The sequence below is a fragment of the Varanus komodoensis genome, unplaced genomic scaffold (assembly GCF_004798865.1).
Source record: "Varanus komodoensis strain SLA01 unplaced genomic scaffold, ASM479886v1 scaffold13_1, whole genome shotgun sequence".
NCBI lineage: Eukaryota > Metazoa > Chordata > Lepidosauria > Squamata > Varanidae > Varanus > Varanus komodoensis.
This window is the reverse complement of record NW_025335408.1, coordinates 7,532,148-7,604,236: the sequence shown is the minus strand read 5'-3', so window position 1 is coordinate 7,604,236 and position 72,089 is coordinate 7,532,148. Positions and strand designations below refer to the sequence as shown.

General features: G+C 41.5%; 2 protein-coding genes across 2 annotated transcripts; both read right to left on the bottom strand.

Annotated features, from left to right (window-relative positions):
• Positions 1-15,467: 15,467 nt before the first annotated feature.
• Positions 15,468-24,052, bottom strand: LSMEM1 (leucine rich single-pass membrane protein 1). Its single transcript, XM_044422924.1, has 3 exons — positions 23,929-24,052; positions 18,224-18,364; positions 15,468-15,628 (listed from the first exon to the last, which is right to left on the bottom strand). The coding sequence occupies exons 1-3, from the start codon at positions 24,050-24,052 to the stop codon at positions 15,468-15,470; spliced, it is 426 nt and encodes a 141-aa protein (XP_044278859.1).
• A 7,248-nt stretch (positions 24,053-31,300) lies between these two features.
• Positions 31,301-46,947, bottom strand: IFRD1 (interferon related developmental regulator 1). Its single transcript, XM_044423046.1, has 12 exons — positions 46,599-46,947; positions 43,262-43,366; positions 40,955-41,036; positions 40,251-40,375; positions 39,997-40,154; positions 38,541-38,591; positions 38,273-38,451; positions 37,805-37,913; positions 36,252-36,386; positions 35,428-35,556; positions 34,730-34,825; positions 31,301-31,947 (listed from the first exon to the last, which is right to left on the bottom strand). Exons 1-12 carry the CDS (start codon positions 46,645-46,647, stop codon positions 31,858-31,860), a joined length of 1,308 nt encoding a protein of 435 aa, XP_044278981.1. The 5' UTR covers positions 46,648-46,947; the 3' UTR covers positions 31,301-31,857.
• Between the last annotated feature and the right edge of the window lie 25,142 nt (positions 46,948-72,089).

Sequence of the window (72,089 nt, the reverse complement as noted above, 5' to 3'; positions counted from 1 at the left end):
TGATCTTTATTTTGTGCTGATGAAATGTCCCCAAGACAGTTTAAAATAGCTCCCCTTAAGATCAAAGTGCAAATATGAGATGATTTCAGTTTGAAACTAACATTCAAATCAACAAGGGCTCTCCGTTTTTCTTTAGCTGAGCTCCATACAAGAGCTCGGATGCAGTACACATCCTAGAGAATCAAAAACATAACAGTCAGCATGAACTCAAAATAGCTCAGTCCTAAACCAATTTATCTTTGCATATCATAACAACTCAGTACACACAATGAAATAGCCCATGTTTGTTAACCATGAGCTTTGGTGAACATGCCAGAGAAAGTCTGAAAGCCACTGGGTCCAAGCCCCTGCTATTGCAGGACACTAAGTTACACCATACCTTTTAGATGAATGTCCAGTATTTGCTTCTGCTACCAATGAATCTTGCTTGCACTTGTCTTGCAATGTGTATACCCAGAAACTCTGGATTCTTTAGGGGTAAAACAACCAGAGTTAACCCAGAGTTTGTTGGTGGGTTAACTCTGGGTTCCTTAAATCCTAAGAAACCCAGAGTTTCTGGGTAAATCTGAAGAAACTACCTCAGAATTTATTTGGGTTGTTAATTGAAAGCTGGTTATTAACTGAAAGAGGAAAGTGAGTGAGCTGGAGGCAGCATGCTCCTAATTCCTGAGCTAAACAAACTAGGGTCAACCATGTTGTAAGAAACAGGTCAGAGAGTATTACCTGAGGAGGAGGAGTAAGATTAGGACTGTGAAGAGCAAATCCATAAGAAGTTATGATGTTTATCTTGCACCAGACACTAACTCTCAGACTACCCTAATTTGCAGGGTTGATATAAGGATAAATAATTGACAGTGGAGAGAAGCACGCTCACCATAAGCAGGATAAACCTATAATACAGAATTACCAGCTTTTCCAAATTGTTCTATCCAAAGCAACTTACCATTGCAATCATAAAAAGCATAATGTACCAATAATAAACACAGCAAAAACATCACACAATTTTAATCATAAAAGTGGGAGAAAAATATCCACTGAAATAGAACAACCAACACTGAAGGAGTTTTAACATCAAAAATGCAAAAGAATGCCAGCATTCACCCAATACCTAAAGCTCATTAGAGTAAGAGGAAGGCAGGGATATCTAGAGAGATACCCTGATGCTTCAGAAGTGTCCTTTCTCTCTGGTCTTCTCCTTTCCCTTGTCTCAAAAGGAAGAAAGAGCCTCTGACAGCTGTTATCTAAGCTGTTCGGCACAACTGTACAAGGGAAAGCCTAGATCTAGACCGTTAAAAGCTTTATTTCCCAGGAAAGTAAGTACAAGACAGAGGTAGGATTTGAGCGCCTACTCTTCTGAACTCAAATAAAGATGGCATTGAAGGGCAACATTTTGCAGTTTGCTAGAATTGTAATTTATTTTAATAGTATTTTATATTTTAGAATTTAAATCAGGCAAGGTAGAGTGCCAAGAAAGGCACCCGTGGGCACACTGGTGCCAATGGAACCATGTAGGAGGCCCATATTTAAAGCAATATTTGGACAGAACTCGGGGCATGAAAAAAGAGAGTTAAAAGCCAAGGATAGTCATGTAACGCATCTCAGTGAAGACTGCTACTTAATATAGGACTGCTCTGGGGTGTTCAGAACAGGAAACAACAATCAGAGAAACGGGTAGGGCAAATACCTTTGGCCCAGCTAAGGATCACACAATCTAGATCTCTGTATGAAAAGAAGCATAGGAAAGAGGGTCAAAGAAACAAATAGGTTTCGAGTGCTGTGTAATCTAATAGCCTCAAGGATGCAGGGCAACGTCTCTGAACAGCTCTGATGAGAAGAAGAGGATTTGGCTGCTGCTGGAGTGCTAAGTGTTGCTTCCAGTTAGGCTTAATCTGTATATTTATACAAATTCAGATACTGCCAAAAAAGCCTTAAACCTCCAGTGATCTTGTCTTCTAAAGTGAATGAAACAGCACTCCAAGAAGTCAGGAGACTATAAAAATATGCATGTGCTGAAATTTTAGCAAGCAGGTACTAGACTCATAGAGCATAGCAAATGCTTACCACTTTCACTTTTGTTTACATGCAGAGTTTTTTGGTGCATACTCTAGGAATTCTGATCAAATCATAAGATGGTGTGGTACACCTGTGGCCATTTACACTTCTGCAAAGGTATCCACAAGGATGTGCCACATTCTGAAAAAATACAGAAGATTTGACACGATTTTCCACACCAAAACAAATACAAGAAAACAGTGGGTCCTATACTTGAGCATACTACTCACAGGATTCGAAGGGTCTGAATGTACAGCTCTTGTAGCATCACATATTGCTTCTTTAATCTTGTCTAGAAGAAGAGCAGAGACACAGTGGCCTAGATTGTACATAATGCTCAGCCAGGACTTAGTGATACACAGATGGACCCCTGAAAGCCCTTGCTGGCTCTGTCCTACCTCCTTTACCAGAGGTGGCATGCCTGCATACACTAGTTGCTGGGGAACATGGGCAGAAGGAAGTCTTGCACCTATCCTGCTCGAGGGATCCTGTGGGCTGCTGGTTTGCCACCATGTGTGTGAATGGTTGGGCTAGATGGACCTTTAGTCTGATCCAGCATGGCTTTTCTTATGTTCTTATTAATGCACTCCACCTTACGCACTCCATCTCACACACTTGTAGACATAGCAGAGCACATGATCTGCACACAGAAGATTCCAAGTTCAATCTCCAGCCTCACCAAGTAGAACAAGAAAAAGTGCTGCCCAAAACTCTGGAGAGCTGTTGTCATTCGTTAATGACAATACTGGGCTAAGTGGACCAATGGTCTGACACAGTTCTTATGATCCTAGAACAAACCAGAAAGAGTCCAGGGTTTGTAGCTGTTTTGCTTAGTGTTGAGACTAGAGTTTATTTTAAAGGAACAAAACAGGAATTGCAGAATCTAAACCTGAATCCTCCCAAGGTGTGTAGACATGAGGGGATAAGCACATGAGACCAAGCCTTTGCTTGTTTCCACACAGTGTTAAACTAGGACTGCAAAAATTCAGAGACCAATTTCTCTCCTGCAACCTACTTTGGGCACCCCTTCTTCCAGCATGCTTTGCTGCCAACATTTGGTAGACTGGCAACAAAACAGGGCTTCTTTTTCCTGCTGTGCCATAAAACTACTAAACTGCAGTGCCAAGCCATGGTTTGTTATTTGAAAAGGAAAAATTGGTCCTTTCTAGAAATTTCTGTCACAAGTTTGGCAGCAATAACACGGTCAACTATGACTGGCAATACTTGCAGCTGAAATAAGAAAACTTTTACATATAAAAACCTTTAAAATATAGAAATAAGCATCCAACGTTTTGTCAATCTGCAGGTGTTCATGAATGTAAACACAGCCTTACTAAGTGAAAGTAGCTTATCACTTTGGCACATAACCAAGTTCTATGGCTACAGCATTCATTTGACTAGTAAGTTATAAGGCAGCAATTTAAGTAAGTGCTGTTTGTGGAGCGAGACAACATTGGGGTGCAAGTAGGAGTCAAAATTAAAATGTCAGAGACAAATTAGACAATAAATATGAACCAAGGCATGGTTCTGTCATATTTTACGGTTGCAGTTCCGTTACTTGGTTGGAAGTAAGCCCTATTGTCTTCAGTGTGACTTCTAAGCTAACATACATCAGATTTTATTGCAATACAGTTCTATTCACTGTACTCTAGTTCTATAAACTATACTTATGAATAAGTCCCATTGAGCTCAATAAGATTTGCCACCAAGTAAATGAATAATATTGCAGCTTTTAAAAAATTAAACACCTTCGAAGTCAATTTTCAACATCTAGAATGAAGCCAGGTTCATTCTTCTAACCAACAATCCCTATCTTTTACAAAGGACAAAAAAGGAGATCTCCACTTACTTTTAAATATATGTCTGTTAGGCAAGGATAACTGATAATATAGTTATTTTATCTGGATGATAAATTAGCATATGTAAATTGGCCTGAATTATTTATCGCTATATCAGCCATTTTGAGACAGAATCCTATAAACAGTGGTAGTTTGCACTTGTTCTGATGAAGCAAGTGAAACATGCACTGCACTTGCATTGTTATTCAAGTAAACATCAATTGCATGCTTAAACAAGACAACAACTGCATTTTCGTACACTGTAATCTATTCAAGAGGTGGTGCCAAAGAACTGACTTTCTACTACTATCCTACATGGAAGTGCCTTAGTGAGCCTGCAGGCACCCACCAGCCCAGAAAGAAATAACAGATCCAGGCAGATGTCAGACTTGCAGGTTCTACTTGCTCGTTAGTAGAGCCCAGATAAGAAGAGCCATTCCGGGCCACATAAGAAGAGCCATTTGAAAAGTCATTCAAATAGGCAACCACCTCTGTACCTTGTGGAACTGAGCTCCATAGTTTAACTATCTGCTGTGTGAAGAAGACAAGAAACTCATTTCATGCCAGACCACAGAGCATGCTAAAAATGTTATATTCTTCCATCACAGGAGCACTGCTACAAACTATTCTTATGACAGGAATAAGGAACAGGAAACTATTCTTTTGACAGGGGAGAAAGGAGGTTTCTAACTGTAAACCTGAAGCTGTGATTCCATTTGTCCTTCTAGCCCATCTATTGGTTGCTCTCACTGGCAGCAGCTCTCCAGGCAATTATCTTTCTTACTGTCAGCTACCTGATCCCTGTTTAACAAGAAATGCTGAAAACTCAGCTTGGCACCTTCTACAGGTAAGCTGTGTTCTTTATTGCCACTAAGCTAAGATCTCTCCCTACAAGCCTGACTCCTATAGCCCAAAGTGGACATTGCAAATGCATGGATTATGCCTGCTGCCCCTTGTATCCAAAGTGTGTGAATACTGCAAAGAACAAGCAAAATCAGTATTCTGTGGAAATGTGAACTACAAAGTACACATACAGAGCACAGGCTGTCTGCAGAGCTCAAAGTGAATGCATGAAGGTTCAGAGGCAGGACAAGTAAGTGTGACCTCACTTCCTATTCTGTACATTTCTACTGAATTTAGAAAACATCTACCTAGGACTAAAACAGAAGGGCCTTCTTTTCATACTGTTCCATGCTGATGGCAAGACTGATATATTTCCATTTTATGTCTAACATTCATGCATAAACATGTTTAAGTTCAGCTACAAAATCAATATATCTTACCACATTTCACATATGCATAAGCTCTCCTTGCATACACAGGTGTCTGGTAGACAGAGCTAGAAACACAACCAACTTGACAGGTACTCTGAAGAGAAAAGGATACCAGTGGCAATGAAAATATTGTGATACTTAATGTAGCTTTACAGCATATTCTACACAGACCATGTAAACACTGCTCTTGTGACTCTAATGGAATCCTTGAGCCAGTCACATTAGCTCCATTGCTCTTTTATTTATTTCAAATTACTGGTCTTATTTACCACAGCAGGGTTCTGTAAGATTACTCCCCAGACTGTTCAAATTCCTATGGGGATGATTTATGTCATCATTCCAGTGTAATGTTTCCCATAATTGTACTGAGTTTAAAAACATTAGAACCCAAGGGGCTAGACAAGGCACCATAACATTAGCAACATGCTCATATAAATCAATTTACTCCCTTGCAGCGAAGAAAGAACGAAGAAGGAATTTAATGAGATTGTACAGGACTACAATCTCACAATTCACAACACAACTTGTGCCTAATCAGAAGTATAAATAGATCACAGGAATAAAGGTTGAAAGAGAAACAGTACATACAGTTATTTTTCCAGAAGTTAAATCTGAACAAAAAAGAATGCTTTGGAGCTTTTGGAACAGCGAGATCTGAAGATACCTTTTCAGCCTATTCATATACATTATACTACTACTTCGACATAATACTTCATTATTGAAAACATGACCCAGACATGACTATCTTAACTGTTTTAAGAGTTTGGCAAGCTTTTTTCCATTTAGCCTCTGACTGTCCATTCTGCTTTTCCTTTCTGCCTCTCATTAGTGCCTAGGGCTTCTTCTTAATAATTCAACACTTAAATTAAAAAAGAAAAAGTTTCAACTGGACAAATCTTTGTGGGAAGCAGCATGCATTTTGGGTCCATGGGATTTGGCCAAATTAGGCTTCCCAGCAGGGTGCTGAGATGTGGCACACTCCAAGGGAGCTGTTGATCTACATCATATCACCAGCCCCTTGCTCATCCTCAGCTAAAGTCATTTTTTCTTTAAAAAAATCAGGATAGTTTATGCCTGTAGTTTGAAATCTATCATCCTAAAAGGAGGAAAAGTTATTTCCTTTAATAAATATTTTATTTCTGCTTGCTCCTGAGCTTTGAGCATGGTTACTGGCAATTCCAAATGAAATTTCCCTTCCCACTCAGGCACATTTCCAGACATTTACCTGTATGCATCTAAGAGAAGCAAGAAGAAATCAGGTTGCCTGACTACAGATATGAGAGATCTCTTCTGGTTTACTACCTTGCTCCAGACAGGTAACTGGCTGGTGGCATTGGACCATCCCTATACAGGGATAAAGCGAAAATAAAGCAATGGCCACACCTTACCAAATGGGTAGAACTAAGAGTTTACAAATTTTAAACTATTTACACAGATGGATATTTTCAATGTGATATACAGAACTACATGACAAAGCTGTCATTGAATGGATTGGGTCCTGAACATAGTATCAATAATATACAAGTTCCATACCTTGGGGATGTTTGCAGTTTGTATTGCATTAGTAAATTTCTCCACAGCACTGTGGTGGTTATCTAGTTTTTGGAAAGCTACACCCATATGATAATAACTTTCAAACACCTGGAATGAAAAAAATCAGGATATCATATTTTATATTTTAATAGTGCGAAAGCTAGACAGATGCCCAACTTCTCACCCAGGGATGTTTGGTTTTTAAACAGTTTTGCCAAGTCCAGGTTCAAACTAAATACCTATTCAGAAGATGACATTTTGTGAAATTTTATCTGATTATATGACTGGCATTTTATGTGATTATGTGAAATGCAACATGGGATACAAAGAATCAATAGTAACTATTCCCCATTTTGTAAAACTACAAATCAGAAGGTTGTATGCAATGTTAGTCTAACTTAAGTCCCATTCATTTCAATGGGTCTACACTTCAGAAACAAGACAGAACAGAGTAATACTAGATTTTGTTTTGAAAAATGGAGGTACTGATTCATTAGTCCTAAATATGACCCACAACCCTTCTACCCAGTGAGGCTAATTCAATTCCGCCTACTCAATCTCTTATGCACAATCAAAAAATGCTATAGAATACATACTTTGGGAGAACAACATAATACCCAAGTTTTTCTCCCCACCTCCTATTTTTTCTAACAGCCAGTCACTCACAACACTGACATTTTATTTAGTCTTCACAAAAGTATTACTTTCTGAGCAACTTATAGACAATAAGGCCACTTGAGCAGATTAAAATGGACAGGATATTTCCAGATACATACAAATCCCCAGAACAGAAGCTTATGCAAGACTAGATAACTCTGTGTTAGCAGGTTTCTTTCTTTGCAGACACGAATGTGTGGGCAGCTAGAGACAGAGCTATATGATATGCCCACCGCCAGTGGCGTGGTTAAACACACATAGTGAGTTTCCAAATAAAGGACAAAGATGTAAACTGCTTGTAATTACACATTTTGGCAGATGTCCCCCTTCAGTGGCTATTTGAGGAACCGGAAACAACAACAAAAATCTTGTGGCACAGACTAAGAGTTGTCACCTATTTGGGGCAAAGGCACATCCCTCTTGGGCATCAGCACAAAATGACTCCCATGGGAGACGTGGCAAAGGACAAGTAAACTACCCAAAGGAAGGAATACAAAGCAGAGACAGGTCTGAGCCCCAACACACCAAACAACTCCTTAGAACTCACAGCTCTTCACACCTATTTCACAGCAATCCCAGCTACCTGTAAGAAGACATTACCACTTTCTTTTAAAGTGAGGGAAGAACAACGTGGTGGGTGCCAAGAAAGTGCCAAGGAGTGGACTGCCATGGGTCCCACATGCACTGTCTTGACTATACTGCACTGCTCAACTGGAAATCGTATCACTTAACATTTGCTATGGAGTAAAAGGCATCACAGAATTACAGAAAACCAGTTGGAAAAAATCAGAAACTAATCCTCTCCATCTGGAATTAAGACCTGAGAGTCTGGAGTGATGCTTGAAGAGCAGACAATACTGAACTAAACAATTAGTCTGAATGGGGATCTTGCAGATTCCCATGTAGCTTAAGACCCAGCTCCACTGCAGGATGTGAACTGGAGGAGAACCAGAAATAAGGTCTTAAAATAGTAGAGCAAGGAAGTAAAGCAGGTGAAAAGTGTATGCCATTTCCCTCTTCTGCATCTTTATTTAGTGTAAAAAAGTACCCCACCCTCACCTGCATTCATAGGCAAACTAGGAAACATGTATTTCTGTATGAAATGCTATACTGAAATTACCAGCTGAATGTAGTCAGTGCCAGGCACATAATTTGCAGGAAACCTTTTTTTGCTTAAGCAAGAGAGCAGCTTTCTGTAACATCCTATTGCCTGAAAACAAAATGCAAATAACTTAAGGTTTTGGAGCCAGGACAAGCACATTCAAAACTCTGTATGGCAGGAAAAAGTTTTCCCCCTTCAGAAATTAAAATTAAACCACTGTCACCCCTTTTTTTTTGGGGGGGGGGGCAACAGATAGCACTTACAGGATATGAGTTTAAGTACAATTTTAAGGGGGAGGAATAAAGTTTTATTTACTTAAAATTATTTTCACATCATCTTTAATGGTGGAACCCTCTCAAAGCAGCACAAAACATTAGAACTATACAAACACAATAAAAATCAATAAATATTAAGCAAAGCAGAAAATAATTCCACTAGAATGTCCAGCTGTTTTGTCATTCCATGGTGTCAATGGAACAAAGGAGTACAATTCTAACAAGAATGGAGAAAACGAACAGTTCCAGTGATCTGAAATTTTAGGCAAAATTAAAGAGTCTGGGTGTTAGGCTACAACTCTCATCTTGCCCACCCAGCTTTAAGCGTGTGGGCTGAGGACAAGAGGAACTGTAGTCCAACTTAACGGGAGGTCGCCAAAGTTGGGGAAGGGTGATTGAACGCATGTGTTGGCCATAACCTAAAGCAACCGAAGTAGGGAGAGCCGCCCGAGAAACGATGGCCACTGAAAGCGGAGCCGGGCTTTTCTGTCCTCACACTGGTCTCTCTAAGGGCCTGGTCAGCCCGAATGGGGTGGACCTCACGAGGGGAGACTTGTGCCCGGGTTGCCCCCGAGCGTCGTTCCACCCACACTCGCTCACGCGAGGAACCGAGAAACGCCAAGTACCTCCAGCCAGCGCTTGGCTCGCTCTTGGGCGATGGCGCTAAGCAAGTGCGCCTGCGCTTGCGCCTGAATGACCTTCAAGGAGGACGGGAAGGACGAAGAAACGGGAGGTTTGCGCTCCCGGGCCGGCGAAGGAGAGAGAGGGGTGAGGGGCTGTTTGTTGGAGGCGGTGCTTAAGGAAGGGGGCGGGCCCAGGGCCACCCCTGACCCGTAAGGGCGGCGTTGCATAGAGCCCGTCTGCGTCGTGCAACCTGCTGAAGCGCGCAAGTGGCGGGCAGCGTTGCATTGCCATGGTAGCGGGAGCATGGCGTGCGCGCCCACGCGCTTCCACGCTGGGGCGCCGCTGCTCCTGCGGAGGCGCCACCATCGAAATAGGAAAGGGATGGAGGAATGGCGCCGCCCTTTTCCCCTTCTTGCTTCACTCAAACAAACGGCGCCTGGTGCGGAGCAGCGAGGCTTCCACCATACTGGTGAGGAGCTGGGCGACAGGAGACGCGGCAGCTAAATCGATGTGAAGGCAGAGCTTGCAGGAGCCAGGTTCACGGTAGCAAGTACAAGTGGGGCAAGTTGCATTCTGAAGTGATCTTTTGGAAAGTTAGGCCCTGTGCTCGCACTGGCTCGTTTCGTGTGCTGCTCCTTTTTTATTTTTATTTTTTGGCAGAATGTCTTATTGGCAGCTGGGATTGCTTCAGGGCGAAGTGCTTCCATCTTCTTACCCATGCAACCCTCTGGGCCACATGTGGGCTTCAGAGGCTTTCTTAGAAAATGAAGATAGCAGGTGGTTGAAGTCTGGTCCTTTAATCTGCAGTAAGCCTATGATCTGAGAATATAGAGGACATTTTCTCAAATTGACAAACGTGCCTGTGAGCCCAAAAAGGTTGCCTATCCCTGATCTACTGCCACGACCATCAGATATCAAGTATCATTTGAATCTTATGAGACTCCAGGGAAGTGCACATTTCCTTCTGAAATGTGAACATATGATGGCCTGCCTGCTGTGATCCACCTTGAAGATTCATCTCCCCAAATACTAAAAGCAGAAGTTGCATGATTCATTTATCTCTTCTCTTCCTTACATCTAAGAGAGCATCTGTCATGATTTCAGCAGTCCCAGGGCCTTTTGAAATGTACTGGACTTCAAAAGAATAGGCAAGCCTGCGCAAAAAGACAAAAAGGAAGAGTGAATGCAGATAAATGCTTGTAATAAAATGGCTCACTCTGCAATAAAATGTTGAAGGGGCTTGGTTTTTTGTGCCACTCCTAAGAGAACACAGAACTTCATTTCACTAGGTGTGCACACCAGGTCAGGAGCTGACAATAGGATAGTTTCTAAGAACCCTACTTCATTTCCCTATGGCTGAATTCACACATAATGCCAAGCAATGCCACGTGGTTACTGCACAGGTTACTATCTCACCTTGTGTCCTGGGTTCCCATATTTATGTGGTTTCTATGTGTGCATGATTCCCATGCTTTGCCATCTTCTCTCCAAATGGCAGCAGGTATCCCATCGCCTCCCATGGCTCAGAATCAGTCCTAGGGCTGCACTGCTTCTACCTGCATCGCTTGCCTCTCCCTCATTGACTTATGGAAAAGAAGTCTGCATGCCACACACATTGTTTTTGAAACAATACGTTGTGAAAACATTTTATAATGGCACTGCAGTTCAACGGGGAGTGGAATCGAAATCCTCACTGGGAGTGACCTCATCCCTAATGTGCCTACAGTAGCTTTTTAGATCCTAATCTGTATCCCACCCTGTATCACAGCTTAAAAGAAATTTCTATGATACTTGTAAAAGTGTCCAGTGTATATTTCTCATTGAGTATGAATCACTCTGCCGACCACCAGGTGTCCTTGCTCCCTTAATAGTGCATATAACAGAATGGTTTGTTACTGAAGAAAAATGTTGCACTTTTGCAGAAACAACTGGCAGGTGGTAATATTCACAATCTTCACAGGGCCAATTTGTCAACTAAAAGCCTAGTATTTTGTATAACATTTTTAAACTACCTGTGTAGACACTGTATAAGAATCTTGTGCTTCTAAATATTGTTGAAAGAAAGGTCAACATCCAAAGCAAGTTAATTATGCAAACATCCCATTGAAATTAATGACTTGTTTATTTTATTTTTAATCCATGCAACAACAGAAGTGGATTTGCTTTTGCCATAAATCCTAGGGCAGATGGAAGAATTCTTTGAGTTCCAAGTCTGCACCTTGTCACCTTGCAAGACAACTCTATTCCTCAAAGTGGTGTACTATCAAAGAAACTATAAGTGTTTATGGGGGTTGAAATTGCTCACTCACCCCTGTGTAAGAGAGTATGTTCTTCAGGAATGTAAATTTCCAGCATGAATGCAAGTCTGCTGGAATAAGTTCATTGCTATTCAGGACTTCAAATCAGTATGGCATGAAGTGCATTTTAAATAGTGACCAAGTGGCTAAAGAGCTAGCAAAGAGCTGGGAAATAGAGCAGTTCTGTAAATCTTTAATTGAAGACCCTGGAGCTAATTCTGTAGTTCTTTATGATTCATTCCTGTATGTGATTCCTCTCTTTTAAAGCTCAGAATTTGGGAATCTTGTTAATTTATGTGAACTGCAGCCTGAAAAATATTGCCTGTCTCCCTTCCCTTTTGGCAGGAAGCACTGGCTTGTGGCCATGCCAGAACTGGTCTCCCGAACGTTTGTTTCAGTCTCATGTGAGAATGACTTTTGCATTCTGACTCATTCTGTTGGCAGTCTCGATGCTGTAATTTAAGTCTGCAATACAAGATGTGAGCAGTGGTAAAGCACTTACATAAGTATTTCACACGTGGCCCTGTTTCAGTGTACTTAGGAATTTGTGTGCAGTGCTAGCATGCCAGTTGTTCAACTGCTTAACCCATTGATGGCTGGCATGCAAACATGACACATTCATGCATCAGTGCACACTGGAAATGTATTTACCCTGCAGCTGCCATACATGAAATGTTTCCAACAAGGTAGCCATCCAGGTATTGTTCAATACAACTTCCATTATCCCTGCATTCTGTATGGTGTTGTGTTAATTTTAACTGATTTAACTGTTTTTATTACTATGTATAAATGTTTTAGAAATATTAAGTATTTTATTAGTATTTTAATGTATAATTGTTTTGTGAATGACTTAAGGTTGAATATGTTCAGCAGTGCATAAATCTATACACATTGTGTGTGTGTGTGATCATCTTCCCTGACCATGATCCATGCTGGCTGGGACTTTTGGAACTGGAGTCAGATTCCCAAAAGGACCTTTACCCCTGTGTTATGTAGATCCTTACCTGCAACCTCTATATAAGGCAATATTCACAAAAGGCAACACCCACCCCATGTTTTCCTAGGAAAAAAGCATTCCTCCCTGATTCTAATAATATATATGGAGGGACTTTCCAATGAATCATCACTAGTTACTGCTGAGTGATAGGCGCAGCTCTGCTTGTTTCCAGACACCAGAGGTTGATAAAGACTATCTACCCCTTGGTGACCTGTGACTTGGATCTGTTTTGTTTGTCTTCTCTTCCTCTCTTCCAATTTATGTAGAAGGACTAATAAAAATGACTTGATTTGGAACTTCAAACTGTCTCTAACCTGCATTAATTTCCTTAAAGCCAAACACTATGCTACTTTGTCTTCTTTGTATAGACTTCCCAACTAGGAGTGTTCTGATCTCCTGAAAGCTCAGGGTACAGAATGGATAACTGAAAACTCTGCTTGCTCAGGATCATCATGGACCTGGGAAGAGAAGGGTAGAAGAGGTCATGGACACTTGTAACATGGACCCAAGTGTGCAGCTGAACAGAAGAAAAGGACTGCTGTTGTGACACAAGCTGACACATGTCCTTTAAGTATTCTATCACTTTTTCCTTCAGTTAATTGCTACTCATTAGATTCCCTTTTTCTTAGTTCAAGTGGATAAATGAATGAGAAAACTGTTTCAACATTACTGAATGGTAGAACTTCTAGCTTTACTGTCTTCCTATTAAATGAGATGTTTGCAAACCACACCTGAAAAGTAAACAACTTTTACCGTGCCCTGACTGCCATCATAGAAATGCTTCTGTCATGAAAACATGAAAATCACATTTGCATTAGGCATGCACAAAAAGAAGCTGTAGGAAAATAGGGTCAAATGAGACATTATGATGAACACACTTCCAAAAAAGGTACTTCAGAGAACTATCCCATGGCTGCTATACTTTGTGTTGGGGTGGGGGTGAAGGAGGCAGGATACCTTGGAATCTCAGCTCCAAGGTGGGAGACAGTGCAGTAACCACAAAACTGGGAATCAGAGATTTGCTCCCTTGTCTGCTTGCCCCTCAGCTGCTCTCCAAGGTCAGAAAAACAATTTTGGGAAGGAGAGAAAGGGGATGGCTTTGGATGAAGAAATGGGAAGGTATTCAGAAATTGCTCCAAATCTCCTTCCCTCCTCTTAAACACCATTGCTGGATAGCAAAAAACAATCATCCAGGAAAAATGTAGAGTGGAAGGACCAGGGAGGCAAAGATTGCCTCTGCCACTACTGCCTTTCCACATTAGATGTCCATAAACTGGATTGTGCCCCAGTTGCTAACTTTTTTAAAGAAAAGATACCATGTTCTCTGGTTGGCAGTGGTACTTCTCAGACTTGATCCTGGGGCTGAAGGATCCCCCAAATTGTCAGCCAGAGAGTGGCGAAAGCAAACTGTACTCTGTTTTTTGCAGTACTGATGGCACTATGATTTAAGGAAGTCTAAAATGCAAAATAGCACATGCATTGTTATTTAAATCAAAGCTGGTGAACACACTTGTTTTTCTGATGCATTCGGAATGTAGGAGCAGTTGTAATGCCTGGAATGATTGGGGAGTGGGTGAAAAGGGGAGGAGAAATGTGCTCCATAGCTGAACCAGCACCCCTGGCCATGTAAAGTGGAGCTCCAGAAGACCATTCCGTCCAGGTTCTAAACTGTTGCTAGCTGGAAGTTGATCCTGATTCTGATCGTGTCCCTGAATGTTCTTCCTGCCCAGATCGCCATCACTGCTTCTATCCTCAAAAATGCTGTTATTTTTCAGGGCAAATGACTAAGTGCTGTGCCTAGAGTGGAACTTTCTTGCATGGGAATGCATGTGACCCAACACTGAACACACAAATCACTGAAAGTAGAATGATCATAATCACTAGTTTCAGTGGGGACAATTCACACATTGATGTGATGCACATCCTTGTGAATGAACCAGACATTTCTACTGACATAAGTCTCATCTTAATCCATCAGTTTTATAGAATAACAATAGTGCAACTCCCCTAAATTATGTTTTGCCAAGCTGTAAATCCCATCCACCTGCATTTGTATTTTGTACACTACTGGATGTAATGGAGACTCCGGCCTGTATCCTGAGTCCATTCCACTGGAGAATCCAGCAGAGTTTTACTCACAGGAAGCTCCTACTGCCTAAACACAGGAAGGCAACTTGTGCTCATTATGCCCCATCAAGTCTCTGAAATAGTGGAAGGAGGATATAAACGTAAGAGGAAATTTACAACAATTGCCTTTCTCACCCCTATTCCACCAGCAGTACCCCATGCTGTACCTGAAGCCTGCAGTGAATGGAAGGGGCCCTTCTGTTTGCAGCAGGCAACACTCAGTATTCATGCCTTTAAGCAGTGACTAGCATATGCAAGTGTGCAGAAAATAGAAGCTATTTTTCTGTTTTCAATTTATAATAATCTAGAAATATAGTATAATATGTTGTACCATCTGTAGGTAATGATTTATAGGTTAGGGGTCTAGATGCAGCAACTTGAAATAAAATGCTTGTACTATGTTCATCTATGCGTTTATCAGTAACCACAGGAACGAGCAAGAACCTAACACTGTACAAAACACCAGAGAAGTCCATCACAGTAGAAGCTAACTCCTCAGGCTACTTTTCCAAGTTTGCTCTGAGAACTATGAAGCCTCCAGGATTATACATAAAAAGCTCTGATGCACAGAATATGTCTGAAATTACATTAAAGCAATTTGAGAATGAACTTTATTGCACTGAGAGGGCCACTACCCTGATGTTTCCAACTCTGTCTTCTTCATTCAATAGTGTGGAAGAACGAGTCTTGATTATCTTGTTTGCATTGCACTGAGGTTTCCTATATTTTCCATCCATTCTGTCTGGTTAAGGTATTGTAAAATCATGTCATTTAATTTCTTAAGGTCTTCAATGCTCTTCCTCTCCAGTACTACCATTCTTGAAACTTCAGCCATCTTGTCTCCAGTGTGAACTACAAAAGAATGGGAGGGAATGTTCAAACCCGTCATATTGAATTCAGTCTCTAAAAGAGTGTACTAAATAACTGGGGCTAGCCCTGCCATTGAGCAGGGCGAAGCAATTTGCCTCAGGTTTTCCCAAGGGAGATAGGAATAGATGAAGGAAGGAGTGTTTCTAAAGGTTCACTGTGACTTTTGAGGACAAGCTGTGTTTTAGTAAGTACAATATCTTGGTCAGGGGTTGTAACTTGACATTTATTTAAAAGCATATGCAATTGCTTTCATATGGGAGACCATTTGCTCCTTCATCCACACTTGTGATGTTTCCACTATATCCATTCCAGCAGTTCTGCAGCAACATGGTAAATATTGCTTAAGTTGGAGATACTGCAACTTTTCACAGCCAAATCTCCCACTGTACATTTCTGACAATTAGAACACAGCTGAGAGTAGTCCTGCACAATTACATTCATCCATGCACAAGGATATACACACTAATATACTCCCTGGAAATGTGGGAGTATTAATCCTCTATCATGAATATGGTGAGGGGTAATAACTCCATCTCAGCCACATTTCCTAGCATCACCTAGTTGATGTCTGAGGTTATATGACATTGGATGCATCCTCAATAATAAGACAAGCACTGCTGATAAAATGTAGTTTTGAAGACCATAACTTATTTTTTTATTTTTCTGTTATAGGCATGGAATGCAAAAACTGGCAATACTTCACAGTCACAAGAGCTGGAAAACAGCCCAGAAAACAGGCCTTCCAGTAAGCATGACACAGTTTACTTTGCAGCAAACAAAGCTCTGCACTGCGATCTGTAAATGCTTAACCAACACTGGCAACCCAAGAAGGACTGGAGTCTGGCGTGTACTGTATTGTCACCTGCGGAAAGTGTCTTATTCTGCGCCTTAATGCCCTGTCCATAAAATAGCTATGATAATGATGGCCTAACAGAGGTGAACACACACAGCCACTTTTCTTTCTGCTATCAGAAGTGAACAACAGGGACTCAGGACACTGAGAAGCCCAGCTTCTGTTTCTCTATGTATGGTGTGTTCAGAAATGCCTTGCACTCCATGTGATCCCTGCAATCCAGGAAGCCATGCTCCCCCCTGCCCCCCATTCCCCGGCCCAAACTCATCTTTCACACTGAGCTACACTTTGCTATCATAGGATAATGGGACAGCAGACTCTCCCATCATTAGTTGCAGTTGTTTTATTCCTAACAGTTCCTTCCATGAGAGCCCTGAAACTCAGTTCCCCTATAGCTAATCCTAAAAACAGAATTTCATGCTTTTTATTTTTTATTTTTAATTTAGGAAAATATTTCCAGTCTTGGCATGCAAGCCATCAGGTTCACGTCTTGCAGCCAACCCCATGTGGTTCTGCTGGTTTTCAGAAAATGATCTCAGGGAAGATTTCCCCTCTTTTCCTGGAAAGAAGACAACTGGCATCCTTAAGAAGGAAAATAAAGCCCTTTGGCAACATGGTTGCAGCCCATTTGATCTGTTCCATTCCTTTAAGATGTTACACAGAGAACTTATGCTTCTAGTTAATGTGGATAACCTGTTTCTTGGTTTTGGCTAACAATCTTGGTCTGGAATATTAAATCAGGTACTAAATGTTGCTTTCCAGATCTCTTTAGCTTAGATGTTAATCAGAGCAAACTGTTGCATTCTCTTCTATTCTGGGTCCCAGGCAAAGTTAACTATGCCATTGAATGGAAGACAATAGGAAATGCCTATTTTGATCATGCACAACAATCCATTATCTTAGGGAGCACCTTACTCCATACATCCCTCCTCATCATCTAAGATCATCAATGGAGGCCCTCCTACATCTTCTTCCTAAGGAGGTTAACTGAGAGGTTGCAATCCTTCTCTCTTCCTCCCTTTTTTGTATGCACAAATTAGATCCTACTGAAAATGAATTTCTGCACACAGTCACACAACCAGTCATTCTCTTTTATCTTGAAGGCAAGAATAAAGGTTAGGTATGTGGGGTCAGCGGGGATAAGAAGCAAATGCTTTCGAAATACATATCTACAAGCTAAAGAACATTTCCAAAACACCATAAAAAGTGTGCTCAAGGTTCATCAACAAAGTCTCTTTTTCTATGAACAGCCCTTTGAAAGCTTCTGGATGAGAAAACATGCCGGCCTTGACTTAGTGGGCTTTTAGATTCCCACTGCATAAGATCAGCTTCTTAGGACACAATCTTCCTGATATCATCTGGCAGTACTGCAGAGTTATACCAGTTCCAATCAGTTTCCCAGCCACCCTTCCTCTGTTGGTAAATCTAGACTGCTGAAAATCTTGACTGCTGCACTTCATTCCTCCCAGAGGGTTCTCATAAGCCTCCAAGTGTAGAGACTCTCGTACAAGCATCTGCCACAGGGGCAATTGGATTGTGCCCTTAGCTACTCACAGAATTCTCTACTAAAGTACTTTCTAATTAGCAGTGTGCATTGCTAGTTCATTCTTCCATCTATCCTCTTACTGACAGTGCCATATACCACAAGGTACAGTATGCCATTAAATTCCAGCCAATCGTTTCCTTACAATCAATATCCTAAGAACTAAAGCATGCTTACTTACCTACTAAGATTATTACAAAGGAAACAAGTGCCAGGCTGACTATTAAAGTAATGATCAATGTGACAAAGAACCAACTTTGGCATTTCCCGCTGCTTTGCTTTGTCAAACAGCCAGTACTGTCTAAATGCTCTTCCAAGACTGCTGAAAAACAAAAACAAGATTCTGAGAGGAAAACATTTAATGGCCATTGAGAATGTACATAGAAATTGGCTCTGGTTCTAAGAAAAGCATAGCAGAAAACAATCGTAATTTCTGAAATGAATCCTGCTATTTTTCCTCCTTAGTAATGCAAACCAACTGTGTCATCTATCCCCCTATCAAAAGCAAAAAATATATAGCTTTTATTTCAAAAGGAATTCCACACTAGAAAAGTGACTTTTAAAACATCATATGCCTAATCTGTTGATTGTTATATAGCTGCTCCTTTTATGAACAGTTTGACTCATACAGTCTTAAGAGGCTTTGGTGGAACATTATATTCTGTTTGGTATTTGGTAGATAGAAACAGTATATTCAGTTCAGGCAAATTTTTAAAATGTTTAATTTATAACCCAGCAAGAGGTTCCCAGTCAAACTGTGTAGTAGAAATGTAGTAATGGTGTCATTCCATTAGTGCAAATGAAAGGACACAATTATTACTGTGCTAGCAGAAGCTAGGTTGAAAACTAAGTAGAAGAGAATCCAGCTACAGTTGCATTTGCACAAGTGGCTGTGCATTATGCTTGCACAACCCATTGTATAACCACATGGACTTAGCTGTTGTTTAACCCTTTGTGTCCCTGGTGGTGCCACTCTGGTGCAACTGCTTGCACAACTGTATGCACAAACCTAATGGGCAACCATTTATGCAACTCAAAGAGTCAGCAGAGCTTTGTAGTATTGTTGGAATTTCTGAAATGACACCACTGAATACTGATTTAGAGTAATTTTAAAAATGGGAGCTGCAATCAATTCCTGAATCAAACCTTAGGAATAGAAATCCAGTGCAAATGTTGGGTCAGTGTTATGATGTGCTTCTATCCCACCATGACCATCTCATTCTGCACCAGCTGTAGCTTTTGAATGGTCCTCAAGGGATTCCTGATAAATAATCTGTTGTAGAAGTTTAGTCTCAAAGTTCCAAAGGCATGAATGATGGTTGTTGAGTCTGAGAACAACAGGCTCAGTCCTCTTAACAGGCGGATTTCATGGAAATTACTCCTGGCCACTCCTGCAACTTTCAGGCCGTGTAATACATTTAGGAGAATCCAAGACAGCAACTCTGCATGATCAGGAGAAGCTGGACCTTGTAAGTAATAGGCGTCCCATCCCCACCCCCACCCCCTGCAAGTTACAAGGCCTGCCATTCATTATTTCTGCTTCATCCTGAATTTGTACAGCCCCCTAGTGTAGCCTGATACTGAGAAGACATCAAGACATCAGTTAAATTCCCTTCTTGGAGATATCCACCAGGTGCCTACTTTTCTTTCTTTTAGGTGCCAGGTGATTTTTTTAAATTTAAACTAGTTTTTGGTTGATTTGATTTAAATTGATTTAATACATCTATAATTTGTTATAGATTTTTATCTTAATTTAATTTTGCTTAATTTGTTGGTTGTGTCTGCTGTGTGTGAGAGTATATTTTATTTGAGGGACTCTATTTTATCATTTTGAGGTGCTCTATTATTCTATTGTATTATCTGATTAATACTTGTTTCACTGTAATTTATGTATGTTTTTTTATTCTAGTATTGTAAGCCACCCAGAGAACCTTTGGCTTATGGGGCAGCATAGAAATGGAATTAAATAAATACATAATAAATAAAGATCATGGGACAAGGGCCAAATAAAAAAGACACTTCTGTCATTTGATTGTATTTTTCCATACAATCTCATCTGATTCTCATGTTTAATAGCAGAGGGACAGATGGGGAACCATCAGGCTGCCCTGGGGTTAGAGGCAAGAATCTTCAGGGCCATCACTGTGTGTGGATGCCTCGTGGAGTGTGCTGTTATTATGCAGCTGAAAGCATCTTCCTAACAGTGAAGCATTTTCAGGCTCTGCACTAGCCTGCCTGCTAAGTTAATGAACAGGAAGGGCTATGAAAAGGCTTCCTGTTTGGACTGGAGTCTTGCCTGAGCAGCAAAGTAGCTCTGCCTTAGGTTTGTCTTAATGTCATGGAGAATATTGCAGTTGGCCTTCAGTAACTTCTAGGATCCCTTTCTCAGGAATGAGTGGAAGAGCTACAGATGGGGAACCATCAGGCTGCCCTGGGGTTAGAGGCAAGAATCTTCAGGGCCATCACTGTGTGTGGATGCCTCGTGGAGTGTGCTGTTATTATGCAGCTGAAAGCATCTTCCTAACAGTGAAGCATTTTCAGGCTCTGCACTAGCCTGCCTGCTAAGTTAATGAACAGGAAGGGCTATGAAAAGGCTTCCTGTTTGGACTGGAGTCTTGCCTGAGCAGCAAAGTAGCTCTGCCTTAGGTTTGTCTTAATGTCATGGAGAATATTGCAGTTGGCCTTCAGTAACTTCTAGGATCCCTTTCTCAGGAATGAGTGGAAGAGCTGGCAGAATGCCTCTCAAACAAAGATCTAATGGGACCAAAGTGAGATCATTTCCTGTTGATCTATAGAGGAAAAGGTTACTGAGGCCACCAGCTTAATCTCAGTATTACCAGCCCTGAAACCCACATTAGGAAAAAGATGGTACAGTCACCCAGTAAGCAGAGTTGGATCTATTACTACACATTCTTCTTCAGGAAGAGAAAGTTGGAAATACTTGAAAAAGTTGGTAAGTGGTTGCATCTACCTGGGGGTAGATTATTTTTAAAGCCTGAATTAAAATGCTTTAAGGCTTTTTCCTTAGGCAAAAAGACCTTTGGGTATGGATTTCCTATGCCCGAGTTTTTGGTGGCATGTTACTGAACATTAGACCAATAAATCAGGCATTGCTTTTATTTAATTTTCCCACCTTCCTGCAAGGATCTCAAAGTCACTTATGTAATCCTCCTCCACATTTTATCATAACAACCCCGATTGTTTGATATATAAGTTAAAACTGGTGCATGAATATGGGGGGAATGGGTTAGCTTAAGAATGAGCAGTGCAGTGTCATGGCTGACTAAACTCCTGTGCTGCAGAGCTGGCCAAGCAACCTTAAAAGTTCTTCTGGCTTTGTATGTTGCATGCACAGTGATGTGGCCTGAGAACACCAATGGCACATACTCCAGCTCTTGTGACCCTTCTACCCACCTCTGCTGGCCGGCCTGCCAACCCACCAGCTCGTTTCCCAACCTGCCATATACCAGCACTCTGAAGCAATATAAACTGTTGTTCAAGGAACTGGCTGTTTTCAGGGCTAGCCTCTCTTTTCCATCACACATTTTCCTGCCTGTGCATAAATTGAAACTTGCTGACTTTTAATAGTTCTTTTCTCACCATTTCCTACGCCTTCTTAACAAATACATTATGTATGAAGTTTATGAAATTGCACCACCACTGATGCAGCTTCCCAGATGCACTTATGAAATATGGAGCACTGCTGGTTTGAGCTTTCAAGCACAGTAAGCTATCCGTAGAAGTCCAAGCAAATGCCTCTCGTCCATGCTGCCTAATGAACAGCTCTGACCAAGGGTGAGTCTTAGATTAAGGCCCTGTGAACAATCCGTGAGCAAGGCATCCTTCCAAGTCTCAGCCTACCAAGTTGTTGGTCTCAGCCTAAAGGAAAATGAAGCATAGCGTCTATCAAAAGCAATTAGAAGCCACCTATTCCAGAATTTCTTTTATAATTATGCATCACATGCTGTATTATATGTTACACAAGTCTAGTTCTTATTAATTACCAAGCAGCAAAATTCAATTACATGCTATGTAGAAGTGTTGCTTCTCATATTTCTTCACAAACTAAAGCTTAGGCTGATCAGGATATTTAAAATGTCTCACATAAAAATTTAAAAATTTAACTTGAAAATATTTTCCTTTGCAATTTATAAATAGTATCACAGATTCCTGTGTAAAATAGCTGACAGCTATAAAGAGGGTGTTTGTCTTAATAGTAGAGGGAGACAACATACCCCTCACTGGCTGCATTCCTGAAGCTGCATACTAGATTGCAGCCCACAGTAGACAAATTGTGAAAAACAAATGACTCTGAACTGTAGTTCTTTAAAATCTTTAAGACAGCATTGATTGGCAAACTCTAGTTCTAAAGTACATTCACCATACTGAAAGTGACACCAAATAATCTAGGCTATTGGTGACATCCATCCATCCATCCAAACACATGCCCCAGGCCTCAGATAAGGGCAAGGACTGATGACTGCTCTGGAAACTCTTAAATTCATTTTTCAGCACTCAGAATTGGGCAATCAACTTTTTAATTTCTCACAATGTCCAAGAACACTTCTATAGTGGGGCATTGTGGGTAAATTAAATGGTGGCCACACAGTGCCCCTCAATCAAACACACACCACCAGGTAAGCTTTCTAGATCATCTCTACTGCCACCAGAGAGAGCCACCCATTAAACCTGGAGATGGTCTTAATGTGCCTGTTCACTTACTGAGAAACAATCTGGTCTAAAATTTATATATTGCTGCTAATCTTAAGCTGAATTATATATATGCATGCTTATTTCAAATTAAGGATAAACCATCCAATTCTGTATGCGTTCAAGCAACAAAATATGGAATGTTGCCAAGAAACTGTAACTTCCAAAAAGGCTTCAGAACACAGGGAGTTGGTTTTAGTTAAAAATAATCTTGTTGCCATGTGTACATTAGAGACAAAAACACATGAGAATAAAATTAGGATGGAGCATTTGACAAAGAATTATTTGATGAGGCTTTATGGAATGAGGAAACTGTTTAAGGGAATATCATATCCAGTTCAAGCCACCTCCAAAGAAATGCTGCCCCCTGAATGAGTTGTATTTGCTCCTTCTCTTTAAAACAATAAAACATCACTTCCAAATTGCTCAGATCAGAACCAAATTTTCAGAGGAAATGAAACTCCCCTAGCTCATAATGGAAGAGGAGGGGCATAGAAATGCAATCCTATGGCATTCACTTGGGAGTGAATCCTATTGGGAAAGAATATGACTTATTTTTCCCCAAACATGCATAAAATTGTGCTGCACAAAATCTATACTGTTCAGAAAAGAAAACTGCAACAACCCAAAAAAACCCCCCAAAAAACCTCCAGAGAAGGAAAAAGATGGAGATTAAAAACAGCCAATAGAAAACACAGTTTTCAGAGCTTTAAAAGCAGCTAGCAGGGAGCAACTAAATTCTTGAACAACATGGTAAAATGTTAAATTGTGCTTACTATCAGACAAGCAGTGTTGTTATCCAAGCTAGTCACCAGATGAAACTGAAGACAGGGTTTCTATAGCTTAAGCCATTCATAATAACTGGATTTTGCCTGATGCAGATTCTTCCCTCAGTCAAATGTCCCTCTTCTACAGTACTTAGTATATTTCACAAACTTCATCTCCTACTGAATCTGATCATCCTGAACAGTTGTAAAATGAGTATTTGGGCTTGTAATTTGAAGTAGTATCTTTTAAATGTACACAAACTTCACACTGAATTAAAGTACTCAGACCACAGCCACCACCGAGTTTTGCAGATTTTGTTTTGTGTGGGAAACCTGTTGGTGAACAAAATAGCTAATCTTGTTCTGATAACTGGAAAAGTGGTTGAACAATGTTCTGTGGCATACATACGTTGTTGTGGAGATCGATCCACACAAATGCTTTGTTCATTTAAGTTGTTTAAAGAATCAACTGCATAAAGTTTTCTTTCTTCATGAGAGTTTTGTAAGACACCTTCAGCAGAAGATCTCTCCATCATGCCTACAAAATAACAACAGTTTCTTTTCTTTTCTTTTCTTTTCTTTTCAGAACTTGGCAAAAATGACTCTAACGAAAACGTATAATCTCACCTCTAGGAAATAACCCATTAAGAGCACTATCCAACAGGAAGTTTGTCCCTCATATAGAAGCAAAATCTCACATAGGGATTTGGTGTTACCATTACAGGTTTTATGCTGGACAAATGCTGCTAGTCTATTTGGGGTAGCATAGTCAGGTGGTGTGAGGGTCAAATTTGCAAGTTCTTCAGCATCTTAAAACTGAGCTGCTAATGTGCAGCAGCCCCTTCCCTCCCCCTCTGTGTTTGTGTGCATGTGTGCGTGCACATCTATAATAATAAAATACAACAATGCTATTTAGCATTCTGAAGATTATCAGTGCTACATTGAGAAACTGGACCAATGCTTAATTATTCAGGATCATTAATTTCTCCCCTGTATTGTTAGAAGTCTTTGAGTGTGGCATTTCATATCAGATCTTTGAAAGACTATGAGCTTTCAGAGGCTGAAGCTTCCTTTATCAGATGTATAAAATGGACTGGAGAGCTTATACACTTTGGAAGGGGTCCCAGAAAAAATGTACCTTGGAAGAAGAGTCAGAAGAAGTGCACTAAATCAGTCTAGTTTGAATATCTTGCTTTGGATCTCTAAACATCACAGGGCAAATAAAAACAAACAGAAAGAGAAATGGACAAGAAGAAAATGCATTTGTGTCTACAACTAATTTATTTAGACACTAAGCATACAGGGTCATTTTTATCCAAGTCAATAAATGTTGCTGGACTCATACTACATTTACACATGAGAACTGTGATACTGAGTGTGATTTCCAGTGGGACAAATTACTCCTTTTGAATTATCAGGCAGAAAAACAGTGCAAGAAGAATGGGAGCAGTGTCTTTGATTGGGTTGTTTCCTTCCTGTAGGGATGATGCACATGGAGGAATTGTTGTGGTTTAAAGGAGTTTGGCTTACTCTATCACCTAAAAGCTCTACCAGCTTCTTCTGATTCTTGTATAACAGAAGAGGATTGCTGCAGCCCTAAAGGAAGGCTAAGGCATTGCTTTTCACCTTCAAAGCAGACTCCTCTGCCATGAACAGTCCTAATTCCATGAACCATCACCTGAAGCCTGAAAAGCCTGAAAAGCAAGTTGACATACAACAGAAATGGAATAAAATACAAGAAGAAGTCCTTTCAAGGTTTGTGAATTGTTTCTTAATTTTTATCTTATTCTGCATCGGTTCATAAAGCTCTGCTTTGCTTCGTGGGCTTTCCTTTGTCTTGAGTTCCACAGTGTATATTTCCCAAGTCAGCCTTTCCTTGGTGTTTAGAGCAGCAAGGGCCCTGGTCTTGGATCACAGCCTGATAAAGCAGGCTGCTGCCCTTAACACAGTGCAGCTACTGTTCATTTCTACTGTTCAAGTTAATTCTGACAAATTGCCATTCATTTTCTCTAATGGCAATGGCTATACCACTTCAGAATGCAATAGAAAGTTTAAGGACTATATGTTCCACTATAAAACAAATTGCTTTCAGACAGAAGTGTTCCAGTCGAGTCTTTCCCTTGATACCTTTCTTTCATCTTCGCTTTTTTGGATGAAGCCCCCCCCCCCCCCCCGCCTCTAGGATGCAGGACTTGTATTGAAGAGCACCTAGCCATGTGGGACCTATCTGAAGTTGTGCTCTCCAGGCACTGTTTGTGAGAACTAAGCTTAAAAAGAAAGGAAGAAAAACACTGGTGTGACTTGTTTGATTTGTTCAGTGTCCTCATGATCTGAAGCAAAACTTAGCGACCTTGTTGACAAAATCAAAGAGTTACCAACAGGATCTGGAAGATATTGCCAAATGTGGTCAGTATCCCTTAAATATCAGCCATTAAGCTGTACAATGTAGGCATTTTTCACAGTAAGAAAGCAGCCAGCAGGGTTCTCTGAAACAGTCTCCTAGCCACTATTCCCCTATTACTTTTGCCACCATTGCATTGATACTGTGGAGAGTGAGAAAAGGAAGGGGAAAGGGAACATCGTGCAGTAACACCAGCTCAAGCAGAGAGAAAGCTTACACTGGAGCTTCATGCCTGCAGTTCTCTGCATCCAAACCCTTTGGGCTCTCCAGATCTTGCAAGTCTGTCCTCCATACACAGACTTGTGAAATGGGACTGTCTTCAACACAATTTATTCTTATTTCAAAAGGTTGTGGATAGTGACTTTGAAAAGACTGCACAAGTATAGTAGATCTCTTCCATAACTCAGGTGTAAATGTAACCCTGCCATGCAGTTTGTGATACTCTGCTTGAGTATATTTGAGCTGGCATATATAAATTCAGTGATGGCCAGAATGCCTTTAAGATGTCCTGCACCAGCAACTTCTTATGTGCCATCTTCCCTGCATGACAGGGTTGTATCACTGTGATCAGCTGTGTAGCAACAACCAACCCTGTTGCACAAGCATTACAGACCACTTACTGACTGCTGCATCAGCTTGGATGAAGTACACATCATCCAAGACTTAGATGGATGCTTTTAGACTTAGAATCTGGACTATAGATCAACTGAACATTAGAGTAGTCAAATAGTACAAAGCTGGCATGGGACACCCAATAGAATGGGGAAGGGGTGAATTTACCACTAAGTGATATGAATAAGATTGGCAAAAGCTTTAATTTTGGTGATTTACTGATTTCCTTCAGGCAAAAGTGTCAGACAAGAGTGTGTTTTATTTCCTTATCTGTTCAGTCTGTATGCAGAACTGAGGCAATACAAGAACTTATTCAGTATAAGAACATTTTGCTGGAGACTAAGGTTAAGATCATCCACACTATGCTATGTATGGATGTGCAAGCTGGAAAGTGCAGAAAGCTGACAGGAAGAATATTGATGCATCTGAAATACAGTGCTGGAATAGAGCTTTGTGAATAAACTGGATTGACAGAAAGATGAACAAGTGGGTCGTAGATCAAATCAAAGCAGAACTTTCTCTGGAACAAAAATGACAAAACTGAAGCTGTCATACTTCGGACACATTATGAGAAAGTATGAATTACTAGATTAAGCACTAATACTATGGAAAGTCAAAGGCTGAAGAAGACAACTAGCTATGAGATTGATTCTAAAAAGGAAGCCATAACCTGCCTTGAGTTTACAAGAGCTGAGCAGGACTGTCAAGGGCAGGATGTTTTTCAGGGCTCTTATTCACAGAATCACCATAGGTGGGAGATGACTTGATGGTACGTAGCAATAACAACAGAGCTTACAAGAGGCGTCATTTGAGATGGTCAAGTCAAATAGGAGGTATAGCATACTGCCCTCAGGACAGATGGATTATTGTTCCCTTGGGAAAATATCACGTGTAGAAGAAAGCAAAAATCAACGATCATGTCACTGTTGCTATTTTTACTTTCTCCTCTGAAGACATTTATAGACAGCTGTACAGCTAACTTGCACAAGAACAGGGATAGGTTTGGCACATGAGCTGTGTGGAGTTATAAAGAATCACCACAATCTTCAGCCTGTAACCCACCTTAAATTTTTTGAAGATTTTGCTTCCTCAACTTTTCTTGTTCTGAAGGGAAAAGAAAAACTGAAAAATGGAAGAAACTTCTACTTAACTCGGTTCTGCTAAATGTAACTGGCTTTGACTGAGTGGTTTTAAGTACCGTTTGGAATAACTAAAGCCTACCGTTCCATTTTGCACTTTGGATTTCTGTAGAATTAGAAACAAGATGCTGTATCCAATTTTGGCTTTTCCCTCAAGGGTGACCACAAGCAGGCAATAATAGCATACATACAGAGCACTAAGTACTCATTGGTCCTTGACACAGCAAATACCATCTTTCTGCCATTTGAGTGATTGTCAGTATTTGGTCACTGACTCATAACTTTTTCTTTAATATAAGGACAGAAATTGCTAGAAAGGTAGCTCCAGGCTTCAGTTGAGCAAAGAATTATTTATTATTCATTATTTAAGAATTTATTTAAATTCTAAAGATATAAGAAACTGAGTATTACTTACAGCTGAAGCATGGCCATCTATACTCCTTTGCCGAAGAATTCCAACATTATGTGCCAGCACAAAATAGACTGCATGCTGTTCCTTGCTCTTCTGGAAATTCATTGGAGTCTGAATGGAACCCACAAGCTCAGTTCTGAAGCAGACTGTTCTTTCCATCTATATTTAGTATTCATTTCAGCCAAGTTGTCAGGTTTCAAATGTTTGATTGGATTATGTGAGTGTTGTATGCAGAACACTGTTATAAGGTCCACATTAGATACAAATCCACTGTCTTAATCAAATGTGTGGATGGTGTTCACATTTCTGTAATGCTTTTTCCTAGCATAAAAGTTCCTGGCTCACTGCAGAGAATTTAACATTTTCATGTGGACTTCCCAGAACTATCTAGAGCCTGTTTGATGTAGTGGTGAAGAGTGTGAGCCTGGCACTCAGGCGATCTGGATTCTAGGCCCTGCTTGGCCATGGAGGCAACTGGGTGACTTTGGGCCAGTCACGGATTCTCAATTTACCTCACAGGGTTGTTCTTGTGGGGATAAAGCCTGAGAGCAGCAATTTTCATCTTGTAAGAAAAAAGATGGAATAGAAATCTAATAAATCAATGAATCTATTCATCCCTATGTGTACAGGATGCTGGATTATATATAGGCTTGTGATCTGATTCCACATGACTCGTTTTCTTATGCTGAGTCAGTATAGAAGACCAGTCTTGCAAGAACACAGAACCTTTGCTGTGAGGTCGTAGCACTCCATTCTTGTAATACCCTCTCTGTGATTACTTAGGCATCAGGTCAAAGCCCTTTTGATTTACCAAAGCTTTAAATGGAAGTAAAAGCTCCCCTAACTGTCCATTGGTTTTATTGTCTGCTGTTGTACTGACTTTGGTCCTCTGGCTTTTGTTGGTTAGCTTTAATGCAACGTTAACTTTGAAACGAACAGTCACTTTGGAGACTTTTAATGGGAAAGTGCCTCAGAAACATTTTTAAATACACAAAAAACATATCTGTTATTGTTATAATTGATATCCCTTTTTTCCTGCAAAGAACCCAACCCAGCTTTCATAACCCTCCTCTTGATTTTATCCACACAACACCCCTGTGAGGTAGGTTATGCTGTGAGACAGTGCCTTGCCCAGGTCCCCTAGTGAGCTCAATGGCTGAGTGGGCCAGTAATCATACATTTACCACTTCTCCATATATTCCATCTACATCCACTCATTTATATTTGAATATTTCATATATTAATATGTGTACGGCTAAAAGAAACAAGTGAATATTGACATTAATATTACTAGACTTTTCTTGTGTGATTGGAGTTGTTTCTATGTCTAGATAGGTAACTATCAGGCAATCACTATGTTTTGAAACAAGGTATGCAGCAAGTTTAAGCCTGATTTTAAAACAGTGTAAGAGTGGTGGGCTACCTCCTCCTCTAGATGCCAGTCAGGAATGTGAATACTAGCTTTTATGGTGCAGCAGTATTCTGGGCATATTGCATCCTGGGTCATATTTACAGAAGCTGCTTTCTAAAGAGGCCATGCAAAAATACATAAACATCCTTGTCAGTCAGCAGGTTTCATTAGTTTCTAAAGTCTTTTTAAAAGCCCTTGTTTTTAAAATGTGAAGGAAGCCCACCAATGAACGCCTTCATCTTGAAACAGGCCTCTGCACATGCACAGGGATATTTTTCAGGCATAGACTTGTGGAAATTTCAGTCAAAAAGGTGTGCAAAACATGGGCCATCTTAGAGGCAGCCTGCCAACCCCCTCAACCCCTCCCTCCAAAAGGAACCCCTCAACTTGCTCTATTTGCAATGTCAAATTCAAAGGTGGCAGGAAACCCATCAAGCACAAGTCAGATTTCCTTGTGCTGGCATATTCCCAGTTAAGTTTCCTTTCTCACTTAAAAACCTTATTCCTAGTACCTTTCATCACATCTACCATACTGCTTCATTTCTGCATGGAACTGCAGATGAAGGTTGTTGATTTGGGTGTCATCAGTACCTAGTTCTGCCTTTTCTCAGCTAATCCAGGTATAGCGGTTGATGTTGTGGGCAGGCTTCAGTAATGGACCGTATAGAGACTAATAACTGAAACTCTAAGGCACTACCAAGCTGCTGGAATGCACCTTAGGAGTTTGACCTAGAGCTTGCTTCCTTATGGACCAGTTGTTTGGGACACCAATGGATCTAGGTTTTTTTTGAGGATCATGTGACATTCATCGCCTCAGCTAACTCACTTGGTACATCGTCTCCTGGGAAAAACCACCTTGCCTTCATAATCTATACTTCAAATGTACACCCCTTTTTTAACCCTAAAAGGTGCCCAAGGCAGCTTACAAGTCTTTTTTCCTTTTTGTCCAAACAGCCCTATGAAGTAGGTAGGCGGAGTACCCATGATTAGCTCAAAGTCACTCAGTGAGCTTAATGGCTGAAGATGAAGTAGAACTCAATTTTGCAGGCCCCAGTCCAACACTAACCACTTCACTACATTGGCTCCCTATGATTGCATTGCTGCAGCACCCATATACTGAGTTTAAACAGCATCCAGAAGCTATGGCTGATCCTGAAAAGTGCTCAACAAGCTGTTAACCTGGACTTGCTACTCAGAATTGGAAGTTTCTCACTGACTTCCAGTTGGGTTACACACAGAATTCAGTTGGTTTTGACTTTCAAGCCCCCAGTGGATGACCTTGTCCACACAGTGGCAGCAGGGATGCTACTCTCATTGTCCTGTGATGGCAAAGTCAGGTGACAACTAGAGATGAAAACTTTTCTGGGGTAGTTTCTGAAGTCTGGAATTTCCTGTGGCCGGAGCTGTTTTTGGCTCCTTCTCCTTTCAGCAACAAGACAAAGTGCCCAAGCATTTACACCTCCCAAGTGTAATAAGGAAAATGTTCCGTTGTGCCCAAGGCCCTTGCTGCACCACATTTCAGGTCACAGTTCATGGGTAGCGTGCTAGAAGCATTTAGACCCAGGTATCTCAGGGGAGAGTGCTCTATCAACTGGCCTAGCTGTCAGAAAGCAGCAGGACCTTGGAATACACCAAACAGAGTCTGTTCCACTTCTTCCCCAACTCACTTGGGGAAGTGGGTTACATTGAAAATCACTATTTTACTTTAAGTAGCTGGCCTTTCACAACCATGAGATCACCTGCCTAGAATAATCAAAGCTTTTTGACATCAACTCATTTCAGAAGGATATTTCATATAAAAACAGATTTCAGAGATAAATATATTTTATTATCCAAGTTTCAGAATGTGATACACAACATTTCTTTAAACATTTGTCTGCTACTTCATTGAAAATCCAGCTTCACTGAGCTGGAGGGGCCCTGCATGGTACACCAAGGTCACTGTAACAGCCTTGATGTTGAGATTTAAAATAGTTTGTTGACCATAAAATAGGCATGTTCAGCCTCACAGAGTATTCATCTTAGAATTTCTCACCTATTTCATTAGTTTGCTAAAACCAATGAGCTGAATCAAAACAGTCCTCAGCACCAAGTGACTAATAGTGATTTAAGAATTATGCCAGAATCACGAGCCAGGCTCACATACCATATAGTGCCAGAAGCTTCCCTCCCAACCTTCTACACTCTAATCTACACTACAAATATCCACCTAGGCAGTTAACAAACACCTATTACATTACATATATGCAAAATACCTAAGAGGACAGTTAAAATGCCTCATTTCACTTTAAGTACTACAATTAATTACACTTAACAGGAATTAGATTTAACCAAAATCAAGTTAAAGGTCTTCAATAGTTCCTCTAGAACACTTCACCCACATCTGCCCTTTTATCACGACATTTGCTTCGAGCCTTTGTCCGTGCTTTGAATGCTGCGGAGTTGTAGAGATGCTGGAAAAAAAAGGCAAAAGAAAAATTTACTCATTCTAGTAAAGCCAAACAAGTGATAAATGCTCCTCTGACAACTTTTGGGATTTTACATTCATCCTGCACAGATATACTCTGAAGTATCTGGCATGTGAATGTATCGGAACTAGGCAGTCTTGTGCTATTTGTCAGCATCACTTAAGAGTTGCCTTGTTCTACACTACCAAATTCTGAAGGTATAACTTCATAATTCCACATTAAAGCAAGAAGAATTACAGCCACAATGCCTTGAAACTAGACGTGACTGCATATTATCAGCCTGTCTAGAGAATGCTGTACAATTTAAATTACTGCTAAGCAACCCTGCCAGCACAGTCAGGCCTTTGGTTTATGAGTTTTATTTCTATCCCTTTCTGCCAGAAGGAATGTATCATTGAAAAAGTGGGAAAACACATTTTGTAATATTAATAAACTACTCATTATCTAAGAAAATATACATTTTCTGCACAATGTTCATCACAGATATCCATGGCAAGAGGGGGGAAAAAATCCACTGAGAACATAGCAACTGCCGAAAGACAATAGTTCAGATAAGCAGAAGGGCACTTTGAGGATAAAGTTGACTGGATAAATAGGTCCCATGCAAACCTCTATAAAATTATGCTATAACCCAACACTAGCTCCATCCTCTCTTAGGGAAGCCATAACTGGTCTCTTATAAGTCCTTCCCACTTATAAGCTGATGTGCTACCACCTGACTGCATTATAATATGCTGCCATTTGAAGACTTCAGAAATTTTAATAAGTCCAAAATGCAAATGACCAGAACAGGAACAATATAACAAAAAATGCACCGCAAGAACATCTGTGCTGGCTATCAGTATATTCTGCAGCTCAGTTCAGCACACTGGAATTGAAAGAGCCAGGGATCTGAAGACTGCTTCCATCCATATAAAGCATGCTCCCAGATTATCTGCTAAGGCCCTTGTCCATGGCCCCAAATGTCAGAAAAGGTGAGGCAGGCTTGAGGCATAGCGTGTTTTCTGTGGTGGTACCAAGACAATGAGATTACCTATCTGGTTCAGTATCCTGTTTTCCAGCAGCCAAACATGATACCTATGGAAGGCATGAGGGAAATGTCCTGTTCCTACTTCTCCCAGCTACTGCTAGCTAGATGCATGTGACCTCTGAGGAGGTAGCATAAAACCATCATGACTAACCTTCATTCCATTCTAATTTTCCTGTTAAAGCCATCTTTAAAGTTGGTGCTCCTGTCCACATTCAGCAGAAGAAAATTTTGTAGTTTTAACTCTATAGTTAATATGAAGTACTTTCTCTCTTTATAGCTCCTGCTCATTAGACAACCTTTATAACCAATCCATATACTATTATCCCAAAAACCTTTTCCTCATCAGTCATTACCAGATGAAACCCCATCATCCGATTTGAAGTAAGGAATTTTTGTCCTAATATACATCACTTCACAATGAACTGCATCTGCCATTTTGTTTCATCCTTTTAAAGTTCTTTTCAACCTGTTCCTTGCTTTTACCATTCTGAATAATTTGGTGTCATCAGCAAACCTGGTCACATCACCAGCAAACCTCCTTTCTTCCATCTTTCCACTATGAGAAATATCCATGGATTCCCAATATATTTCCTGTTCTTTAACCAGGTGCTGATCTCATCCTCTTATGCTATGCCTGACTTTCATGATGGATTGCCAGAAGAGACCATGGTGACACAGCTTTCTGACAAAGAGCCAAGACTCTTTTCTTTTTTAGTTTTGTGGAAGTGATTATTTCTGCTTTGTTTGCTATTTATTGTTTTAATTATTGTACTATCATATTATTATTTTAATTATTGTAAGCTGTCCTGAGATGTTTTTCGGGAAGAACAGGGTAAAAATGTTTAAATAAAGAAAGACATTCTTTTTTCAGGTGCTACTTTTGAAGAGTTTTCCTGGTTCTACTGTTCCTAATGTATTTTTAAAAAATCATTTGTTACCTTTTAGAACATACCAGCATAGAAATGTTGATAATACATTTACTGCAATTTCAAAGTAGTATTGCCCTTAACAATAAGGTTAGCTAAAACCAAATTGTTTTAACTAATAGATTAGAGCATCTGCCCTCACTAACGATAGGTTTCACATGTGGGGCAGCTGATGCTCATATAGAGAACTATAAACTCTTTTCCATTTTGTCCCACTCATCAAAAATATCAGTTTCTTGCTTATTCAGGCTACATATCAAACACTGAAAGGGATCTATAGCAGCTGCCTGTTACTGTACAACTACCTGCTTCCCTTGCAGACTAGAAGTTATTTGAGCTGGTTTTTGGTTAAGAGGGTCAAGATGAAACAGGCAATTTGTTGACCATCCAAAGCCCAAAGAAAGGGCAGCCTAGGAATATTAGTAATTCCGCTGTACAAACCTGGAAAGTGGTCCCATGAATTGCCTCATACCCTACCTCCTCCACGCTGCTTAGACCTGCCCCCCACACTGCTCCTCCTCCCCAATTCACACAAATACACCTGCCCCAAAGCCGAGGAAGAAACCCAAGCTTGGATATGGGCCCTGACGGGCCAAGTGCACAGAGTGTTATGCTGGCATTACTCTGCTAGCTCTTTGCTACTACTAGACAAGGTAAAGGAACAGTACTGGCCATGGGACAGGTTTACTTTACTGTTCCAACATTTTTGCCGAGAGACAAGTACCCCAGAAAAAGCATTAAATGGTAAGGCAGAAATGGTACCTAGTAGAAAAACCAGATAATTCAGCTGAATAGAACACAAGTAACATACCCTTTCGAAACGGGGAATCTTCATGGTTTTAAGAGCTGCCTCATCAAGCATCAGTGGTGGCCCAAGTTCAAACACATTCCGGAGGAGCTCATTTGACTGCACAGAACATTTGAGTCATTAGAAGTGTGCAAAATGTTGCACTCTCAAGCATTCGGTGATTGCGATTAAGCTTGTAAGATTAGGGGCCTCCAAGCATAACTGCAGTCCTGTTTCTTGCAGTCCTGCTCAGAAATCTAGATGTTTCCTACCATAGTGTAGGCAAAAGAATAATCACAAAATGGTTATCTTTTCCCTTACTCTAGAGCAGGACTCAACATGCAGCCCACATACAACCATCCTTGGCCTTTTGAGCACAGTGGCCAGGGAAAGGCTGCAAAATAACCCAGTTTTTAGAAAATAAGGCAACAAAAAGGACCTATTTTGAAAACATATTCCCCCTTTTCTGATGCTGCAACACCAACAAATTTCACAACTGCAAACTCTTGCTTTGTCCTTTCTAGAAGGAGCTATGTAGCAGTTTGTCTCTCCATACCCCTCCTGCTGGACTACTTTGGCGGCAAATTAAGGTAGCTCCCAGCTGGATTCAAGGGGCAATACTGCTCCCTGAACCTCACTGATGTTGTATTTTCATAGTAGTCAGAAAGTATTGTTAGTCACAGAGTAGAATAAGGTAAAAAAAAGAATGTATATTGGTTTACCTGCAGATGATATTGCATTCCTGATCCTAAAATGTCCTTGAACGTATCATATGTTTGTTTTTTAACCCAGCAGTCAATGTACATGCGCTCTGGTCCAAATTTTACTGTCTCAGTGGGGAAGTCATGCTCCTGTAAAAAAACCAAAACAAGCAGCAATGCCAGGTGTGGCATTAGAAATGCTACTAACAGCCCTTGCGCATATTAAGGCAAGCAAGTTAGTAAACTCTATGCCAGCCTTCCCTAACCTGTGGTCTCCAGAAGTACGAGACTACAGCTCCAACTAGCTACATCCAGTAGACCATGCTAAACATCTGGAGGGTACCAGGTTGGAGAGGGCAGCTTTATGTTATTAGTCTATCTTATTCAAGTAGAGAAGTGGCAAGGGCATACGAGCCTCCAAAATACAGCTGCAGTATTAATGCACTGGTTGATATTCTAACCTTCTCTACTCTCATTTATAAAGTTTCTTTAAAAGTTATGTCTCTATGATTAAAATATGAACACTGGAATGCCCTATCTTTGTCTGTGCTTTGGAACAAGAAGCCAGCAGCCTTGAGAAAGGAATTTGAGGTCTTTGGGAACTCAAGATTAGGCTGTTAGTTTTCTGACACCAAGCTGCCCTTTAAACAAAACCATCATCAGCTCTAAAGAACCTCACACTGCTTGAGTTTCCCCCAACCACCCACTATGAAGTCTGCTAAACATTAAAGGTCTCACATGTTTCATTAACCAGCTGTATAGTTGACTTTGAGCAGGATCCCCTTACTAAAAAACCAGTTTTTATTATTTTGAAAGGTATCTTTTTATACTGCATTGCACTTTACCTCCACAGCTCGCAAGACATCTCTGAAGACAGATCGCTGTTTCCTTTTGTCTACCTTAGCACGGTGTTTATTCCCATCTGTAGCCAGAGCCTTCAATTTCTGGGTTAGAAGTTCCATATCTTCATAAAAGAAATCCTAGCCAGAGGGAAAAGAAAAAGAACAGTTGCTTACAATGTCATTTTGTAGGTTGACTCAAGTTTCCAAAGTCCCAAAGAATTGAACTCGTTCATAGACCTACTTTATGTTTTATATTATTTAGAATAATTCAAATGCAGTACCAGACAGCTATTACTTAGCAAACAGTAAGCTTATTTCCATATCAAAAGCAAGAAATTTTATACTGCACCTTTGAGCCCTCCCTTCAAGTTGGACTCAGTTCCTGAAATTCAAAGTAGCTCTTTTCATTCATCTCTGGACCCTGACATTTTAGAGAGGCAGTCTAACGTAATGAAATCTATTGGCATGATGATTTGCATGGGAACCCAGAACAGTAGTTCACATGTCTGACATGAATGGTTTCAAATGAGTATATGCTCAACAGATTCAGGATTTTAAAACTCTGGTTAAATGGGTTCTTAAGTGGTATTAGTAGGGTAAGCAATGAGTTGACGGGTATGCAGAAGATACTTATTGTTTTAGGTTGGCCATATCAAGCCAAAAGGAATAACCAAAAATCCCAAACAGATCTCTCCAAACTGAGGAATGGACATTAAAATGAGAAATGCAGTTCTATGTAACTCTAAGAAAGCAGCATGCATTAAAGAAATGATACATTAACATCCTATAGGGTCTGAGCTATAGTGAATGACTAGGTTATTAGGGTTGTAGTAGCTAGTTTGATTATATTAATCCAGTGGGGTTTTACAAAAGGCAAACTTCACATTTTATAGCTCAGACTCAAGCTGCAGCAAAAGCTTGAATTGCATAAACCAGAATTGTATTTAGATACTGTGCTATGACTCATTTACATTTACTCTTTTCTGTTATCCTAAGTTGCCAAGACTTTCTCTGGCTACCCTTCCAAGATGGCACATAGGTAAGTTGAGACTATTTTCTTTAATGCTACTGAAGAAAACAGTAAAGATATTAATAAAGAAACATTAAAACTTCTAAGTCTGGAAAAAATTATTCAAAAGATTCAACGTGAACTTACTGCATCAACACCAGAGTATCCAAAGTAAGTTTATGACTACTGGATACTGCTGGCAGATATGAACTAAAGGGAGACACTTTACAGGGCCACATTATTACACCTTACCATATTCAAGAGGACAGGACAGTCATACAAACATTCAGCAGGACTACAAGCCACTGAAACGCAATTCTATTTCTGCAGTGTAACTAATCAACTGCTATTAGCAGAGGTATTAAAAAGTTGAGTTTGTATCAAGCCACTGTTTAGAACAATCTTTTTTGTACTGTCAATTTATATACATAATGCCATATTTCTCCACCATAAAGCATCAAATGCTATAATTCATGTTGTAAAACGGACTGCAAAAATACACCATCCTCATCTTTCTACCTTCTGTTTTATAATACTTTGAACTTACCCCATCTGTTGCTCTTGCCAGTTCAAACAAGAGAGCCAAGGTTTCACCAGCAGCAATCCTCATGTTTACATTATCACAGGATAACAGGACGGGAAATTTATGCAAATGCCTGGGAATAATAAGAGCATCTGACTTAACCAAAAGAAATACTGTACTTGTCATAAAGCAAAAGTGTGTGTCCTATGTACTGAAGTTTTTTTAAATTTCCCTGATCACTCACTGAATTATGGGAAATGCATATACTAGCTCCAGTTTTGTTGTACAATTTCCATCCCATTGAAACCAATGAAGGAAAACATGAAAGAAAAAGAAGAAAAACAAATCTCCAGTTTCTATCATGGGCCCAGCAGGGTCCTGGATATGGTGGTTTCTCTGACTATGGATCTCTGCCCTGCCCACCCCACACCAGAACAATGATCTGCCCAATGATTACTCCCAAGATAATTTTCTAAGGAACAGAATACCTACATTTCAAGTTTTTTCTTCACTTCATTCATTGGGCAGATGGTCAACAGAAGGGTCCATGCCAAGAGTGCACTGATGTGAAGAACTGTGTTCTGGGTGCTGGAAATGCTATTTGAATTTTTCTCATTCTGATAAGATTTGGTGAAGATATTTTCCAGGCATTCCATTGTTGAGTATAATTCCTAGTTTTAAAAAAAGGTTCAATGAAGGTGCTAAGCAGGACCATTCAGTATTTTACCACTGATAAAAATTATTATAAAAAATTTTTTACCGTGATATCATCGGTGGCAATAAAACAACAGACTCCTAAGCAGTTTGCACACTAGACAAAAGAAACAGAAGATATATTTTCAATTTTGGTTTGACTTATACTTGGATAACATTTTGAACTGACAGAATAAACAAGGTATTACTACAGCTGACTCTGTGCTACTGAGAACTCATGTGGTCATTAGATTGTGGGGACCTGGGAGATCTGGATTCTAGTCTCCACTTGGCTATGAAGCTCACTGGGTGACTTCGGACAAGTCACTGGCTACCATCCTAAACTACCTACTCTCACAAGGTTGTCATTAGATAAAAATTAACTCTGTAAGCCATCTTGGGCTGCTCATAAGACAACAAAAGGCAGGATATAAATGTAATGTAATAATAGTATTTCAAATTGATTCAACTTATTTGTCTTTTACACTGAGTCCTATCACCATTCCTGTATAGAAACTCACTTTTGCTTACATACTTTTAGCTAAATTACAGCATCTGCTATGCATTAGCATATTGACATGTCATGCCATACCATGGCTGTATGTTCCTGTCCCAATATTAAGATTATGCATGGATAACTCTTGACACTGCCACATTTGCCAGGAGTTCGATATGCAGCAACCCAGAAAGGACATTCCAATACAGACATTGAAACTGTGGAACTTCCCCTCCCCAACTAAAGCTATTCCATTCAACCAAGTTTTATTGTGTTGCTGCTTTGTGTAAATTATTTTTTTATCTATGTTACTGTCATCACCCCCCCCCCCAATTTGATTGGTTTATGACTTTATTGTGCTGCACTGGTTATACCCCACTTTGGGATTATTTCAGAATGAAGACGGGGCAATACATTTCAATCAGTGCTTGACTGCAGTCTTAAATGATTTTACAGAAAACAAAGGGTGTTCATACAGTGTGGCAGTCTAAGACTTCTCCTAGGTCAGACCCTTCAGGGTTTTTCTTTTAAAGACTGGGCCAGGTCTTAATGACTGGAGTACTATATTACTGGACACTGTCACTTCCAGCTTCCAAATATCATCTGTCTGCTTGCTCAGTGACTATTTCTAATATTCCCATGGGTCCTTTCTTTACTAGTGATTCGTAAAACACTGAGTTGAACAGACCCCTGTGCTTTTACCACCATTAACCAGGAATAGGCAAAGCATAGGTCTCTGGGTATTACAGCCTTCAAAATACCCCTGCTAGCATGGCCAATGGTCATGAATACTGGGAGCAGATGTCCAAAAATCAAATATCTTCTACCAACTCTTGCCATGAACTACAACTAACAGCCCCGCAACACAAAACAAAGATAATGCAGGACAGGCCACCTTTTTGATATTCTAGAGTAGGTGACAAGACAAAATGCTAAGTTTGTCAATAATATAGAAAAGGTAGAGAAGGAAACATGGTATACAAGATTTCTCCTAACAATTTTTTAACACTAGACATTTGATACTTACAGCTTGCCTTGCTTGTATACTTGCTGACCCGTCAGATAGTATCTTCTTCAGAATAGGTGCAAGGGTCTTAAAGACCTCCTCACTTTCAATGCCTGATCCCAACTGCACACAAAGTAGACAGGCCAGCCCTGCAGCTGCACATTGCTCATCACTCTTGCCTAGATAGAGAGAACAACCAACTGTGTAACTCAATCTGAAAGAAATTCATCTAAACAAAATAACACTGTTTTACAGAAAAACAGAACAGCTGTTACCTTTCTTGATACAGCGTTCAATACTATCTGTTAGTGTCATTCTCCTTTCCAGGATGAACTCATACAGTATTTTTGAAGTCAAGGCATTTTTAAGACCTTCAAGAGCTGATTGCCTTGTCTTTGCACTATTAAGAAAGAAAAAAAAGGCATTGAAAATTATCGGTTCACATAATTGTCACCTTTATCCTTCTTTTCATGGGGGAAAAGACTCTCAAGGGATACATAATATCTATGTCTAGTATCAGAGGCAGTAGGCTAGCGCTAGTTAAAACTCAGTCAAATCTACCTGAGCTGCTTTTGTGAAGACAAAAATGGCTTAAGCCATTTGTGATCCTTGCAAGAAGAAAAATGTGCAATACACACAATATTATATCAATAGCAATAATAAATAGATGTGGTAAAGAATATGTTACCAGGTATGTTTAAACATTAATAGTAACAGTAAGACAATGTTACTGGGAATAGCAGCTCCAGGATGCTGGATGAATGCTATAGTGCTTACTCGAAGGAGTAGTGGGCTGAGATATCATGCTATGTGAGCACACTGAAAAATGAGATGGTAGGCCAAAACAATCTGAAAGGTATTTTCCGAACTATTAAGTGACATCAGCTATCTGCAAAGTGAGACATATTGAAAACTGATTTGTACATGATTTAAAACCAATCTGAAAAGTGACTTCAACGGACTACTCAGCTTCCTGTACCTCTTGTCCAATGTAAGGTCAATTAGTCCCTTCAGCTTGTATTCCAAGTCTTCTTGGGTTGCTTCCTCTTCAACTTCAGGCCCTACACACATGTGACAAGATACATATTAAATATTTTAGTCTGCACACAGCTAGACCAGAACAGACTGACCATTGGTTCTCTGAGTCATGTGTGAGTAAATGATTTAATGCTGCAACCTTTGTTCCAGTTCTGCTCAAACAGCTCTTTCGCACATATTCTGCTCAGTGGTTCTATCATTACTGCAGAGGTAGAAAACACACAGCCTCCATTCAAACCCCATGGGCATTTTTACAGGGCTGCAACTGCTCTATTTGCTGCTGCCTGTACTGAAGGAAAAATCTCAACAATTTTGCAAGGAAAACAAACAAGTTAGCACATTTCTTGCTTGCAAGAATGATCATGCGCCCTTCCAGCAGCAGCAAATTCAGTAGCCATGGAGTGCAGTCCCCAGCAAGTTACATCCCAACCTGCAGAGCTAGCCCATCCCATACTACTGATAATGATGTCTGTGGGTAGCTACCTGAGAAAGGCTCCCAGGTTTTTCAACTCTGCCTCAGGGAACCCAGGTGGACCAATGATGCTTTGACATTGTGTAAAAACAATTTTATTCCACTGTGCTTTTGTCCTAAACAGAGGACTGATGCAACTCGGTAGCCAGTTTGAAAGTAACAAGAAGGTGGTTGTTTTCACTATGGGGCTTCTTGTTGCTGTGGTGACAGCTACCATTTTAAATATCTGAGGCATGAAGAGATGAGCCATAGATTTGTACAACATGCAAGCCTGGCAACCCTAAAAAGTGCATGCATTCTGGGCAGCTTGTCAGCTAACCCAACAACCATCCTCATCAGATCATCATGTAAAGAAAAACACTATGTTCCTGCCACATCCCGACTGCAAGGTGTCAGTCATCACGGCAAGAATCCTACAGGAATATCACCTGCAGTGCTTCTCATTAAGCACAAACCAGGTCAAGGTAAAACAGCTTCTTAAGTACCCAAATCTTACTGAAAATCTCCCCTGGCATATATTCATTTATGGACATAACTGAAATGAATTGTATCCACATTAAAATAGCAGCTTTTCCACCACTTATTTGTAAAACAATTTTTGAATAAACATGACTGAATTAACAAATTCACAGGATCACGGAAGAGGAAATGGTCATGTGTGGATGCTGCAGGATTCTGGGTGGCTTTTTACACAAGGCAGCCATCTACCCTGACCAGGTTCATGCAACAGAACAAGCCAAGCTTCCAAGGATTATTACAGAAATCCCTTTGACAAGCAACTGATACATGTGGGAGGCAGGGGGAATAAGCCTCATTTCACTGGGACCCTGAACAGGTAGGTTATGTAACCCTTGCAATGTTGGCTGTGCATGCCTAAACAAGAGAATGGCTAAAATGTAAGCAAAGTAAGAGAGCCAGAAATTTTGATTCCAAGGGCTGGACAGGGAACATGCTCTGTCGGGCATGCACCCAGTCCCCTCTGCCCCACACAAAGTCCATCTTCTGAAATAGAGGCGGGAGCCATTTATAAGCAAATCACAGTAAAGAGAACATATGGAGCACTTTAATGTAAATAGTATTATGCAAGTTTATCTGCAGTTATTCAACAAACTGATTTCTAAAATAGCTTTTTAGAAAAGAGGTGAATTTCTGTATTCTTCTATCCAACAGTACTTTTTGTAGGATGTCTCTTGCCTTCTATAACAAAGTCTTTCTGCACCACCAAAGAGCAACACTTGCCAGTTAATGTTCCTCTTCCTCTATTATCCCAATTCCAACTCAAATTTCTGTTGCCCCAGTACTCAAAGTATTTTCTCTTGCAATTCATTGATTGTTGCAGCCCCTTCTCTTGGCTACCTGCTTCTCTATGCTCTAGCCTCCCTGCAATGCTGTTGTGACAGCTTCCCCACCATGACCCACCTCTGCCTCCCACAGCATTCCTCTTTGATCCATTCACCCATTTTTCTGTCTTCATCTGTACATTCTGCCATCCTGCAGCAACTCAAGCCACGCTGGATTCTTAGGCATGGGTGAGCCACACAAATGTTGCTGGCTGACCATAAAAGGCTGGCAAAATGGGTGCCAATTCTACCATGCACCTCTGAACCCAGGAAACAGAATAGCAAAGCCCAGACATAGTGCTTCACTTCTGATTGTCTGGGTTGTGCAAATGGATCCACAAAGGTGTAAACCTTTTTCCAACCCAAATGACCTCTCAAAGTAGTTAGGATTTTGCTTTTGCAGAAAGTTTACAATAAGACCCAAGAATTAACATACCATCCTCAGTGAAGCTAGCAGGATCACTGAAGCCACTGCAATGGCTCATAGTTTCAATCGATGCATCTTCATCACTAAAAGGCTGCATGTTTCTGTGCTGGGCACCTAGGGAAAAAACATTATTAGTAGCAGTTCATATTAATACTGGAAGTTATTCTGAATTAGTTGCTCCCCATCAAGTCTAACATGCTGTTATAATGTTATTTCTTAAATTATGCATTCACACCTCCACTGAGATTACAATTAGTGTTTGAAAAGAACAGTTGACAATTGGCTACATCTGAAAAACCCACATTTTTCAGCAATCCACAGTGCTCTGTTCTACTTGATGCTGATGGTGGGTCAATCAGGAACACTTCCTGTAGGGTGGTTTCTTTTGGGGCAACCACCCATTCTGACAATGCATGCCATGCTATGGATTGTTGAGCCCACAATGGGTGTCATATCTTCCAGATCAAAACTTTTGTGAGCTGAATGAAGCAGAAAGTGAGCTACTAGGCAATAGTGGCAAAAAATCTTGTTGCTTTTCGAAATCTTATGCATGTCACTGCCAGTGACAGTATTTCACTAATGTTAAGTGGCACTTGACTAGCCTTCCCCAGCCTGCAGCCTTTCAGAGAATTTCCTGCATTCCTGACCACTGGCCATGCTGGCTGGGGCAGAGGGAGGCTGGAACTCCAAAGTATCTAGAGAGTACCAGCTTGGAGAAAGCTGCTCTAGTTGACTATAAAACAAGTTAAAAAACCCTGGGTTGTTAACAAAGCTACAAAAGCAAAGCTGAGTTCAAGCTTACTTCTCTTTCAGTCACATGTGAGGAAGGGATTTCGACACTTTGCCACAGACTCTTCCTATATCATGCACCAAGTTTGTACAGTGTAGCTTTACATGAAAAAACAGTCAACAAGTACAGAACTGGGGCAGAGGTAAATAGTTTAACTGAGAAACATTTGATCACTTGCTTTGTATCCCACATGCACTACATAGCAGGGGTGGCCAAACTGAGGCTCACAAGTTACATGGACCTATTGGAGTTTATTTCACAGCTTGCAGGGGAGCCAAAAAAGTTCAAGGCAAAGCAGCCAAGCTAGTACAAACAAAAGCAGGGAACAAGGCGTGAGCCTCCTACTGTGATAACTGATTGCGGTGCTTGAATCATATTACTGATCTGAACCTCAACCAACCAGAGGATCTGATCCTCGGATCCTCAACCAATCAAGGCTCAACCAGCAGCTGAGCTGGCAAGCACCCTAACAGAGCTAATTTGTACAGTCTTGACAATGACTCACAGCCAAGTTGGAGACCCACAAGACCATTACTAGCAGTAACTAGCCTGATAATTGTAGCAATGTCTATTTGCTCATAATGAAGAAATAAATATATGTTCATGCCTTGCAGCTCTCAAGCATCTGGCATTTACTGTATATTGTTCTTCCATTGAGCAAGTCTGACCTCCCCTGATATATGGACTATACACCCAAGTTTCACCTTATTTGAAGATTTAAGTATAAGAAAGTTAAAGTATGTTTGCAGATTCCCAGTTCTCATCTTTTTCTTACCAATGGCTAAAACCTTGTTGCTTCTTTGCCTGTTGGATGACACCTATGATAGTCTTATGTTATTTATGAACTACCAGAGCTAGAAGGTCCCTCTGTTGACAGTCTAATAGCTTATGACCCACAAACTATCAGTATTCTCCTGCATTTTAAATACTAGCAAGGATTTAGCAATACTGACATAAAGAGCATGTATAAGCACACGTGGCTTAAGGCGAAAATTGTAGTTAGACATACTGTGACTTTATAATTTCCAAGCTGCATTTGAGCTTTTCACACAAAGTATAATAGGTCCAATCTCACTTTTGTTTTTGTTTGAGAAAAAAAAACATAACCAAGACAGATTAGTTTAGTTACTTCACTACAGAAAATTAAAATCTCTTGTCTACATCATTAAATATAGAAAAATGAATGTTCTCGAGATTTGACCATCCTATCTTGTTTAAACGCCTTCCAATATTTGCAGAAACCTTTACAGATGCTGTTCTCTGGATTTGCTCCAACTTATACAACTGACTTCAAGCTTCAATAATATAGTAATTTCTACCTTCAAGCTTCTGACCGAGAATTTTATTTTTAGCACAGCTCTAGCATTTCAGATCTGTAACCCTGTGATTTGGGAAACTGTTGGAGAAACGGCTAAATATATTTTATAATTTGAACAATGTATATGGCATGACAGTGCAGTACAGGAAGCCAAAAGGATTAAAACTAAAGACATTGCTTCAGCAACCAGAAATGGAATTCGAATAGTTGCCCATTGCCAAAAAAGTACTTCTGAATTCCACAACCAGCAATAGCTCATTAGAAAAGCTTTCTGCTACTCTTAACATATGCAACAGTTTTAGAAATAATTTGTAAACTTTTTATAAGTTAAAATATTCAAATCTTTACATCCCCAGATTTGTGCACAATATGCAGAACCGCAACACCTCATATGCTTACATCTGCCTTTGCCAACCCGGTGCAGTCCAGATGTGTCACAAAACAAGTTTAGCAAACAATACTAAGAAAATGACACTGTTAAATGATTTAACATTGTGTACTAAAGTTTTAACTTCAATGTGAGTTATGGTAGAGGTGTACAGAATTATGCACGGTGTGGAGAGGAACACATTTTTCCTCCCTTTCCCCAAATTACTAGAACTGGAGTCATTCCATGAAGTGATTAGTGGGGAATTCTGGACAGATAGAAGGAGACATTTCTTCACACTTAAACACTATGGAATTCACTGATCAAGAATTAGCGGTAGCCATCAATTTGGAGAGCTCTAAAAAGGAATTAGACAAATTCATTGTAAAGTCTGTCCATGGCTACCAGCCCTGATGACTACATCTAGTATCAGGGGTAGTGTGTACAGCGGTTACTGGGGAACCTGGGCAGGACGGAGCTGCTGCATTCATAACCTACTTGAGGAATCCTCTGGGCAGCCCTTGTGGGAACAGAATGCTGGCCTAGGTTCTCCCTTATTCTGAGCCGGGATGACTCTTCTTATGCAAAAGTCAAATTAAAATGCTCCATTTTCTAATACAGAGAATGAGCTGGGCCAAATACACGAATGATCGCCGCCGAAGTTCTCTTCAGTGCGGATCTTAAGCAAGAAGGGACGGCCCACGTCACTTAGGCCTAATGCCGGCTTCCCCCTCCCCCACACCACCCTATCGCACACCATCATGGGACACGCAGTCCATTTCCAACCAGCCGTCGCCGAGAAAGCCACTAGAGGGAACTACAGAAACCAGAATACGTCGCGGCAGGGGCGCATGCGTGCGAGCCCCCTCACCTGATGTTCCGCGCGGGTTACCCCCTCCTCGCCGCTTAGACTTGGGCATGGCGGCGGCCTGTAGCGGCAATAGCTCCGCGCGGTTCCTTCTGGCGCTCTCGCACCGGGGGTCTTGGTCTCCGGCCTGGCTTCTTCCCTTTCGCCCGGGCGACAGTGACAATCAGCCGATAGAAGAGCAGGAGCGCTTTTTACTATAGAAACGTCTCTGTGAGGCCGGCTTCCCGGACCGAGGCAGCGGATGTGATTGAGGAAAGCAGGTGATAGGCAAAGCTGTAGCAGCGGTAGAAATCCCCGTGGATGCCCGTGAACGAAGTCGATACATGTTTCTCCTCTCAGACGCCAGGAACTAAAGGCGGGGGGCTGCCGCTGCCGCTACCTTTATAGAGAGCCTTGGCTGAGGCGGGGACAGGCACGTTCGGGGGTGTGGCTTTAAGATAGCCAATCGCTTCTGGAGCTCGAGTGACGTCGGAACCAGCCGTCATGCACTGGCCTCAGGAGCATGTAGTTTTTATGGCTCGTTCAGCGAGTTCCGTTGCCGCTTACAAGAGCGCCGCCTTACAAAGTTCTCCATATTTTTTCCGTAAGGAATGTTTCCAAGCAGTGTTGCCTGGTGGGAGTTGTAGTCTGTGGCTTTCCAGGAGCCATTACGGTACGGGAAGCTTTCACGTCTGCTGCGTTGTCCTTACATGACCTGTTGGGAGTCGACTGTTCCAGCTCAGCAGAAGCAGAGGCGAAGGTTATTAGTTTAATAGGCTTCAGTGACTCCTAGAGGGGCTAATGCTGGAGTTGTGGGAAGGATAGGAAGGGTGTTAACATATCCTCGCATTCCAGGTTTGGAATCAGGGTTTGTCCCCACAACTCGTTGTTGAGACTCCTTAAGTGTATTATTTTTTTCCCCAGTATTTGAATTTCGACTGTGAAAACTTAAGCATACTTACTCAGATGCACATCCCACTGAATTCAACAAGACATTGTTGTGTTATTTAGAACTGCATCTTTCATTCAAGGCTGGCTAAATGAATCACAAGTCGGAATTGAGATTGCTGGGAGAAATATCAACAACCTCAGATATGCAGATGATACCACTTTAATGGCAGAAAGTGAAGAGGAACTAAAGAGACTCTTGATGCGGGTGAAAGAGTAGTGCAAAAGTTGGCTTGAAACTTAACATTTAGAAAACTAAGATCATGGCATCCAGTCCTATCACCTCCTGGCAAATAGATGGGGAAGAAATGGACGTAGTGACAGATTTTATTTTCTTGGGCTCCAAGATCACTGCAGATGGTGACTGCAGCCAAGAAAGTAAAAGACGCTTGCTCCTTGGGAGGAAAGCTGTGGCAGATCTACACAGCATACAACAAAGCAGAGACATCACCCTGCCAACAAAAGTTCATATACTCAAAGCTATGGTTTTCCCAGTTGTAATGTATGGCTGTGAGAGTTGGACCGTAAGGAAATCTGAGCACCAAGAAATTATTACCTTTAAACTGTGGTGCTGGAGAAGAGTCCTGAGAGTCCTTTGGACTGCAAAGAAATCAAACCAGTCAATCTTAAAGGACATCAACCCTGATTGTTCTTTAGAAAGTCAGATACTGAAGATGAAACTCAAATACTTTGACCAAAAGAAGAAAGGACTCATTGGAGAAGAACCTAATGTTGGGAACAATTGAAAGCAAAAGGAGAAGGGGACAGCAGAGGTTTAGATGACTAGATGGGGTCACTGGGGTGGTGGGTGTGGGTGGTCTACAGAGGATGATGAGACTACAGAGAATAGGAGAGCCTACAGGAATGTTGGCCATGGGGTTGTGAAGGGTCAGGCATGACTTGGTGACTAACAACAACAAAAAACCTTAATTCAAGTAAAGTACCACACAGGTGCTTCCTAGGCTGGGCTAAATACATATCTGCATCCGTCTTGTTTGAGTGGTCTTGTGGATCAGGCCAAGGATCCATCGAGTCTAGTGGTCTGCTTGCTATAGTCCAGTGGTGGCCAGACTTGCTCAATGGAAGAGCCTTATGTGGTAAATAGATTTTGATAGGAAAAGAAATCCCTACAATGGCTGCAGAATGCTAGGAACTGTAGGACATTTTTTTACTGAACATGTGTAAGACTGTGCCTTTAAACATAAAAATTTGCATCACTAGCATCTCTACAGCCATTGCCACCATTTCCCTGCCATGCTTTCAAGCAGGCCTACAAATACCCTAGGCATTTAACGGTTGCCAACATATTAGGACAGTGGCTGGCATGGCTCATCCCACTAAACACATGTTTGGAAGAAGACCCATGCATATTTAGACAGAAGAAAGCCATAGCACTCTCAGTGTGTCCCAGTATGTTGCTGTTCTATCTAAACAGGTATAGGATTGTGCCTTTGACAGCCATGCACAATAGGCTGTGCTAAAGGAGGACTGGATGTGAAGGATCTCTTCAACTCCTTCCAACCTTAGAAAGGTTATACTAGGCTATAATATGCTAGCTAAACTTGTGAAATCCTAGAAGAACACCACATTACAAATACCATCATGTATGACCACCTGTGTTATTATTTATTACCCAGCTGTTTCCTAGTCAAACTTTTACTGGAATATTCTGTACAAAGTCCCTCAAGGGTATATAAAAACTACACATCATATGCCCTCAGGTGAGCTGCTGCGCATTTTGCTTGTCCTCACAGCTGCCCACACAGATGGTCTTGCAGCCTCTGCATGTACGTAGAGATTTTTTGATTAAGAGAAGTGGGGAGAAGAAAAAGGGAAGCAATGAATCCTGCAGCAGGACCCTTTGTTCCCACTCAGAATTTAAGTGGCCTTTAAAAACATTTATTTCAGCCAATAAGCTACAATAAATAGAACCAAGGAGGTCCATTGGTCCTTACAGTCCACCCTGACCAGTCTACACGAGAAACTCAAAGGTCTGGATAGGCTGCACAGTAGTAAGTAATGGCAGTGGAGTTAGCCCTCAGAGTCCTCATGGCGGGCCTACAGACAAAGTGCAGGTACTGCTCAAATGCAGCACACTCCACTTCAGCCACAGCTCCATGTTGTGTAGGGACAAGTGCTCCAGGTTGATAGCAGCATCTTCTCAGCAGCAAGGTGGTTGCTGTTGCCGCATGAGGTCCTGTGAAGGCAGGGACATGACATGGGTGCAAAGCAGCTGAGAAGCATCCTCAGAAGAACCTGACTGCCACAGGAGTGGTGCTGCTATTGCTGTGGCCAACAGCAGGGGCACCACTGCAGGGATACTCGGCCCCAAGAGGCCTCAGATAGCTGTGGGTCCCATCAGGGAGCAGTGGGGAAATGGCAGGCTCCACACAGGTGCTGCTCAGGGATTTGGTCTCTGAAGTGGGCAGGCTGTAGCTTCCTAAATGCACACCATGCCATGTACATGGTGCATAGTGGGAATGGAATCCTGGTGGTGGTGGCAGTGACAATCTTTGTGGCCCCACAAGCCACAAAATAAACTCAATGAGCTGTATGCAGCTTATGATCCTCCATTTGGCCACCACTGCTATAGTCTCTAGCTAGATCCCTCAGAGTAGTCAATGGTGAAATCAAATCATCATAATAATGTAATATATGTCTTGCCTTTCTTCCTCACACAAGAAACCCAAGGTAGCTTATGAGGTTCTCCTCTCCATTTTATCTTTTTATCTGTGTGGTAGGTTAGGTTGAGAGTGAGTGACTGGCCCAAAATCACCCAGTGAGCTTCATGGCTGGATGGGGACTAGAACACTAATCTCCCAAGACCCAAACACCGCAAGACATGAATTTTATTTATTTATTTTTCGATTTATATCCTGCCTTTTTCCTCAAATGGCTCAAGGATTGGGGTATAACAATGACATGTCCTTCCTTGTTTGTCCCCCAAGAATAACTAATCAGAAGCAACCAGCTCTGAGTGAAGAGGTTTTTAAAGCAAATAGTTCTTTATATTTATACCTATGGGTGTGAAAGCTGGACAGTGAAGAAAACTGACAAGAAGAAAATTGATGTGTTCAAAATATGGTGCTCAAGGAGATCTTTGAGAATACCCTGGACCAACAAAAAGGCAAACAAGTGAGTCTAGATCAAATCAAGTCAGAGCTTTCCTTAGAAACAAAATGGACAAAACTCAAGCTTTCATACCATGGACATATCATCAGAAAGCAAGGCTCACTGGAGAAAACAATCACTTTAGGAAAAGCCTAAGGCAGAAGATGAAAGGGAAGACCAAATATGAGATGGATTGATTCCATAAAGGAAGCCACAGCCTTGAACTTGGAAGAGCTGGCAAGAGATGTCATGGTCTGGACATTTTGGAGGGATTTCATTCATAGGGTTGCCATGATTCAGAGACAACCTGGTAGCACATAATACAGAAACATTTGTTTAAATTTTGCTTTTCATACAATTATTGACTCCCAAAGGAGCTTGCAGTAAGCAAAAGAAAGAGATAGGCCCTGACATCAGGCTTACACACTCATCAGGCTTACACAAGTGTACACAAAAGCGGAGAGGGTCTTATTTCACCCTTCCCTGCGTGAAAGAATACCTGTGAGAACTTTGAAACTAAAAACCAGTGCCTGAATTTATTTTTTTCCCCTTGTCCCTCCCAATCCCCTTTTCTTTTCATGTCAGGTCTTTTAAATTGCAAACCTGAGAGCAGGCACTGTTTGCATGCCAATATTTATAAACTGCTTTGGAAGGCTTTTTCACTGAAAAATGGAATAAAAATGGAGTGGAATAAAATTGCTGTAAATAAATAAGACAGGCACACAATTGAAGGTCAAAGAAGTGGAAGAAAATCAGAGGGGAAGGAACCAGTTTTTTAAGGCATTTAAATGTACATCGGACTGAAATGAAAGTCCCTTGCTGGTGCTCTTGAATAGCAATTGGTAGCCACCAATTGCTTTAGCTAATGGCTGGGGTCAGAGTCCCCTTACTTCACCCCTTAATGCCAACTAAGCCAGTGGCTATAACTTCAGTTTGGCTGAACACAGTGGTCTCTATGCCCATGGTGTTTCCTACATCTATGTACAGTACCACTATAGATTAATCATTTTACACTGATATGCACCTTCTTTTTAGGGACATTTGTCCAATTTTCCAATTGTCTCATAAATTACAAAGCATTTCACATTCACTTGTAAACAGTCACTGAATTCCATCAAATAAAGTTTCCTCTCTCCAAGTTCACAGCATTGTGTACAATCTCTGCCTCCATTCCTCAGTGGTTGGCAGGTTTGTTAAACCAAAAAGCCTTACTATTTTGAACTTTCTTAGTAGGGAAGTTGCTCCAACATCCTGGCAGCTAGGTTGAATCTAGGCTGTGACTTTAAAAATCCTATTTACTTATTTTCTATACTGCCCAAAAGCTGAAGCTCTGTGGGCAGTTCACAAAATATGAAAATATTAAAACATTAATTGTTCATAATACAAGATTTAAAATAATAAAATATAAAATGTCTATATGAATGGGATTGTTTCAAATAGGCCTTCAAAATTTTTAAAAGTATTTTAAACCCTTAATCTAATTATTTTGACTGGGTAACCTCTCAAATGGACTGCAGAAACACTGTGGACATAATCTACCTTGACTTCAGCAAAACTTTTGATGCAGTGTCCTACGACATCCTGATAAGTAATCTAGCAAAAAGTGGACTAGATCGAAGAACTATCAAATAGATCCAAAATTGGCTGCTAAATTGGACACAAAGAGTGCTCTTCAATGGCACCTTCTCAAACTGGAGAAATGCAACTAGTGGGGTGCTGCAGGGTTCAGTCCTAGGCCCAGTTCTCCTCAATGTCTTTGTTAATGATTTAGATGACAAGTAGAAGAACCAATAATCAAATTTGCAGACAATGCAAAAGTGGGTGGAATAGCAACCCCCCTGGAAGACAGAAAGAAGATCCAAGGAAACCTAAATAAGCTTGAACACTGGGCTGAAAGCAATGAAATCAGATTCAATAGGGACAAATGTCCTCCACCTAGGAAAAAGAAACCAAATGCATTCTTAAAAGATAAGGGAATATGTGGCTCAACAGAACTGAACAAGAAAAAAATAGAATTATTGTGGACAACAGGCTAAATATGAGACAAAAAGGGCAAATGCTATTTTGGGATGCATTAATAGAAGTATTACTTCCAAAATCACAAGAAGCAATAGTTCCCCTATACTCTTCACTAGTCAGAAATGCTGTGTCTAGTTGTAGGCACCAAGATTTAAGAAAGATGCAGAAAAATGAGAAAGGATCCAGAGGAGGGCAACAAAAATGATCCATGGTTTGGAAACATTGCTGTATGAGAAGAACATTGAGAGAAATGGGTATGTTCAGCCTTGAGAAGAGAAGAGTGGGGACATGATGCCACTCTACAAGTACCTGAAGTGCTGTCACAAAGAGGAATGACAAGATCTCTTCTCCCCCATACCAGAGTGTAGGACATGGAATAATCAACTGAAGTTGTAACAACACAGATTCATGTTAGATATCAAGAAAAGTTTCCTCAGACCAATATGACAGTGGAACCAGTTGCCTAGAGAGGTCATGGGCTCTCTCACACTAGAGACATTTAAAAAGAAGCTGAACAGTCACCTGAGTGGGATAGTGTAAATTGGTGTCCTGCAACAGCAGAGGGTTGGACCCGATGGCCTCCCAACTCAATTCTACTATTCGATAATTCCGTGAAAACAATTAATAGAGAAATCTTATACAAATTCATTCAGAGTATGTCCCCAGTGGGCACAGTGGAACTTACTCCCAGATAACTGCATATAGGGTAACATTATAGTATATCACATTATCCCAAGTAATTGACTGACTATAATACTCAATAATCTGTAGAAAGCTGGCCTGTCAAATGATGCTCACTCTCCAATTTTAGCTGCTGCTTCTCACAGGAGGCTGCTAAAAATAGAATACATTTCTGTTATTTGTATCACACAAACAATTTCCCTGGTTGCCATAAGCTTATACTGATTTATGAGTACAGGATGTAAGAGACTGAGGTCATTCTGACGAATCTATTGTGTATAATTACTTAGCTCAGGTATTTCTCAACATGATGACAAGTGATTGGAAAAAATGATGGATACACACTCTGTATGTCATTCTCTTTGAAGTCTATTATTAAGATTCCTTACATCATATTTTCTCTGCTGTAGTAATTATCTCAGTTACTACAAAACAAAAACAAAGCTATGATAACAAAATGTTGGTATGTTTGATATTCAGTTCTAAGATCCAATGTCTGAAACCATATTTTCCTGGAAAATAATCAACCTTGTTTGCAAATAAGATTCTAGCTTTCAGATGAAGAAAAATCTGTTTTCTTGCCTGAAATTTCTATTTCAACATAGATGGGGGTCCGGCAAATAAGTGTCAAGTAACTTCCATGAAACACATGATTCAAAGCTAATTGTTATATGATTTACAGCATCAGTTGTTTGCCTTATGAGTTTTGTGATAGCTGTTTTCATTCTTGAGGAATTAATCCAATTATGTCAGCTAAGTATAATAACCTTCCTGAAATGAGAGGATGCAAAGGAACTTTTAAATCAGTAGAATGAATGTGTGAAAGCAGCTTATGCAAATAAAAGGTTGATAGATCATAATTTAGAGAAGGGTGTTATGTGGTTGCTACAACAATTCCATGGCAAAGTTTCACCCGTGTTCAATGATTTGTGAATGCCACAGTAAGAAAAGAAAAATGTGTGATGTTCATAAGTATTAGCACTAGACTTTCAGATGCATGGGTGCCTGAACATTACACAGATGTGTAGAGGAATGTGGCATCCTAAAGCAACAGAATTTACTTTCTAGTTGTTTGGCAACCTGTTGCCAACTTCAAGCACACAGATATTTGGAGAACTGTCCTGTGCTAATCTTTTTACCACCAAAACAGCTTTTGTGGGGGTGACAAATAGTGAGAATATGTAAAAGAGATATTGTGTCTGAAAGAGAAGTGAATGGTTAGTTTAGATGGAAGATTGGCAGCCTGTGTGTGTACAGAAGCTGGTTATATGTATTTACTTACATGGATGGAACATGTATACGATGATGAAAAAGATGTATCTGAGATATGATAGAGACACTATGCCACTTATCTGCTACAGTAACCAGGGTTGGGCACATTACTACTACATTATTCGGACATCCTCCAAATGATACTCTGCTTTGAAACAATCGAGATTCAGGGCTAAACTCTGAATTAGCTTCTCTTTGGTTTAGTTGTTAATGCCACACGATATCTTACCATTTGTCTCTTGTACCATGGCCCAAAACAACTGGCTTACTGTGAGAGAACAGGGAGCGCTCAAGGATGCCCTGTTGTGGCTTTGGTTTTACACTGTCCTCCGAGCTCAAAGACACATTTGCACAAAATGTGCAAATCAAAAGCAATGACCCCCTCAGGAGAAGTGCAATGGCAACTGCTCCTTCTACCCTCGTAAACTTCTCAGTGTGGTGACTAGTGAAAATGCATGTGCTCAGCTAGTGTAGGGTCAGTCATAGGGATGATTGAAAATGGCATAGTGCCATAAAGTGAAATCTATTCTTTCCTCATGAGCTGTACTGCCACATGGTGAGACTGGGAAAATACTGTGCACTTAATTGAGCCATTACAACTTACTGCAGAGGCCAACTTGGGCAGTGGGGTGTCCCTGCCTCCCACTTCGAGTAAGTTCATTCACATTGTTCTGTGTACAGCATCAGCTTCTGCTTGCTCCAGGTTTTTTTTTTTTTTGGGTGTGATATTAAAACACCATTCCAGTGACGAATGGCTGGCTCAGAGCTGTAATTATCCTTTGTAGGAAGGAAGTTGGGAAGGAAAAGGGTTTTTTAAACATGGCATATTTCTTTTAAATATATGTACTATACTTTCTGTGAGTACGTCACAGCTTCCTGCACAGTCATATATGACAGTTACAAAAGCTCTTTCCTTGACTACATTTCAGTGGATTGGAGTGCTGGAAGTCAAGCTGGATTTTTGGTGCTTAGCTAAGTGCATATTAGGCGATGGAATTGTAAAGGTTGTCCTGTAACAACAAGTCCTTCAGTTGTTCACAGCAGACAGACAATTTTAGAATACATAAAAATACACTATCATTAGAACAACAGTGAATAAGAGCAAAAGCTATCCAAAGAAAACAGCTATCCAAACAAGCTGAAACAAAAAGTATAACATAATTTAAAAGGAGTGAAGAAAATAAAACAGTCTTTGGATGCTGTGGACAGGTAATTAAAGAAGGGCCTAGGTAGACTTCTCTGAGGAAAGCATTCAACAACCAGAGTGCCACAACTGAAAGGTATTTTGCTCTTCGAGACAAATTCTGCACCTTATGTGGTGGAGGCATTCAAAGAATGGCCTCAGGTAAAGATCTCAAGATCGCAGAAGTTGTGGATGAAAAGCAGTAAACTTTCAAGTCCTAAGATCCTAAGCTGTGAGATACATGTTGAAATATAAATGAATAATAAATCAATAAAATTGATTGGTTAATCATTTTACCTCCCTCTGTCTCTCAGGAATATTCCTTTGGGGTCATCTTCTTTATATATTTGCATTTATTAGGGATTCATTCTCTGGTCTCCCAACATTGTGTGGAGGTGAATAGGAAAGGTCAAAGTTCCAACTCCAACACTGGAAAAACACAACCCAACTCTGATCTTACAGGTAGCACAGTTCTTTTTGCAGTGACTGGGCTGAGAAGACACTGTTTTCAGGGATGGTGTGGGTGACATTCTGCAGGGGAGAAGAATAGAAGAATCCTGACAGCTCCTTTGCTTCTTCTTGAGTGGAGAAAACATCTTGATGGCCAGAATGTTTCTAAATGTTTTGGATGGCAAGGAGAATGCAGAGGCAATCCTAAATTCCCATGCTCCTTCAGCTTTCCACTGGATGCCCATAATAATCTGGATTTGGAGGGTTACAAGCAGTCTCAAAGAACTATGTGGCCTTAGTTCCATAACAGCAACTGATTCTACAGTTCCTGATATTTGCAATCTATATAGTTATATCTGCCTGTTTAGTGTATCTATTGCTTGACATGAAGCATTAGCATTTGTGTACAGACAACTACATAAGGAAATAGAAGTAGAATCTATTGTGGCATGTTTCCCTAGGAGTACGTCCTTTGGCATGAGGTTTACTTAATAGACATGTCTGAGATTGTGTTGTAAGTCCATATTTCTGTGAGTAAATCTACTTATGAGCAGGTGATGGCTGAGTGAGGTATACAGAGATGGGGTGGAAGAAGTTTCCAGACCTTCCCACAGAGGCTTGATAAACATGCATCAAAGACTTTCCATATGGAAGTAGTTCCAGATTTACAGACATATTACTTTTAAAAATAAGCATGTACTTCCTTAGACTGAGTTCCCTACAGTGTTGTGGACACATGTGATTCTAAACACTTTTTATATAGGTGAAGGCACGCAGAGCAGCATGAACAAAGCATATTATCGCAGGTTACAGACAGCATTCCACAACCTCTCTTATTCTAACTTGCCATCAGGTTGTCCCCAACTTACTGCAATCCTACAAATGAGTGCCCTTCAAAAAGGCCTGCCTTTCACAGCCCTGCTCAGCTCTTGTAAACTCAGGTCTGTGACTTTACACAATCCATCAGTCTCATATGTGGTGCAACTAGTATGCAGACATAGGTTCACAAACCAAAAAGAATGTTGTTGACTCTGAGATAAAATATTTTGAATAGGAAAAACCAGTTGCAAAGGGAGTGGAGGAGGTTAAAAGGCATTACCTCAGCCACCTAACTCCCTGCAGCAGACAAATTGCTAGGAGACTGCCGGCACTCCTTTTACATCCTCCTTTACATCCACCAGTGGCTGCTCAGACCTTTCAGGATACATATAAATCCAGACTGACACCCTCTATTTCTAGTCTGAAACCTAAAACATAAAACTGTAAACCACAGCAAGGCCAAAAAAAGGCTCTGAAGGTAGTATTGAGGGTTAAGTGGAATATATGGCAAAGTTTGAAATAGATATGAAGTTGATTTAGAAAAAGGAAGGGAGAAAGAAGTTAAAAGATAGTACAAACTCAAGGAAATCAGACAAACTTGTTGAAGAACAATAAGGAAAACGTTTGGAAAGTACTGCATGCAAAATAGTGAAACAATGCCTATCCTCCCTTTTAATGTAGTAAGGACCTTCCAGAGGACAGAACCCAGAATCTTAATTCAGGATTTAAGAGCTCACAGACCTGAAAACTGGTTAGCAATTGAAGACTGAAAATCAAAACAAACATCAGACTTTTTTCTGGGCCTTCACTTATGTATACCAGACCAAATGGAAATAGTAGTCCCCTTTGCTTTTCACCTGCCTCCAGGCCCTTGACAAGTGTGAAGTGAACCACCATAGCTGGTTACTGTTGGGCTGAATACATTTCTCACCTTCCTGAAGGAGGAGGAGGAGGAGGAGACCTCCCAGAAACCCAGATGAAATCAGTCAATCTAATTTTGGTAGAAATTCAGCTCCAAGCTTGAAGTGGGGATAACATATGCAGGTGGTTGTAAAGAGTGCAGCCTAGCTCCTTTTCACAAAATGGAGCTTATTAGCAGCAGCAAAATTGCAAAAAGAACATTAATGCCTTGACACTGATATTTGACATCTAACAATGCACCTTGTGGACAGGTGTCCAGGCTAATGAGAGGTTAAGTGCAAACATTCAAAGTTGCAATGAGGCTAAGATTTTGCCCCCACAGGAAGAAACAGAAGAGGAAAAAAAAAGGCGGGGTGGGGGGAGAGAGAAATCCTAAAGCCCAGAATGTATGCCAGTAGGTAACACAGTTACCCAAAGGTCCTGGTCACGATCATCTCAGTATGCAGAGGGTAGGTTGTGGAGCAGGGAAGGCAGACACCCCCTATGTCTGTGAGGTTCTTTATCCACAACAGTGTGTACCTTGTGAGAACTACCCATTGTGCTGAACTTTATCCCAAAAATAGGTTCACTGCCCAAGAGCACCATGGATGGCTTCTACAGTGTTCATAATGCCACAATACATAAGGGGCTCCATTTGACATGGGAGTCACCAGCCTGTTGTAGAGGTGCTCTGCCTACACCTTCCTTCACCCTTCCAGGTTACAGCCCTGGAGAGATGTTGAAGTTGCTGCCCAGGGGATGGGTAACCTGCAGCCCTCAGTTTACTTTCACAAGACCTTCAGCTTAATTGAAAAAGTGCTCTGCATACAATCAGTTCAGACTTCTTGCATGAGTTACCTCTCCATTTCCCTGTCAGCCAACTACTTGGGAAAGAAGCTGGAGAGAGGCGGAAAGGAGCAAGACAAAAGGAGAAAGGAAAAAGAGCAGCCCACTTTTGTCTCAGGCCCTCTCTACCATTGACATGTGGCTCCCAACGCATTACCCACAAAAGAATCCAGGCCTCTATGGAAAAAAGTTGCTTTGTCCTGGACTGCGTGATTTCTAAGTTCCTTTCCAAAGCTGTGATTCTTAAAAAGTAGGCAAATATGTGTCTGTATTTTAAAACATTCACCAAATTTAGCTAGAATTGTCAACATGTGGGAATCTGGATATTCTTCAATTTTGGACAATCCCTGTAAGATCAGTTTGGGTAATGTGAATAGAAACCTTTTTCTTTTTTAAAATAACAAGGCCCTGGTTATCAATACTTGTTAATGCTTCTTTCATTGCTTCTAGAATAGAGACTCTTGCAGCTTTTCAGAGTGCAAAATTGATGGAACAACTACAGCAAATTCTTCTCTGCATGACATTACTGTTCATAATGAACACATTTAGGTCACAGTCCTGAGGGGATAAGCCACTTGAATGTAATGGGACTTGCAGACATGTATAGAAGTGTGCTGTTAGAGGGCCACCAAGAAGCTATTCTCTGGTAACCATGAGCATAATGAAGTTACTCAGAAATTGAGGTGGTCCCCAGAGAGCTTCAGCTATTGAATAGTATAGAAATGAAGATGATGCTAGACTTACGTTATCTAGACTTCCCTTTTGCTAAGAATTTATAACAGGCATGCGATAGTTGAGCGACATCTTTCTCATTGGTCTTGGGAAGATGGCTGTGAAATATGAGGAATCTAACAGCACAATCATGTGCATGTTTTGTCAGAAGTAAGGCCCATTGAACTCATTTCTGAGTTATGCTGTTTTAATAGCGACCGGGAAAGGAGAAGAATAAGTTGTATGGAGCTGTTATTTTGAAACAGATTATTCATACCAATTTACTGGTCCAACTGGCCCTGTGTATTGTATATTTTTAGTAGCTGATTGCAAAGAAGCTTTTCTCTTGTCCTTCTCTTGAGTCAAACAGCTTTGCTGATACAGCATTTTATCATGGTTTGCTGAAGCTCCTTTTTTGAAGGAAGACATAGGAAGTATGTGTGCATTTTTCCAGGAGGACTCCATCATCACATCTACACCAGGTTCCTCATCTTGATTTCTCAGGTGTGGTGTCAAACTTGTGGTGGGATGACCTCATATCTAGGATTTGTTTTTGAGGAGTCAGTTCCATTTAGTTTCCAAATCAGAAGTCTTCTGAAAAGAGAAAAAGCATTCCCTGTAAATTTCTTGATGGAGTCTATTATATTGTGAAATTATAAAGGGCCTTATTAATATTATTAATAGTTTCCTATCAGGAGGTCAAGATGCAGACTTTGGGGAAGATTTTATGCTAGTCTAAAAGCTCAGGGCAAGCATCATTTGCAGACAAGCTGCCTCAGGGCATAAAATAAAAATGTGCTGAGGGAGCAAAACCTCCTTGATATATTACATCTACCTCCCTTCCCATTGGCCTGTTTTCTCATAGACAAGGTGCAGCAGGAAGAGTTAGTCTTTAGCTGTGCAATGAGAAGAGTCCCCTCAGGCATGAAAAGGGGGGGGGAGCCCAGCTGGAGGGGGGGTAATTTGGACTTAATGGATGAGCACCAGCTTGTCTGCAGTCCCAGTTGATACTGCAGCTGCAAAAGGAAGGAAGGTTATTGCTATGACCAGGAAGAAACCCTATCAAGCCACTGAGAGCAGGATGTGTGAGTAGTCAGACACCTGTGGAACCACTAATGGCACATTCAGTCCAATTAAGAATTTGAAAACTTGAAAGCAATTAATGTTCAAGCTGATAAGCAGAAGCTTTAAAAGAAAACTAAACTAAATATGTACATTGCCTTGACAAACCGTACAATGTATTCCCAAATAAAACCCATCCTTCATTAACAGCAGGCCCTGTCAAGAGCCTTGGGTGTGTTCTGGGTGCAGGAAATCCCTAGGGGTACCAGCCCCCCAACCATGCTGCCCGTGGTGCTCTGGCAGAGCCAGCCTTGCCACACTTCTATCTTGAGGTCCTTCCCTGCATCAGTGGAGCCCCCTACCACCCTTGAGGCCTTTCCTCTCTGAAATAAATAAGACTTGGATATTTACTTTCAGCATCTGGATGCCAAGTGGCTTTTGGATGTCACCATGTACCTTCCCCCTCCCCAACTTCATGCCCTGGAGGTTTTCTAAGTATTATGTGTGCATGAGAGACAAATGTCCATAGTTGTCCCCCCACAAAAACAAAACAAAAACCTTCCTCCCACACCATGTGAGGCACCTATTTTCCTCCCCCCCCCCCCCACTATCCTGGAATGAACCAACTTATGGGGCTGTTGTCGGAGGTATCAGATAGAGTCCAGAATGTGTCTGCTGCTGGATTATCCTGCCCAAAATAAACATATTTTAATACTTTAAATAGAAACCCAGGGTAGGGGGCTGCAGTGACCTTCTCTGGTGTCATTGTGGCCTTAGTATTGCCTGGGAATGCTGAGTGCAGACAACAACCTTAGGCTGGGTCAGAGTTTGGTGAGCTAGTGAAATAGTGGAGGATTTTGGGGAGGGGGGGCTGATGATTCATAGGACTGCAATTTTATACAGAACAGTTTTATCTTGACCAGTTTTTTGCTTGTTTGTTTGTTTTTCACCCTGAGTAGATTTGCATAGGTTTGTACTTCAGCAGTAGGAAAGCGGAATTTTGAGTCATGGTCTTAGTAGTATCTTTAATTTTCTCTCCTGTGTTGCAAAGAGATAATGAAAAGTTGATTTAACTGAAGCTTATTTTTCAACTAGGGGTAACAGTAAAGGAGTTGACATATAATTCTTCCCTTGTCTAGTGTCTGATTAAGCTAATGATGCACTTGTTCTCTCTTCCACCTTGTGCCAAGACAGACCTGAAAGAACTGCTAGCAGTTCCCAGGTATGTAGTTACTCTTCACAGAAGGTTTCAGCAGCCTTCATAAGCAATGAAAGGTGAAAGCTTTTCCTTATCAGCCAAGAAAATACTCCGTCCAAGTGGATTTTAAATGTAGGCTTGCCTGCCATGGCATTGCTCAGAAGCCAAGTGCTCCCTGGGGGATTGTGCAAAATACTCACATATAGATAAATGCTAACCCAGCATCTAGCCGTTAATGGAAGAAGAAGAAGCAGAAAAAGTTTTAGATACTGTTTAGTGACTTCAGTCCTATTCTGGTCAACTTGTGATTCATATGGGAGATATTGCAGGGCAAAACCGGTTGTTGCAGTTTGGGTTTCCTCACATTCCTTGATGCCTCCCAGCTCATAATAAAAAGTAACATCCAAGAAAACAACTGAATTTAACAGCTGACAGTAGGGTTATTGATGTCCTAAAGCAGCTGCTAATAGCCTGTAGCTAGGAGCCTCCACACATATATGGCTGAACAGCTGGTTGTTAATAGGAAGAGCTACAGCTTCTAAGGAACTTGATGCTGCTTTTTTATTGTTGTCATCACATTCCATTTACATCCTGCCTTTTTTTCTGTTGCAAAGTACCCAAGTCAGCTTTCATAGTTGTCCTTCTTTCCATTTTATCCTCACAACAACTCTGTGAGATGTCTTGTAGGGAGTTCATATGACTGAAGTGTGTCTTCAGTTTTGCAAAACTAACTGGGATATCCAGGTGAGTTGTCAAACTGCAAACCTTCATTTTTTGAGGTGGGATCTTTAAGGGGTGTTGGCAGAAAAGTATATATAAGCATACGGCCTTTAATGTATACTGTAAGGACAGATGAGCTGTCAAAGAACAATTATCCCTGTACATTAAAATTCTGAATAGTTTTGCATTTCTCTGAGAAGCTAGCAATTCAGCGACTCCTGCAAAACTGAAGGGAAACTTGGAACACAAAAATAAATAAACTCTCTACAAAAATAAAGTAAAAATCCAAGGATCTTGCTGTGAAAAGGCTGAATGAGGATCCTCGTTCACAAGCCAGGATCACTCACAGCTAAGGAAGCATTGACAGGTTGCCTTCTGACAACTGTCAGAAATCTCCAAAGCAGGACTTAACTTACTTGTACTCGGGTGGAGGAACTGGAAAGGATGAGTACCTGCTGGATGTTTGAGCTCTCCCCCTACTCATCCCATGTTCCCCATTGCCACTTCTGTATATCTGTAGTCCTCTGCAGTTGTGAACTGGTGGCAATACATTATTTTTTTAAACAATTTTAGGAAGTACTTGCAAAAGCAAATGAAAAAAATGATAACCATGGGTAGGCCCTCCAAAGAGTAATTGAGGTACCCTGGAAGGATGGTTTGTAGATGACTGTGAATGTATCCTATGGCAACAGTCTGCTTCTGCTAACCAGAGCTATAAGAGATTCTGGCCTCACATTCAGAACTGTTGTCCGATGAAATTTAGCCTTCCCTAATTTTACCAGCACCACAGTTTGCATCATACAGATATGTCAAAATAAGGCAGATGGTGTCATTTCTGCACACTGCCTCCATTTACAGCAAAACCTGTCATTTAGAGAACTCTGCAGGAATTTTACATTATAAATGCAATGCACTAAATGCAACTCTGAATTCTTAAAAACCCACCAGACTTGTAATACAATTAGCTGTGAATTTCCAAACTAATCATGGACGATCACTTGCACTGGGATCATTTAAATACTTATGAAATAATAAAGCCAAGCATGATAAGTAATGCTCATCATGTGGTAATCACATCCTCTAGGTAGAAAGAACCACAAGAGAAGGATTGAAATGGGAGGTTAATATTCATTGCTTGGGGTGGTGGTAAAATTGATTTTTTTTATAAATGCAAATGTAGTTACATTTCATAGCCATTCAATTGAAATAACTGGGTGAAACTGTTTATACTGGCCATATCTTACACTGGGGACATGAAGTCTTAGGTTAGCTATGACTTTCCAAGAAAGCCAAAAACAGTGTGCTTTGGGGCGGCGGGGGGGGGGGGGGGGGGCTAGTCAGGCAGGCCACATTCAGGGTATTGTGTCTAGCTTTGAAAGTCATATTTTAAGAAGGACATTGACGAACTAAGGCTCATCCAAAGAAGAGCAAGCAAGGTGGTGAGAGCTTTGGGAACAAAGTCTGATGAGGAATGGTTGAAAAAGCTAGAGAAAGGAGAAGAGAAAGCGAAGGGGAGACACAGTAGCCGTCTCCTATCGGCTGAAAGGCTCTCCAGCAGAATATGGGACAGAGGGCAAGTGGAAATTGCAGGGAAGCTGACTTCAGCCACACATTAGGAGAAACACCCTGACAGGCTGAGTTGGTAAGCAATGGAACAGTCTGTCTGGGAGGTGAGTGCCAGCTTGGAAATGCCTCTTTGGCAAGCCAGAAGGAAAAAGGGGGAGAACCATGCTGCGTCCCCCTCATTGCTGCTGCCCAGCTATTCCTCTCCTCTGCTGCAGGCTTACAAGGAATGGCATGAAGAGCTTTGTTCAAGTGCATGCAGATGGGCAGAGGGGGGATCAGTTGAGCAGTGCTGCCTCTTTCCACAGAGTTGCCCAGCTGTTCCTCACCCTTGCTGCTCATGCACAGGATGGGCTTTGCTCAGGCACTCGGGGAGGGTGGTGCCTCTCTTTTTCACAGTGCTGCTCATTTCCCCACCCTTTTGCCTGAACATGGATCAGGCAGCCCCTCCTGCTGGAGCAGTCCCCTCTGGAGAGGGAAGGAGGGCACCAGACCAGCTCCTTGTCCTCTCTATTGCACTCCAGGCCATGAGCACTGTTTGTGCAGTGGAGACTGTGTGACAGTCACAACAAGCCAAACTTGGCTCACAATCAGAGCTGTCAAAGTGAGGAGCCTCATTCCTCTCCTCAGTGTCTTCTGGGATACTGCCTGGAGGACTGAGACAGAAGAAAATAGCAGGCAGGATGAGAGTTACCATGATGAGACTGAATGTCTTTTAGGCACATCCACGCAAAAAAACAAAAAACAGATGCTGAAAATCATGCAGGATTGATGGCCATGACATGTGAACCCAGCCTGTGTACTCTCTCTGTTTCCTGTTCTTTTTGCTATTTTTTCCTGTTCTTTGCACCCCCACATGTGTATGTTTTCTCTCTTGCACACACAGAGGATGTGCTCCCATTACTTTACGACTGCCTTCAAGAGCCATTTTGTGATCACTTCCACCACACCTTTGAAAAACGTAAAATGTGCCCACAAGATCAAAAATATTGTGGCCCCCTTTCAAAGCAGCATATTGTTTCTGCTGATTTCTATGGCTAAATGTGCACATGGCCAGTGATGGTTTGCTGGGGTAGCTGGCAATCACTGACTGGCTTTGCAGGACATCACAACTATAGTGACTGACCAGCCGCAGTGGGATGTTGTATCCTGAGAACACAGAGCACTCGGGTGGCTTGTTTGAGGGTATCAGACCACTCCAACAAGACATAGCATGTTATGGGGCTCTTGTCCTCTAAGCCTGTTGTGTGTTGTGCATGCATGTTCTGGAAAGCTTCAGGGGCATGCATGAGAGGTTGACCATTTTGGCTGGACTGACAGCTCAGATGCTGAGAATGAGATGTGTGCAGGGGAGTTGGCCTATCCCAGCAGGGCTTGACAGCTCAGGCTCTGATAACAAGATGACTGTTGAAACTGATTCAGCTCCAGCTGCAGTCCAAGGCCCTGGAGACTCTCCTGTGTCTGCTATGGGAGAGATTAGTTCAAGGGCAGCAGAGGGGCCCAGTCAATGGAAAGGAGGAGGAGCAACAAGATCCTCGGGGGGGGGGAGGGCTTTAGAGATGGGGAGTCTATTGGATGGGGAACTCCAGCCTCCTGAGGAGGTGGACTCAATAGTCCACCGTCACAATCTTAGGGTGGCCCAATTGGGATCTCAGGGGGAGGAGTGAAGGTGTGCCCAGTTCCAGGGACAGGTGCAGAAGGATTCATAAGCAAAGCTTTGGGTGAAGTGGGCCAGAGAGGGCTCAACATTTCACTTTGTGTATGCTCAGAGACTTACATGTGAAATAAAGACATTTGGCAAGAAGTGCTGGTGAGACTGTTACTGGTGGGAGGGGGGACCTAGCTCACAACATTGTCCAGGGAAGCGGTGAGTGAACCAGTAACCAGGACAGCAAAAAACCCTTGCCTCTCTTGCTGAACTATTCACTCTCTTACCCCCTTGCCACTGTGAGTGCTTTTGTGCTTTCCACAGGTTCTGCTTCTCTCTCTTTTTGGAGATGGCTTGTTTGCAATCTGTGCATTGACAGCCAGTGACAGCTTCTCCAAGTCCCCAAAGGGATTGGTAAGTATACAAAATGTGTCCCCTACCCACAGAAGGACCAAGAGGGAAGGATAGAAGTGGGCAGCCCACAGTGAGCCTGATCATCTGTTTCATAATGCACACTGTGTAGCTTATTTATTTGCAGGGTGAGTTACCATGTCATGTGAGCATGTCCCTGGTCTGCTTCCATGTATGTCATACAGATGACCTCTCATTATAAATGTGGATTCCATAAATAGATGGAGATAAAGCATGAAACAGAGATATCTAAGTCTAAAATGAAAGATTATCCTGTGACAAAGTTCTCTTAACAGCTTCCTGGGTAGCTGTACTAGTCTGTGTCACATAAATTCTTGTGGCACCTAACACACTAATGAATTTACTATAGCATTTATTACACAGCTGGCAATGATATCTCTAATTAAAATTATGTAGAAGGCCCCCACAGTATCATGGCTCTTCTTATATTCCTATGACTGAGATCTCCTCTCACTTTACCTGTGTATGTGCATAGGCATACCCTAATATATCAACTGAGTTTATTCCATGAGTTTTCCTAACTCCATTTATTCCATTTTCCTAACATCAAAACTTTATTTGGAGTAAAGGCTACACCTGCCTGACACAAGAGCAGGGGAGTCCAAATGCACAAGCACAATGCAGCTGTCTAAGATTATCATGTCATATTTTATGGCATCGTTACCCTTATCATAATATTGACAATTTCACACAGCTCATCCTAGAATGATTTTGTTCCTCTTGGAAACTTTAGTGAACACTCTCTAGAACCGGCTTCCTCAGCCTAGTGCTCTCCAGTTGTTTTGGACTACAGCCCCAGCATTCTGGACTATTAGCCATGGAGACCAGGACTGGTTCCTATTAACAGGATTTTAACAGGCCAATAGAGGCTTTTGGATTGGGACATATACAACTACATGTCGCAGTCAAAAAACAGTGCTTGGTCTGACAATGCCCCCCTTTAAAGGGGACCCAGAGTTTCAACAGTTACCTGTCAAGTCTCCTTTTCCCAAGGAAAAAAAAGTGGGATACACTTTTGCACTTTTTCTGAGCACCTGTACATCACTCTGTGCACTGTCCATGTGGTGGGAAAACAATGAGGATCTTTCTGTAAAAGAGTATAAAGCACAGCATCCCTTTTTCACAAGGAAAGACTTAGTATTTTAGTTTCTCTTGACAGCTGTCAATAGAAACCAAATGGGGAAAAACACTAGGAGCAAAGGGCTGGAACCTGCTGCTTCTTTACTGTCCTGTTCTAAGCCTTGCCCAAATGGCTGGAAACTGAAAGGAGAAACAGATGGGCAGGAACAGCATAGAAGCAGCTGCTGTTGCTTTCAGAGCAACAACTTAACTGCATTCTGGGGCAGTGGCAGTTGCACCCTCTTGCTCCTGTCAGTGGATGCCCCTGTTCTGGCTATTCAAGAGCCCCAGCTCTTCAACCCTGTGAACACTGGTTCTTCTACTCTACTGCGGGGACTGGGTGGCTGTCAAAAAGGTGGAAAGTATGAGAGAATGAGAGCTACAATCACAGATCCCTAAATATCAGGCATAATGTGCCACTCCACATTCAAACTTCAAAATGTAGTCTCAGAATGCAAAACAAGCAACTGTGATTAGCATAAGCCCCTTCAGGAAAAGTCCTCAGTCATCCCCCATATATGAATCCCATGCAAGAATGAGCAATGAGCTGCCTTGCGCTGGAGTGTAGTGCATAGATAAGCAAATTTAGTTTGGCTTTAAATTATGGACACTGGGGGAGGCTGTCAGGTTCCATTTATGTCAAGAGCCACAGAGCCGTTGCCTTATCTGCTCCTCCCCACCCTAACTCAAGTGCATGGTGGCAGGCAGGAGAAAACAAACCCTGTGCGTTGTTTCTAAAATGTCCAAGCACGACGTGGTACTATTGTTCTCTGTCACTCACCAGGTTATAGAGCATGGAAAAGTCACTTATCACAGGCAATAATGAGCGTTCTGTTCCATCAAAATAGAACATGTTGAAAGATGACAAGAGCTCCTAGCATCAGAGGGTGAGCTTTAATGAGCTTGGTGATTGATAGAAAACTTTGACCCTACTCTGTGCAGCTGGAAAGGGGACAGTAGGAGTGGTGGTGCAGAAAAGGGCCTTTCAGTGCCATATTCTGTCCCGCAATATGAAGACAGCCAGCCAGTAGCATACATGAAATATGTGAAAAGACCAAGTCATCTTGGCAGAAAAAAAGTCATTTTGGCAAAGTCATCTTTGCCTCCTGAATAATAAAGAGGCGTAAGCCTAAAAGAGGCACCCTTGGCAGATTTTGGGAAAGACCAGAGGGCAAACAGTTAGTGGAGACAGGACAGCATATTCCATACTTTGTAATTTAGCATAAGGCTTAATCCAGGTGTGGGGAACCTTAGGGTCAGAAGCAAATCCTGATATATTGGCTCCATTCCTTTTACTGTTGGCTTTGCCTTCAAGTACTGAAATGCACCCCTGGAGAGCTTCTCTGAAAATGGCTTCAACCCTCTGGCTGAAAAGGCTCCCTGTCCTGCCTTACTCTGACTCCCAGTTTGAGAGCCTAAAGCAACTTTTCCCAATCTAATGCCCTCCAGATGTTCTAGACTACAACCCCAGCCTGACTGACCATTGGCCATTCTGACGGGAGCTGATGGAAATTGAAGTCTAAAACATTTCTTGAGGGTTCCAGGTTGGGAAGGGCTGGTCTAGGGAATGATGAGAAACTGTGGAATATGTCAATATTTATCAGAGATGGCAGATGGATGTCTTGAATTTCTTCTAATACAAATAATACATTTTAAGCTGAGTAGCCGAGTAAATCCATTAGGTAGCGTCAGACAGGATGTATTCACCTCTGCATTACTGTTTTCATAGGTTCAGTGGTTACATGCAACAAATTACTGAAGCCACATTGACTTCTGTAGGTCAATGTGGCTTCACTACCCGATCACCCACATGCATTACTCCAATGCTGTTTAAGAGTCCAACTCGCCATTCCTTAATTCAGATTTCGGTTGTTTTCTTCACATATATAGCAGTCACTTTGACACTGGAATCTTTTATCACACTCACACACACACACACACACATACACTCAGAGAGAGAGAGAGAACTTCTTTGCCTTCCTATCATACAGACTCCTGGTAATTCCTCAGGCATTAAATCCCTATTCATGCATTCTATGGGCTTAACCACATAAAGGACTCATAGAATAGTAGAGTTGGAAGGGGCCAGAGGGTCATTGGGTCCAACACCCTGCCTATAGTGCAAGACTCCAAGTTAAGAAGGCAAATGTTCTTAGTGTGTGTCAAGCTGGCGCACACACATACCAATGGGAGGTTCATTGTGAAAATTACAGAAAGGGAGGGATCTACTTGCAGGGGATGCTTCCTCTGATGCAGATGGGGATCTGGAAAGGACTAGTGTGGGACTCCATTTCCCCCAGCACACACACTCACTGTAACATCTAGCGCCCCCTTCCAAGTGAACATGGGCTGTGGGAGAGTGTATGGAGCCAGGCCTGCTCCTCTGCCCCCTCCCCATGAAACCAGAGCCAATCATAGTGCTCAAAATGGTGGGGGGGGGGGGGCAGAAAGCTGTGAAAGGCAGGCTGATGGTCATTCTGGGTTGGGGAGGGGATGGAAAAACATCTAGTCAGGACTGGAAGGGCGCTCCATGTGGAAAAGTTAACCTCAGCCTGGGGATGAAATATAGGAACTGTTAGGAGATAAGCAAACCCTGGAAGATATCTTTAGTCTCTGTGTATACAAATAAACTGTTCCCATGTTAATCCTCAGTGTGCAAGTGGATAACTGGGGAAGGGGAGCACATGCACATCTTTGGCAGGGTTAAAAGAAGAGATGCAGCAAAGAAAAGAATAGGATTTCAAGTTACTAACCTAGTAGGCCAAGCCTGGTGGTGAGAGGGGAGAGCCCTGGGTGACTGCTGGCGTCTTTGAGGGACTGGGAAGGGAAGACAGAATGTAAGAGGCTGAGCATTTCCGTGATTCCCAAATGAGAGACAAGCAGGATACCCAAAAGGAATACAGTAACCTGGGTGCAGGGCCTGGGTAGAAAGGTCCAGGAACGAGGAAGCTGTATAAACTGAAAGGTAAGGCGATTCAAACAGATATGCTACTGAGGGTTTTCACAAGTGTGAGGGATGAGGTGGTGTATCACAGATAAGTAGTGGCAGTGTTTGGCAGTACAACATAGGCCGTGTGAGAGGATGAGTCAGAGCCTAAATTCCAAGCTTGATGAAGTCCAAAGATGCATTTTTCCATCTTTGTAAATTCCACCCTTGGCTGCTCTGCTTGTTCAGCCTCATCCCCTTTGACAACAAACCCTCCCCTTCCAAAACAAGCAATTCACATCTTCCTCGAAGGATAGCCACTTTATATGACAGTTTTAATTTTCTTCACAAACATGGAAGAACTGCCTGTATAGCTATAGTCCTCCCTTTCAGCAAGCAAGATAAAAACCTTCAGCACTACGTTTCACTGAGATGAAAACTGTGCTTGAAACCAGCTTTGGTATTTGTTGTCAGAAGGAGGGAAGCTTCTGCACACGAAGTGTGAAATGCCTCGTCTATAACACAACAGGCCAACAGGGTGCAGTACCACCCTTCTCTCTGCTTTTCCAGAACACTCAGAATGAATGGCTTGCTTCTGGTGGACAAAATGTTAACTTTTTAAATAAAGCATGGAAGGCATTATTTCCATGCTTGTTGCCCAAAATGATGGACAGAGAGAAACTGCCACTAAAACAATTTCTGCTGGCAAGGGGCCAAACCTTTTGACTTCAATTCACCCTTTGGCAATATGAACTTTGCCAGTCAATTTACCGCATTTTTCACTCTATAAGACACACTTTTTTCCTCCTCAAAAGTAAGGGGAAATGTCTGTGCGTCTTATAGAGCGAATGTGTGTGTGCCCGACGCCCGGGACGCTGCCGGCCCGTCTGCACCATGTGGCACCACCTGGCCGGCACGCGCTCGGTGCGCCCTGCTCCGCCCTCCCCCTTCGGCGCAGGTGAGAGCTGTGCTGCTCAGGGGGAGCGGTGCGGAGGAGGAGGAGCCACGGGCTTTAACCCGCCAGCCGCATGGAGAGATGGAGTGCTCACCCCCACCACCCGGGAACTGCTCACCCCCACCGCCTGGGAAGACCTGCCGCTGCTGCGCCACCCAGAAGACCACCACCGGCATGCTGCCGGCCCCACGTGGCACCACCTGGCTGACACACACTTGGCGTGCCCTGCTCCGCCCCCCTCCTCCAGCACAGGTGAGAGCTGTTAATCACAGGTCGGTGTGTGTTTTCAAATGGCAACCTGTCTTTTAATGAAGCCCATGGGGAAGTGATGGGGAATGTGCCTGTGATTATCAGGAAGCTTTCCATGGATCAGTTATCTGTTAGTTGATCAGACACATTTTTTTTAGGATCAGTGGATATTTGAACAGCATTACCTTCGTGTATGAAGTTTATTCTTCAAAGGCTACTTAGTCTGCTGTGTGTTCGATTTACCATACAATATCTCATTTTTTGTCAGAAGTTTTTTTCTATTATTTACTAGTAGGGCAGCATGGACATTACTGGCTTTTTTAGATTTGTTATTGAATTGTCTGCAGCAGCTCTTGTATAACTGGTGTAGACTGTGGATTCCTTCAATAATTCTACTACTGACTAAGAAAGTGATGTCAGTGGTTGTGAGCAACAGAGCTTCATAAATTCTGACTCTACTGATGATGAGTTCTATGGGTTCAACGAAAACTAGAAGAGTACTCGAACTTTAAAGTCTCTCTTTTGTTAATGACAGTGATGATGGTTCTTAATGCCACTGTTGACTGCTGTTCACTTTACAAGGTTGAAATACGGTATTACTGTATTCTGTTATAGTTTATTAAATAGTTTAGCAAACCATTTGATTCAGAATATTTTTTTCTTGTTTTCCTCCTCTAAAAACTAGGTGCATCTTATGGTCAGG

Excerpts from the sequence above, each read along its gene's own strand:
- IFRD1 (XM_044423046.1), bottom strand. The coding sequence starts at position 46,647 with ATGCCCAAGTCTAAGCGGCGAGGAGGGGGTAACCCGCGCGGAACATCA. Across the intron at positions 43,367-46,598 it reads TAACCCGCGCGGAACATCAG|GTGCCCAGCACAGAAACATG; the intron begins GTGAGGGGGCTC and ends TTTTTTCCCTAG. Across the intron at positions 38,592-39,996 it reads GTATACAAGCAAGGCAAGCT|TGTGCAAACTGCTTAGGAGT; the intron begins GTAAGTATCAAA and ends TCTTTTGTCTAG.
- LSMEM1 (XM_044422924.1), bottom strand. The coding sequence starts at position 24,052 with ATGGAGAGATCTTCTGCTGAAGGTGTCTTACAAAACTCTCATGAAGAA. Across the intron at positions 18,365-23,928 it reads GGATCGATCTCCACAACAAC|CAGTCTTGGAAGAGCATTTA; the intron begins GTATGTATGCCA and ends TTTGTTTTTCAG. Across the intron at positions 15,629-18,223 it reads CTTTGTAATAATCTTAGTAG|TTCACACTGGAGACAAGATG; the intron begins GTAAGTAAGCAT and ends ATTCTTTTGTAG.